This window comes from Podarcis erhardii, assembly GCF_964252035.2.
Source record: "Podarcis erhardii genome assembly, chromosome: 14".
Classification (NCBI taxonomy): Eukaryota; Metazoa; Chordata; class Lepidosauria; order Squamata; family Lacertidae; genus Podarcis; species Podarcis erhardii.
In genome coordinates, this window is record NC_138503.1 from 43,093,428 (window position 1) to 43,165,516 (window position 72,089).

At 44.0% G+C, this 72,089-nt stretch overlaps 1 long non-coding RNA gene across 4 annotated transcripts; it reads right to left on the reverse strand.

The window, feature by feature from the left end:
• Positions 1 to 18,927: 18,927 nt before the first annotated feature.
• LOC309329390 lies at positions 18,928 to 50,740 on the reverse strand. 4 transcript variants are annotated; one of them, XR_014151114.1, is made up of 3 exons: positions 49,940 to 50,740; positions 46,643 to 46,807; positions 18,928 to 19,554 (listed from the first exon to the last, which is right to left on the reverse strand). It is a non-coding gene; the product is annotated as an uncharacterized lncRNA (long non-coding RNA). The 4 variants fall into 4 exon arrangements; XR_014151115.1 differs by lacking the exon at positions 18,928 to 19,554 and adding an exon at positions 35,092 to 35,275; XR_014151116.1 differs by lacking the exon at positions 18,928 to 19,554 and adding an exon at positions 42,885 to 42,964.
• Positions 50,741 to 72,089: the final 21,349 nt, after the last annotated feature.

The window sequence follows — 72,089 nt, forward strand, 5'->3', positions numbered from 1 at the left end:
ATGACTGTATGGAAAAAGTTACCATATTGGCCTGAATATAAGCCACACTTTTTGCGGGTATGACTTACATCCGGGCCAATACAGTGAAACAGTGGTGCCTCGCAAGACGAAATTAATCTGTTCCGTGAGGCTCTTCGTATAGTGGTTTTTTCGTCTTGCGAAGCAAGCCCATTGACAGCTTAGCGGATTGGCGCTAATAGCGGTTTAGCGGCTTTTAGCGGATCAGCTGATAAGCGGCTTATCAGCGGATCAGCTGATAAGCGGCTTAGGGCTTAGGAAAAGGGGGGGAAGGGAAAAAACCCCACAGGAACTCGCAAGACATTTTCCTCTTGCGAAGCAAGCCCATAGGGAAATTCGTTTTGCGAAGCGCCTCCAAAACGGAAAACCCTTTCGTCTAGCGGGTTTTCCGTCTTGCGAGGCGTTCGTCTTGCGGGGCACCACTGAACTTACAGAGGAGAATATTCTTTTTAACTATAAACCTATTGTGTGGAAGCTGAAAACAGGACAACGAAAATGCATGGTTCTCTTATAATAGTAATGGTGCCCACCTGAGAGGTGCTGGAACTGAGTTTCGGTGAGTTCTGGCTGAAGAAAGCCCTGATTTTAAGGCATATTTTATATTCTTTGTAAATTGTTTAGAAATTTTATTTACTTTAGCTGCATGTGAATTTTTGTTACATAAATAAGTATGGGGTTGTATGCAACTCCTTTCTACACAGAGACAACCCATGAAAGAGAATGAACCTACCTAAGTCCTAGAACCATAGAATTTTAGAGCTATTAAGTCATGTCAATTCATTTGAATTGGTCTATCTGGGTAGGATTTGATGATATCGGTGATGGGAACTGAATGCTTCCAGGATTAGTCACATGGGACAGTCCCACTGAGTCAGGGACCATGCACAGTCACAATGATGATCAGGGCATCATCGATAGCAAGTGAAGTCAGTCGAAAGAGAGAGGGAGGGGGGGGAAATGTAAAGGAACATCAGGGAGAGTCCAAAAATAGTAGAAAATGACAGATGTTCTTCAACATATAGCAACGGGAATGGTTTAGAAATGAGGGATCGGTTTCAGGGTAGAAAAGATGAGCAAGAGGGGACATGATAGAGGTTTATAGAATTAAATATGGTGTGGAGAAAGCACATCTCATAATATATGGGATAAGGCAAATATGGTGAATGGTGGAAGCTGCACACCAAGCATATGGGATTTGCTTGCAGAAGATGTAGCAATGGCCACCAACTTGGATGGTTTTTGGAGAGGATTAGACCAATTCAAAGAGGATAGGGTTATCAATGGCTGCTAACCACAATGACTATTCTCAACCTCCACTGTTGGAAGCAGTGTACCCCCATTGCTGGGAATTACAGGGGGGTGCTATTGTACTCAGAACCTGCTTGCAGGTTTCCCATTAAGGCATCTGATTGGCTGCAGGGAGAACAGGATGCTGGATTAGACGGTCCTTTGGCCTGATCCAGCAGGGCTCTTCTTATGTTCTTAAATAGGAACAATTGCAAGCAATTGTGCCTCGGACCTATCAAACACCTGCTAATGAACTCAAAAACCAAAGCCTACAGGTGCCTGAGTTGAGATGGAAATATAGCAGATTTGCTGGAAAGCTCTGTGGGCTGGAGTCCTTTTTCACACTCACAAGAGAGGTTATTCACAGCTCATAAAGGCCAAAGAAGTCAGACTGGAGATACGGTGCTATTTATATATTGCGTAGCTCATCTTCCAATCAGGAAAGTGATCCACAACTACAGAATCCCTGAAGGGTAGCTATTAATAAGATTGGCTGCTCTGAATGTACTGGCAGTAATAAGATTAGGTATGCTTCTGCCCTGAAAGGGAAAGAGGAGGGGGGGAAACAATGACAAGTTTGTGTGCTAAGATAATGCAATTTGGAAAGAAAATTAAAGGCAAAAGAGACTCAATCTTGGTCGATTGGCAGGAGGCTGGAAAATGGAAGCCTAATTGGTTTATGCAACCCCCAAAATGCTTCTCTATGGAAGAGACTGGGGCCTGCGTTCTGTGGATGGTAACGAGGGAATTATAATGGAAGTCTGATTTACTTTAAAGTCTAGTACTCTCTCTATGTGTGTGTTTGTGTGTTAGTATGACCAGGCTGTAAGGGTGGGTGAATCTGACAATGTTGATTTCTCTCACTTTCTCCTTTCTCCAGTCTTGTTTTCAGTTCTCCGCATTCAGTTCTCCGCATTCCCACGTCCGTTTGCAATATATAGTTTTAAGTCCTCATGAACACTCATCAGCATTTTAGTGCTAGGTCATCTTAATAAAAAAGAGAGCCAGTGTGGTATAGTGGTTTGTATGTCAGACTAAAACCTGGGAGACCAGAATTTTAATCCCTTCCCAACCACAAGGCTCACTTGGTTGACTACGGGCAGTCACTGGCTCTCAGCAATGCCGGGGTTTTTGCAAGCTATGCATGCCATCTTCAGCTCCTTGGCGTAAGAGTGGGATAGACATTAAGTGTTTACGCATTGTTGTTGTTGTTGTTTAGTCGTTTAGTCGTGTCCGACTCTTCGTGACCCCATGGACCAGAGCATGCCAGGCACTCCTGTCTTCCACTTCCTCCTGCAGTTTGGTCAAACTCATGCTGGTAGCTTCGAGAACACTATCCAACCATCTTGTCCTCTGTCGTCCCCTTCTCCTTGTGCCCTCCATCTTTCCCAACATCAGGGTCTTTTCCAGAGAGTCTTCTCTTCTCATGAGGTGGCCAAAGTATTGGAGCCTCAGCTTCAGGATCTGTCCTTCCAGTGAGCATTCCGGGCTGATTTCCTTCAGAATGGATAGGTTTGATCTTCTTACAGTCCATGGGACTCTCAAGAGTCTCCTCCAGCACCAGAATTCAAAAGCATCAATTCTTCGGTGATCAGCCTTCTTTATGGTCCAGCTCTCACTTCCATACATCACTACGGGTAAAACCATGGCTTTAACTATACGGACCTTTGTTGGCAAGGTGATGTCTCTGCTTTTTAAGATGCTGTCTAGGTTTGTCATTGCTTTTCTCCCAAGAAGCAGGCATCTTTTAATTTCGTGGCTGCTGTCAAGTGTTTGGGAAACTGTGATGCAAAATTCAGAGAAGAGTGAGTTTCGAAGGGCGGCTGTGTTTAATTTTTCATATTGTTTCAGAAAACACAAATGAGGCAGGTTCGCCTTTAAATGAGAACTGTATTGAATTTCCTCCCCTGTCTCCCCAAGACTGTTTCAGTAATATATTCAGGTTGAAGGAGGTTGGATACTATCCTAGATTACCCCCTGTGCACCACTGAATGTTATAGCCTTCTGGGTGTCTATGAACTAGGTCTCCTTCAGCTAATGCCACCCACTAGTTCCACCTGCCCACAGTTAAAAAGCATGTGCCACTATGCTGGCTAAAGCCTGTTCAGTGTCCTGATAGAGCCATGTATTCATCACACAGCTCCCCCCTCCCTCCTTTTTCTCTAGCCAAACCAATCAAGGCTTCAATAGGGAAAAATGAAGTGTTAATGAGGTGCTAACATCTCCAGGGGAGATGTAAATAGCTGCTAATGGGACTTTAGTGGGCGCTGCCCAACCATCCTGAGAAGTGAGGAGACAGAATGAGATTCCTTTACTCGGAGAAGCCCTGCTCCTGATTCTATCCTCACACTACAGAAGATTGCCATCTATTTTTATGTTATTTCCATGAGGCCTTTCGAAACCAAATTCTCCCAAGTGGGTTGACATCAGAACAATAATACATCTACTGGGAGCAGGGCCTTGTCATAATGGCCCCCAGAGCCATGGAATGTGTTTCTGTGACAAGCTAGCTTCACTTACCCCCTGGCCTTCAATGTAGGGTTGCCATATATCTGGAATTTCCTGGATGTAACTGGAATACTGTAGTTGGAAGCAGCCTGGGTGGAAATCGGCAAAATGTCCAGGAATATCTGGGTGTATGGCAAGCCATGTCGGCAGTGTCATTTTTGCCAATTTTCCTTAAAAAAAAAAAAACACTTTGGGCAAAACTTTAAGAAAGCTCAACATATTTCACTTTTTGAAATATGGCAACCCTACTTCAATGGGGAATAGTGTAAGACAGGGATGTGAAACTTTCGGCAGTATGGGGCAAAGGGAGTTGTATACCAGAAAGGTCAAGAAGACTGGTGGTTCTCCATCTCTGGTTTAAGGAAGACTTACATTGTGCCAAGGGGCAGAGGTTCTTTTTGGATTCAGAACACAATGAGCGCACAAACGAAGTGAAGGCTACATATTTTATTACATAACCAAACAGAAAACTACAAAGCATTAGACTTATGCTAGCATCCCTGTGGCTGCTGGGAACCCCATTAGCAACACACAAGACTCCTACAGTTGAAATTTGGCAGATACGCTGCACATTCTACAGTCTAGGGCAGGCATAGGCAAACTCGGCCCTCCAGATGTTTTGGGACTACGACTCCCATCACCCCTGACCACTGGTCCTGTTAGCTAGGGATGATGGGAGTTGTAGTCCCAAAACATCTGGAGGGCCGAGTTTGCCTATGCCTGGTTTAGGGCATTCTCTTTTTTTAATATTTTTTTTCTTAATTTCCACAAAAAGAATACATAACACATCACATTTTCAACTTTAACAAATTTTCCAATTTTGGACTTCCCTCAGCCTCTCTGACAATCATCCAAATTTGATTTTTTAAATACACAGTTCTTTAATTCACTATTGCCTTTTGAAAACCATTTGAGATATTTTTCTTTTTTGCAATATTTCTTTAACTTTTACAGAGCTTCTTTAAATGCCACTAACGTTATTTCTCTATCACTTATACCTTCCCAATAGTCCACCAACTTTTTCCAGTCCTCGATAAACTTTTGGTCTCGTAGATATCTTATCTTCCCTGTCAATTTGTCCAGTTCTGCATAGTCCATCAACTTTATTCTCCACTCCTTGGTTTAGGGCATTCTCTGAGGTCCAACAAACATGTGGTCTTAGGACTATTCTGTTGCTTGGGTTACATAAGCCACATCTGGTATTTACACCAATGGTCTTGATATATCAATGGCCTTGGTGATGTTTATACTATCTCAGCAATGGGAAAGTGATATTTTATGGAACTAAAAGGTAAAGGTAAACTTTCAAGGCCCACAGGACTTCTAAGCAGGAAAAGAGCATCACTGTATACCATCTAAACCTCCTTGAAACCACAATGGTCTTCCACGATTCGACAATACAACTTATCTTACCAGGAAATTAGTCTGAGATGGTTTGCTATTGTTTTATTCTGTTAACAAAATCATTGGACTTCCCTTCCCCAAATCACCGAATTTCTCCATGTTATAATATCAAGAAATCCAAAACGTCAGAGGCAAAAGTCTGAAGATGCTTCATTCCGGCAACTCACTGAGAACTGAAAGGAAAATTAAACTCCACCGTTCTCCAAACACTCTGCCAAGATCTGGATGACTTCGGCTACAAATCCTATGTGCAGATCTGGTTGCCTTCCCTCAAAAAGGACTTTGTGGAGTTGAGAAACACTCCATAAAGGGCAACCACAGGAATCAAGGAGATTGGAGGAGGAACGGTTGTAACATTGGGGGCTTTTAAATTGAGAGTAAGGGCGAGGAATAAGAGACACAATAGGAGGAGAGTATCAAATTAGGCACAGCTCTCATTTGTGGCCTTTCCAGGGTCAAGCAAACTCAAGATGGTGGTGGTGGTGGGGAATGAGGTATGTTTCAAAAGTGTTTCCATTAGCAAGTTGGGTGGGGGGAAGCCTTGTGTAATAGTCTCTAACTGAGAGCAATTTATTCAAAGGAAATAGTTTTCCTAGCAGTCTTTTTAAGATGAACTAGAGCTTAACTCCCATCTGATTGCTTTCCTTCCTTATATCCTTGTGGGCATATATTGAGGATCAGTCTCCCACTGGCTATGTAAAGTAGCTTTAGAATAGCTTTCCCCAATGATACAACTTTTGGAGGTTGTCAGCCAGGCTATATAGGCGATGATTGGCTGCACTGGGCAACCTCTTAAAGTTACCAAATTAATTCAAAAATGTCTGAATTACACCTGAAAGTAAGTTCCTGGAATTTCCAGGAAAACTTAACACCACTTAAGTTCCTTTTGCAGTGGAACTTTGGGCGATTTTTAATTCAATTCTGTTTTAATTCATAAGCACACAGACATGGGTTTTCATCACATTTAACACTGTTTGATTGTGAGTATTGCAGTTCAGATCCCGTTCTTCCACGAAGCTCATGGGTGGGGCTCGGGCCAGTCACTGCCTCTCAGCCTAACCTACCTCACAGGGTTGTTGTGGGGACTGAGGGGAGAGCCAGGTACGCTGCTTTGAGTTCCTTGGAGAAAAGGGTGGGATATAAATGCAATGCAATGCAATACAATACAATAAAATAATGGTACCTCAGGTTACATACGCTTCAGGTTACAGACGCTGCTAACCCAGAAATAGTGCTTCAGGTTAAGAACTTTGCTTCAGGATGAGAACAGAAATCGTGCAGTGGTGGAGTGGCAGCAGCAGGAGGCCCCATTAGCTAAAGTGGTACCTCAGGTTAAGAACAGTTTCAGGTTAAGAAGAGACTTCTGGAACGAATTAAGTACTTAACCCAAGATACCACTATATAATGTTTACCTATCTGAAAAGTGCTGCTGCTGCTTCAGCAGCATCAAAATTAGTGGGGAAAATAAAGAAAGCAATTATTCACATTTGCTACCCTCAAAAGAACCTGAGCTGCGTGTTCAGACCCAGAAACCTCCCCCCTAAATAAATTCACACTTGACTCAGAATTTGTTTTGGTTTCTGGCAGAATTTAGGCCACAACTTTATTGATTACAGAAGGTGAGTGGTTGCATAGGCTCTGGTTTGACTAGCTCCCTGCCATGCAGGTAGCGCTGACCCAGGGAACCAGCATAGGTCAGCCAAGGGTGAACACCTGGATAAGTGGAAAGCCAGGAACGGGCTAACTCTGCCACCCAAATATCCCCCTGAACTCAGGCACGGGCACAATCCCCTCACAGGGGTTGACCAAACCATTGAGTCCCTGGATTCCTTTAACGGAATACCCTTCACATAGGGATGGCGAGAGCCTTCTCCCATCCCTATCACCTGAACCTGAGCCTATCCACAACCTTACAAGTGACGATTTGCTATGCAGCAGGCGAAACCCAAATGGCAACAGCCAATCAGCCGAGTGGGGGAAATTCCTGCTGTGCCCCTGTCCCAATGACAGACGACACACAACTGCATAGCAAGGTCAAGCGCAAAGCCCTAAAAGTAGGGAGAGGTGGGCAGGTGTTCCGAATGCACGTGCCGAAAGAGGAAGCTCTGGGTCACGTGCATGGGCATAAATAGGTCCCTTGAACCGTTTGGACTGCGTCCCATTGGCCAGATTGCACCCAGCTTTGAGGGACCTACCAATCAGGTGTTGTGGCCGACCAGTCGTACCCACCCACAGCATAGGGTGTCGGTTTTCCTGGTCTCACCGCAATACTTGCCATCTTTAAGGGAGGACTGGATTTGTGGGAATGAGAGTAGGGGGAAATGCCCTATTCAACTATTACAGTGACTGCTTGCAAAATTCAGTCTAATTTCATGCGGGAAGTGGAAAGAGGGTTGATGCCTTCTTACCCCACACACAGACTTCCTTCTTGTGAGTATCTGGTGCATAACAGAACTCTCGACTAGACAGATCTTTATCCCACTTGCTTGCTGATGTTCTTGATGGAATTGTAATGCATCTTTGCATACAGGAGGTACCAGAGTGAAACCGTTTTGAATGTACCATGGGAGGAGAATCAGGAACTGGGGGCGGGGGGAGAGATATGCAAATTGTGGCCTATATCACCTACTGCCAAATTACAAGATCTGGAACAGGAGCTAGCTGGATTGGGAAAGAGATTTCGGCTCAGTAGTCCCAGATGCCAATGTGATATTTATATCCAAGGACCAATTAGGCATGTTTTTAGATCTTCCCTGCTGGTTTCTGGAGTCTCCATCTTTTTCCCCCCTCCTAAGCTCCCTACAGCTTCCTTAGATGTACTGAGTGGTACTTGGGACCCAGTCAAATGGTCTTTTCTTGAAGGATAACTGGCCTACAGAATATACCAGGAGGGCTGCAACACTCTCTGTCCAAAGTTTTTGCACAGTGACAAAGGGGTCGCAGAGACACTCCATTATAGTAAAAACTGAAGGGGAGCATCCCTGAATGAATTCAGTAAAATATGTGCTAAAAATTCATGGAGAGGTTGTCATTCCCCCTGCTCACTCCAGAATGCCCCCCCCAAAAAAAACACACATGGCAGTCACCAGCAGCCAGTCTCCAAAATGTCTGTTGCTGCCATCACCACAGCAACAACAACAATTGAAACACATGCACACACTGGGGGGCAATAATAATAATAATAATAATAATAATAATAATATTTATTTATTTATTTATTTATTTATTTATTTATTTATTTATACCCACCCATCTGGCTGGGTTTCCCCAGCCACTCTGGGTGGCTCCCAACAGAATATTAAAAGCACAATAAATCATCAAACATTAAATGCTTCCCTAAACAGGACTGCCTTCAGATGTCTTCTAATAGTCAGATAGTAGTTTATTTCCTTGACATCTGATGGGAGGGTGTTCCACAGGGCGGGTGCCACTACTGAGAAGGCCGTCTGCCTGTTTCCCTGTAACCTCACTTCTTGCAGTTAGGGAACTGCCAGAAGGCCCTCGGAGCTGGACCTCAGTGTCTGGGCTAAACAATAGGGGTAGAGACGCTCCTTCAGGTATACTGGGCCAAGGCTGTCTAGGGCTTTAAAGGTCAGCATCAACACATTCAATTGTGCTTGGAAATTGTGCAATAGCAACAATTAAACATGCACACACACTTTCCCTACCAATGGTAAATCCCTCTCCAGGCCTTTGAGAAATTTTATTTCCCTGCCCCCCCCCACAAATTTCCCACCACCACTCCATGTGCTTCTTTCAGATAATACAGCACATCTGAGAACAAGGGTTTTCATTCAACCTTTACTTTACTTTCCTGCTTGCACATTTCACAGATGGACCTAGTCGTAGTCTTTACTGGAAGAGAATGCTAAAATAGGTTGGAGCTGTGTGCAAATAAAAATTCCCCAGATTCTCCATCCTCTGTTTATGGACAGGGAACTTGAGGGGAAGTGTGGAGATAATTCACTAATTTTCTGGGGTGGGGTGAGGAGGAAAATGGACTTCTGCAGCTCTTTCTTGAAGGTGGGGCCCACCATCAGCAGTAGCACAAATTCAACATATTTCTTGTTTACTAAAGGTTGTTTGTTTCATTTTGCATTTTTGCTAGTAACCTGGCTACCATTTTGCATCCTCCTGGGCCTCATGTCCTTCTAGAGCATCATGGGAGGAAGACAATGGTTGCTACACACAATGGAGAATATCTGGAGAAAATAGCATTTCTGAGGATAGTGAGAAAAATAAACATCTCATTCCCCCCCCCCACCCATAAAAATTCCTAAGGAATTTCAGGTCAACTCTAAGCCATCTAGGCCTTTGGTATGCTCCAGCATCTCATTTTCTTTTCAAAAGGGGACATTTCTCTTCTTTTGTTTTAATCAAAATCCCAAAACTATTGAAAATTGGACGGGCCCTCTGTCACACATGACCGCCTTCCTGTTGTCATAGAAACAACACTCCTTCCATCTTTATGATGCATAGGTGTGATTGAGCCACCTGAAAAACATCACATCATAAAACTGATACTCACATTTCACAGGAAACTTCTTCAATACTGTCTCTCGGGTAAAAACACACACGGCAAAAAAAAAAACACCAAACTCACAAAAAACACCGTTATCTTGCACAATTTCTCGGGTTAATTTTTGCCTATTGTTAAAGGATTGATCAGATGCTAATACGGCAGGTTTGCTTCTTTCCTCCCTAACCCTGTTCCTGATTAGAATTTTAAACTTGCCGGATGAATGCGATGATTTTGTGCCATTTCGCGTGTCTCTTTTATAGCCTAACGACATGTTCTCGCAAAACTCTTGAGGGCAGAGTTTCTTTTTCTCTGGATATGAATGCGTGAGGAGAACAATGTTTGGGTAATTACAGAGGGAATGAAAAGAAAGCTTTAACAGGCTGGCAGGGACCATGAAGTTTGGAAAGCGACATTTGGGTGGGTGTGTTCCTAAGGGAGAGTGGGAGAGAAGGAAGGATAATTCTCCATGAATCATCCTGCAAAACAGGGCTGAGGGGAACCAGTAGCCCTTGAGGTGCTGCAAGACTCGAATTCCCACCATCTCCAGCTGGTATGGCCAATGGTCAGGGGTGATGGGAGTGGAAGTTCTGCAACATCAGGAGGGCTTCCCCTCAACCCTGCTGTAAAGGAAACCCAACTGTAAGTGTTGCAAAGCTACAAGGAAGTCAGAATTAGTGGGCAACCTTTGGGCAGCTCTCAGCATCATCAAAGAACTGCACTTGCGTGGCAAGTCCCCCTCCCCCCTTGGGAAATAAAGACACAGGACACGGTATTTAAGGTTAATGGGCGGAAAAGGCCACAACTTTATTGATTGCAGGAATTGAGTGGTATTGGCTTAGGCATTGGCTGCCGCTCTGCCTCTGAGTCTTGGGGAGCCCCCTGGAAGCCCATTTTCCACCTTGGGCCTGGGGGCGGGCCCCATACTCCACCACAGCATATAAGGCTCCAAGGAGGCCTCAGGACATTGCTGCTGCTGCTGCTTTGCCAGTGAGTTTTGTGGAGGACCGCTCCCCCTGGAAGCCCATTTCCACCCTGGGCCTGGGGGCCGGACCCGTACTCCACCACAGCATATAAGGCTCCAAGGAAGTCTGGGACATTGCTGCTGCCGCTCTGCCTATGAGTCTTGGGGAGGACCGCTCCCCCTTGAAGCCCATTCTCCACCTTGGGCCTGGGGGGCGGGCCCCATACTCACCTCCGCAGCCTACAAGGCTCCAAGGAGGCCTCAGGTGGGGTGTGGGGTGGGGTGGGTGTTTAGTTAGGTGTTTGTTTAAATTTGTTTAATTTAATTATGTTGTGTTTGTAACTTTCTGTTTTTTGTTTTTATAGTTTTATTGTTCTGTTAGTTTGTTTTTTGTATAGGTTTTAATTTGATTTTAAGGGGAGGGGTCAGGGCTGCCTGGGAGTGGGTCCCAGCAAACAAAATGGCTGGGGCAGGTTCCACGGGGGGGGAGGGGGATGCACTGGGACAACCGATCTCAGTGATCATGGGTAGGAGGAGGAGTTACGCTAAGACCAGACCACGTCATTACTGAGGAAGCAGGCTTAGTCGTTGTCTGAGGACTATCCCTGCCTCCAGGTCTGTGCTTTTATTTAAAATGCATCTCTGGGTTATTTGTGGGGCATCGGAATTTGTTGTTCTTTTTTCAAAATATAGTCCAGCCCCCCACAAGGTCTGAGGGATGGTGGATCAGCCCACGGCTGAAAAAGATTGCTTTATCACCACAAAAAAGACGTTATTAACCCCAGTGGAGAAAAAAGAAGACCTGAAAAATATAACTGTATTTTTTCCCCCAGGAGGGGGCTTTAAGCAGGGTATTTCAATCAGAAGATGCCAAGGGGATGCTTAAATATGCTCTTTACCAGCACTGCTAGTGTGATCAAAACTGGACACACACACACAGAGAGAGAGAAAGCTGCTTTTAAGTTTTAAAATCCATCAGAATGTTATTTAAATATGCATCTGTTCCTGGCTTTACTTAGGAATAAATCCCATTGAAGTCAAGGGAACTTACTTCTGAGTAAATATGCACATAATCTTTTTTTTTTTCAATCACCAGGGAGTTCTGATATAATTCATTCAGCTGACTACCCTCCTACTCCCCACCAATTATTATTTTTTGTATAAAAAAACCCCATCCACAATGCAAAGAAATGTTTTAAAGTCAGAATACTTTGATCTTTCTCTTCACTCAAGGTACATCCCCATTGTAAGGATGCTGAGTAACTCGTTTCCCCGACTCTGGGTAATGGGAGCTGATAGGTTATTCATCAGATATAGAGTACAAAAGACAGAGTAAAAGGCTGTACTGGAAAGGTTTTAGAAACAGATGCTTTGAACAAAAAGTTGCAAAACTCCACCTGTCCAAATCAAATAGGGAACGGGAGATGTTGGTGAATGGGGATTGTGTAAAGAGGGAAAGAGGGGGGGGTGAGAGAAGTATTTATCCTTGTCTTTCAAATGCAAATAATAATAATAACAATAATTTATTAAAACAAAACAAATTCCTTCCAGTAGCACCTTAAAGACCAACTAAGTCAGTTCTTGGTATGAGCTTTCGTGTGCATGCACACTTCTTCAGATTCTTCTGTGTATCTGAAGAAGTGTGCATGCACACGAAAGCTCATACCAAGAACTGACTTAGTTGGTCTTTAAGGTGCTACTGGAAGGAATTTGTTTTGTTTTGACTATGGCAGACCAACACGGCTACCTATCAATAATTTATTACTTATACCACGCCCATCTGGCTGGGCCACCCCAGCCACTCTGAATGGCTTCCAAAAGGATATTAAAAACACAATAAAACATCAAATATTAAATACTTCCCTAAATACTTTAATAATAAAAGGAATGGGTGGGAGAGAATCCTGAACCCTCCTTCTCTCCCATAAAAGGTAAAGGGACCCCTGACCATTAGGTCCAGTTGTGAACGACTCTGGGGTTGCAGCGCTCATCTCACTTTATTGGCCAAGGGAGCCGGTGTACAGCTTCCAGGTCATGTGGCCAGCATAACAAAGCCGCTTCTGGCGAACCAGAGCAGCGCACAGAAATGCCGTTTACCTTCCCACTGGAGTGGTACCTATTTATCTACTTGCACTTTGACGTGCTTTCGAACTGCTAGGTGGGCAGGAGCAGGGACAGAGCAACGGGAGCTCACCCCGTCGCGGGGATTCGAACCGCTGACCTTCTGATTGGCAAGTCCTAGGCTCTGTGGTTTAACCCACAGCGCCACCCACATCCCTTTTCTCCCATATCTTCCAACAATTACAGATGGCCAAATCTGTCAATTTTGGTTTCTCATCCCCCCCCCCAATCTCTCTCCTGCACCTTAGGGTTTTGTTTTTGTTTTGTTTGTTTTATAAGATGAGAAGATTCAACAGCATTTTAACTGACACATTTTGGCAAAGATTTCCCCTATCATTGTTAATTCATGTTCTGCTTAAGGCCAAATTAAAAAAAAAGACTTCTAAAACAGTTTCCACAGTATAAATGTTGGTTGCGCAAAGATGAAAAGAAAAAACCATAATAAACATAACTAGACAATATTTAAATAATAATCAAAATGCACAAACGACTCCATGAAAATGAAAAAAATGACACTTTATTTTTAAATTTAGAAATGACCAGTCATCTGCAAGCAGTGCCGGATTTACGTATAAGCTAAACAAGCTATAGCTTAGGGCCCCACTCTCTTGGGGGACCCCCCAAAAAAATTTAAAGGATGTGCGTTTCCAAAATATAAGATAAAAAACAAATAAAATAAAACTTGCATACAGAAACAGTGTTTTGTGTTGTATATGGACCTATTAGGTCAGGGGTCAGCAAACTTTTTCAGCAGGGGGCTGGTCCACTGTCCCTCAGACTTTGTGGGGGGCCAGACTATTTTTTTGGGGGGGGGAATGAACAAATTCCTGTGTCCCACAAATAACCCAGAGATGCATTTTAAATAAAAGGACACATTCTACTCCTGTAAAAACACGTTGATTCCCGGACCGTTCGCGGGCCAGATTGAGAAGGCGATTGGGCCGCATCCGGTCCCCGGGCCTTAGGTTGCCTACCTTTGTATTAGGTCCATAAATTACCATATAGCATATATTCATCACAAATACCTGCAACAATTTGTTGTTGACAAAGGACAGCTGGACATATAAAGGGCCCCATTACCTTCAGTAGCTTAGGGGCTCATCAAACCTAAATCTGGCCCTGTCTGCAAGTGTTGCATTTAAGAGCATAAGAGGAGCTCCACTGGGTCAGGTAACAGGGCAGTCTAGCTCAGCATCTTGTTCCCACAGTGGCCAAGCAGATGTCTCTGAGATGCCCACAGAGCAGCCCTCTCCTCACGTATGATGGCACAAAGCTCCTGCTTGTAGGCTTCCCAGAGGCATCTGACCATCATGAGAGCAGGATTCTGAACCAGATGGACCTCTGGTCTGATCCTGCAGGGCTCATCTTATGTTCCGATGGGCTCAAAGTCAAAAGCAAACTGAAGACCATCTTGCTGCTTGCAATAGCCCCGTCTCCTCTCACACTTGTGCTTCTGTGCGGCAAAATGACACGCACAGCTAAGCGCCTTGCAGTTTTTCATTTTGTTTGCCAAACTGTGATCTTGGTGGGCCATTAAAAGTCACCATTAACACACCAGGATTTATCATGTTTACCTTTTTGTGCTCTTTTAACTTGTCACATCGGCCGTGTAAAACTAGGTCACCGCTGCTGATCAGACATTACTTTTTGCTTTTTGCTTTTGACAGATGTTTGGCTAGAGGGAGGGAGGAAGCTACAGACCTAACAGTTATTTCCCAGGAAGCCCGCTAGAAGGTTAGCATGACCAGAACACTGCACAAGCTGCCTCCTCTAAGTCTCTCTCTCTCTCTCTCTCTCTCTCTCTCTCTCTCTCTCTCTCTCTCTTTTGCTAAGGAAACTGTCATAACAACTTGAATTTAGAATGCAGACTGATCGAGGAATAAAAGCCTCCTGAGAATGGGTAGACTAGGCAAAGTGCCACTTGTGAAGGGGTGAGAACGAACTTTCACGGCATAGAGAAATGCCAGATCTTTTATTCCTGAAATGCGGAACTCTCCATTAGAAAGCTGATTATTTTTTGTCTCTTTGTACAGGCTGCTGTGTGTGTGTGTACACACACACTAGGGACTGCTATTTTCTTCTCATTGAGCCTCCATCCCTGCTCAACTCAAACTTCTGCTGCTGTTTTAAGCCATTACTTTCCCCCTCTCAGTGTCCTTCCCTTCTCACTCCCATGCCATAACCACAGCTGTTGTGCACCCTGCCTTTGCTTTTGCTCCCCTAACCCTCCATGACTTCATGAAAATCATGTGATGTGGCACCGCACATCCTCCAATGGGGGCTGTGCAACTGTGTGTCCGTGTGGAGCACTAGAGGACCTGGGAAACCAGGGTTCAAACCCCGCCACACTCAGCCATCAAGCTCTCTGAATGACCTTAGGTCAGTTTCTCAGACTAAGCACCCTCAGAGAGTTGTGAGGATGATGATGATGATGATAATGATGATGATGATAATGATAATGATGATAATGATAATGATAATAATTTATTTATACCCCGCCCTTCCCGGTTCAAAAAACCGGGCTCAGGGTGGCTAACAAAAAATGTAAAACACTTAATTGATGCAACAAAAAACAGCATAAAATACCATATAAAATGTGAATAACAATAAATTTAGAATTCAAAAATCAATTTAGGGGGAAAGTCCATCCAATAAACATTAGATGATCACCAGGGCTAGCTGGCTAAATTAGTCCTATTTGGGCCAGCGAGGAGACCAGGGGAGAATTAGCCGGGGCTAAGATCCAAGATGTAACTGAACGACTGCAAGGAATCATAAAACCCACTGACAAATACCCCTTCCTCTTGGTTCATGTGGGAACCAATGACACTGCAAGCAATAGCCTCCAGAAGATCAAAAGAGACTACGAGGCTCTGGGCAGGAAATTGAAGCAATTAAATGCACAAATTGTCATCTCATCTATCCTCCCAGTTGAACGACGTGGCCCAGCGAGAGATCCCCAAGCCAAACAGAGGACATAGATGATGCCTTCCTGGAACAGATAGCCAAGCATGCAAAAGGAAGGGAGATAGTAGTAATGGGGGACTTCAATTACCCGGATATTTGTTGGATGTCAAACTCAGCCAAGAGCATAAGGTCAAACAGATTCCTCACTGGCCTTGCAGACAACTTCATTGTCCAGAAAGTGGGAGAAGAAACAAGAGGAACAGCCATTTTAGATCTGGTCCTAACCAATGTTGATGACCTGGTTAGTGGGGTAGAAGTGGAAGGATCATTAGGCGCAAGTGATCATGCTCTTCTGAAGTTTTCTATACAGCGGAAAGGAGCAGCCAAGCATACTAGGACTCAATTTCTTGACTTTAAGAAAGCCGACTTCATAAAACTTAGGGAAGTGCTGGGTGAGATCCCATGGACAGTAATACTAAAAGGAAAGGGAGTTCATGATGGCTGGGAGTTTGTTAAGAGGGAGATAGTAAAAGCACAACTTCAGGCAATACCAATGAGATGGAAACATGGAAGGTGCCTAAAGAAGCCAGGGTGGCTATCTAAAGAACTTGAGTTAAGAATAAAAAAGGATGTGTACAAAAAATGGAAAAGGGGGGAAACCACCAAAGAGGAATTCAAACAAATAGCCAGCACATGTAGATACAAAGTCAGAAAAGCTAAAGCACAGAATGAACTCAGGCTTGCTAGAGAGGTTAAAAGCAACAAAAAAGGCTCTTATGGGTATGTTTGTAGCAAAAGGAAGAACAAAGAAACAGTGGGGTCACTCAGAGGAGAAGATGGTGAAATGCAAACAGGGGACACAGAAAGGGCTGAACTCCTCAATGCCTTCTTTGCCTCAGTCTTCTCCGATAAAGAAAATAATGCCCGACCTGAAGAATTTGGAGCAAATGATTCAGCAGAGGAAACACAGCCCAGAATAACTAAGGAGATAGTACAAAAATACCTGGCTAGTTTAGATGTATTCAAGTCTCCAGGGACAGATGAACTGCATCCAAGAGTATTAAAAGAACTGGCAGATGTGATCTCAGAACCACTGGCAGTCATCTTTGAGAATTCCTAGAGATCAGGCGAAGTCCCGGCAGACTGGAGGAGGGCAAATGTTGTCCCTATTTTCAAAAAGCGGAAAAGAGAGGACCCAAATAATTACCGCCCAGTCAGTCTGACATCAATACCAGGGAAGATTCTGGAGCAGATCATTAAGCAAACAGTCTGTGAGCACCTAGAAAGGAATGCTGTGATCACCAATAGTCAGCATGGATTTCTGAAAAATAAGTCATGTCAGAGGAGTCTTGGTTGACCACAAACTTGACATGAGCCAACAGTGTGACGCGGCAGCTAAAAAAGCCAATGCAATTCTGGGCTGCATCAATAGGAGTATAGCATCTAGATCAAGGGAAGTAATAGTGCCACTGTATTCTGCTCTGGTCAGACCTCACCTGGAGTACTGTGTCCAGTTCTGGGCACCACAGTTCAAGAAGGACACTGACAAACTGGAATGTGTCCAGAGGAGGGCAACCAAAATGGTCAAAGACCTGGAAACGATGCCTTATGAGGAACGGCTAAGGGAGCTGGGCATGTTTAGCCTGGAGAAGAGGAGGTTAAGGGGTGATATGATAGCCATGTTCAAATATATAAAAGGATGTCACATAGAGGAGGGAGAAAGGTTGTTTTCTGCTGCTCCAGAGAAGCAGACACGGAGCAATGGTTCCAAACTACAAGAAAGAAGATTCCACCTAAACATTAGGAAGAACTTCCTGACAGTAAGAGCTGTTTGACAGTGGAATTTGCTGCCAAGGAGTGTGGTGGAGTCTCCTTCTTTGGAGGTCTTTAAGCAGAGGCTTGACAACCATATGTCAGGAGTGCTCTGATAGTGTGTCCTGCTTGGCAGGGGGTTGGACTCGATGGCCCTTGTGGTCTCTTCCAACTTTATGATTCTATGATTCTATGATTCTAACCTGATCTCGTTTTTTGACAGAATTACAAGCCTGGTAGATGAAGGGAATGCAGTGGATGTAGCCTACCTTGATTTCAGCAAGGCATTTGACAAGGTGCCCCATGATATTCTTGTAAAGAAGCTGGTAAAATGCGGTCTTGACTATGCTACCACTCAGTGGATTTGTGCTCTTCCAACTCTATGATTCTATGATTCTATGATTCTATCCCAGAGCGGGTAATCTTCATAAAAAGGGGAGGGGAAGAGAAGGAAAGGGAATAAAAGATCAGGCTAAGTTCAAATTGAAAGCCAGGCGGAATAGCTCTGTCTTACAGGCCCTGCAGAAGGAAGTTAAATCCTGCAGGGCCCTGGTCTCATGGGACAGAGCATTCCACCAGGTCGGAGCCATCACTGAGAAGGCCCTGGCCCTGGTGGAGGATAATCTGACTTCCTTAGGGCCCGGGACCTCTAAACTATGATTATTCATGCACCTTAAGGTATAAAATGGAAATGGAAAGGATCAAAGGAAAGACAGAAGAACCACTTGTGCAACCTTGAGCACCTTGGAGCAAAGGAAGTATATACATGTGCATAGAATCTCAGAACTGTAGACCTGGTAGGGACATTGAGGGCCATCTAGTCCAACCCCCTGCAGTGCAAGAATCCTGCCCATAGCCATCCCTGGATGGGCTCAAACTACCAACCTTCTGTTTAGCAGCCAGACACACTGACCCATTGTGTATATGTAAAAACAATAACTTTATCATCACCATCATCACAGACATACAATAGCTTGCCATTTGGCATCAATAACTCTTGCTACCAATGGACTGGTAGCGCCAGCCCTACTGTTAGAAAAAAGGAAAATGTTGTCCTGGGAATTGGGGACTGCAGGGGAAACATTACATGCCAAACGGTCTATGCCCTAGCCAGATGGTGGGCAAGGTATAAATAAGTTGTTGTTGATGTTGTTGTTGTTGTTGTTGTTGTTGTTGTTGTTGTTGTTGTTGTTGTTGTTATGCACTGGTGGGATCTCCTGGCTGTTCAGCTGCAACAGCAATTCTCCCAGTTGCTCTCCTTCCACTCCAAGTTTGCTTCCATAACCACAGGCTGGAATGCTTTGACAGGTGTCAAACAAGGCATGTGCAATAAACTAGATTATAATCGGTCTAGTTACCTCTGCAGAAATTGCATCCTTTCTCAGTGTTGATTTTAGAAAATGTTTTATTGAAAAGGTTAGCTAACGATTTCCAACTTTAACACATCTCAAATGTAATTCATTAAAATGACAGTGCACAGTAAATTTTTAGCATCAAAGGCTAATTCATTCTCCTTCCTTCTCCCTCCCCCCCCCCATATTTTACATAACATCATTGCCAGCAGAAGAGAGAATATATTGTTATTTTAATCATCATGTGCCGAACATATAATTTTTTAAAGGAGGAATTTACTTTTAATGTAGGTTGGGTCACAGGAGAGCAATTATATTAGATAGCAAGGATGGTATGGCATTATTTAAAATATCCTTTCAGGTCAGCTTCTTTTACTTATCTAATTTATCAACAGTTTTGGGCTAGCGGTTTCCATAATTGTATTAGCATAATACCTAGGTATGTAATTGCTTTTTGATTTCCTCCTTTCTAATCACAACGTCAACCTGTTAACTTGGTGAAAAGTTCATATTTGTGTCTGCTTGAAGATTATATATATAATGTTTTTTAGGGAACCAATGAGTGATGATATTCATTTCTCTTTAAGGTCAGGCATTATGGAGATGTTGAAATGCAGACTTCCTCCTGGAGTAGGATCACTGGAGGCTGGTGTCCATTGGTCCTAGGAGGACAGAAAGCAGGGAAGCAAACAGTATAGGCAACACCCTATTTATGTGCATTCAATACATACATGCCCATGCATATGCACATCACACCAAACCCAAAAGTGACCCCAAAACATCACAGAAACATCACAAAAAGGGGAAGAACAGGGTGTTTGCAGGCTTTTCCAATGGTGTTTCAAATATACACAATTTCATTGATGCCTTGGAACATAAAAGGTAAAGATACAGGACCCCTGACAGTTAAGTCCAGTCACGAACGACTCTGGTCTTGTGGCACTCATCTCACTTTACTGGCCGAGGGAGCTGACATTTGTCTGTGGACAGGTTTTCTGGGTCATGTGGCCAGCATGACTAAGCAAAACCAGAGCAGCGCACGGAAACGCCGTTTACCTTCCCACCAGAGCAGTACCTATTTATCTACTTGCATTTTGATGTGCTTTCGAACTGCTAGGTGGGCAGGAGCTGGGACCAAACAACGGGAGCTCACCCCATTGCGGGGATTTGAACCGCCAACCTTCTGATTGGCAAGCCCTAGGTTCAGTGGTTTAGACCACAGCGCCACCTGCATCCCACTGGATGGGTGGAGTACAAATAATAAGTTATTATTATTATCATTATTATTATGGTGTGGTGGTTTGAGTTTTTCCCATCTACTACTAAACTAGGTTCAAGGTACAGTGGTACATCGGGTTAAGAACTTAATTCATTCTGGAGGTCTGTTCTTAACCTGAAACTGTTCTTAACCTGAGGTACCACTTTAGCTAATGGGGCCTCCTGCTGCTGCCACTCCACCACTGCGCGATTTCTGTTCTCATCCTGAAGCAAAGTTCTTAACACAAGGTACTATTTCTGGATTAGCGGGGTCTGTAACCTGAAACATCTGTAACCTGAAGTGTCTGTAACCCGAGGTACCACCGCTGACCTTCTGATCAGCAAGTCCTAGGCTCAGTGTTTTAGACCGAAGCGCCACCCGTGTCCCCACATAAAGGGGGTGTTGCCTGTAGATGGTGCCAGAGCCAATGACAGGCAGAGCCAACTTTTGCCCCCATTCTTCTCCCTACTGAGTTTTACAGCGGTACCATTGAAACTAAGGAGGAAGAAATCGATAAGGCAGTACCTTGACTGGTTGTAAGTAAGAAAGCAAGGGGATAGTTCCTGCTGTGGGCAGACTGAGATTGGTGAGACAGTGCCCTGTTTGCCTTTCCTGATCAATAAAATATTTGAGGAGGCTGGGCACCCCCCAAAGTTGATAGACATTGCCATTCCAATTGTGCGTTAGCACTGCATCTTGTGATCAATTTTGTGGGGCGGGGTTTACATGGGTCCCCCAATATTTAATTCAAGTTGGCACCCCTGGGCGGAACAATTTGCCTCACTGAGTAGACACACAAACTTGCCTTTCCCTTGAATACATAGTTTTCTCTCCCTTTTCTTATTCTCAGATTTCTGTAGATTTATCTAAACAAGATTGAATGACCTAGTGAGCTTAACTGGCTGGAGAGTCAAACCTGGGTCTCTCCAATCTTAGCCCAGCACTCTAACCAATGCACTGCATTAAAGCATGTGGCCATAATACACAGTTCAAAATTTAGAAATGAAAAATGGAACCACAGAAAATTCCTAATGAATTCGTTCAATTGTCAAGGATTTCTCAACTTTTGCTGTTGGAGTACAACTCCCATCATCCGTGACCATTGACTATGTTGGTTGGATATGATGCGGGTTGTAGTCAAACTATATATGGGAACCAAGGATTGAGTAGGCTACATCATTCCTACTTTACACACAATACCAGGTAATTCAGATGAGAATTTTGGAAATGTTCCATATTTCTAAAGACAATATGGCAGTTTTCATTGACATGCTTTCTGTTTTTTAACGGTAGGTTTTAAACTTTTTTAATTGTCTGGCTCTAGTTAGTGGAGCTGTAATCGAAATATGTTTGCACAATTGCTGCCATACTACTTAACAGTGTTGCTTAAGTGCTTTTTAATTGTTGGAGTTCAGCCAAAGAAATAACAACGTCTACAGAACACCATTTGGAGATTAGTGAAATTTAGCTTTGAGCATCTGCATTGGTAGATGGCTGAGAAGAAGGGGTGCTTGGGGTAATTTGATTTCTGTTCAGTCAAATGTGAACTAACCTGATCCATACAGCACCCAGATTGGAATCTAATTTCTTTTGGATTTGTGATACATTTCTTGACTCAAAATAATAACAATGCCCAAGTGTGTTTAGAATATATTAGTTACAGATAGGTAGCCGTGTTGGTCTGCCATGAATATAGAATATATTAGAATATATATATATATTATATATTAGAATATATATATTAGAATATATATATATATATATTATATATATAATATATATATATATATATAATATATAATATATATATAATATATATATATAATATATATATATTAGAATATATATATTAGAATATAGAATATATTAGAATATATTAGTTTTTCCAACTAAGGCCACATACACACCATACATTTAAAGTACCATATTACCACTTAAAACATTCATGACTCCCCAACAGGAATTCTGGGATCTGTATTTTTTTTTAAAAAAAATTAGGTGCTGAGAGTTGGTTGGTTGATATTCCCCTTCCAGAGGTACAATTTCCAGAGTAGAATGGCAATCAACCAGTCTTCAAAAGGAACACTGGTTTTGCTTTCAACAACTACGTCTGCAGGTTTTTAATATGGTGGTGGTGGCGATTACTGAGCCAAAAGAGCAACATGCAGATTTTGCTGGGTTTGCCACTGCCTTCTCAATATCCCAATCCCATTTAGGCAAGAGCAAAAAGAAGAAGAAAAACTTCCATGAGGCAGCTGAGAAAACTCATGCCTCTGGTTTCATACAAAAAAAAAAAAAATCTTCAGTATCTGAAGAAGTGTGCATGCAAATGAAAGCTCATACCAATAACAAACTTAGTTGGTCTCTAAGGGGCTAAGGTGCTAAGGGACATGGGTGGCGCTGTGGGTTAAACCACAGAGCCTAGGACTTGCCGATCAGAAGGTCAGCGGTTCGAATCCCCGCGACAGGCTGAGCTCCCGTTGCTCGGTCCCAGCTCCTGCCAACCTAGCAGTTCGAAAGCACGTCAAAGTGCAAGTAGATAAATAGGTACCGCTCCAGCGGGAAGGTAAACGGCGTTTCCGTTTGCTGCTCTGGTTCGCCAGAAGCGGCTTAGTCATGCTGGCCACATGACCCAGAAGCTGTACGCCAGCTCCCTCGGCCAATAAAGCGAGATGAGCGCCGCAACCCCAGAGTCGGTCACGACTGGACCTAATGGTCAGGGTCCCCTTTACCTTTAAGATGCTACTGGAAGGAATTTTTTTATTTTGTTTCAACTACGGCAGACCAGCACGGCTACCTACCTGTAACTAGAAGTCAGGTTTCATACAGAGCTGATGCATGTCTGTATTCAACAGTGATTTATCTCGAACAGAAGACAGTGCTGTGCTTCTCTTTCTTTCTGAGAACAGTTGATGCTGGTTGAAACTGGATGACAAAGCCCTACTGGGACTGCATCACTTTTGGAAGACAAGTTGCCCAGCTCGTGGTTAACTCTTCTTCACATACACAAAAAGCCCTCTTTGTTATAGGGTGGCAATATTATCAGGGATAAGAGCTCTGACCTCAACTTCTCCTCGAGGTGAAAACCCTGTTTGATGAAGGAATTATCACATAGAAGTGCATTCATTCCCAGCTGCACTGTGAAGTGATAAGGACTCCATACCCTCCAACCTTTCTCTGATGAAAATGTTGTTGTTGTTGTTGTTTAATCGTTTAGTCGTGTCCGACTCTTCGTGACCCTATGGACCAGAGCATGCCAGGCACTCCTGTCTTCCACTGCCTCCCACAGTTTGGTCAAACTCATGTTGGTAGCTTCGAGAACACTGTCCAACCATCTCGTCCTCTGTCGTCCCCTTCTTCTTGTGCCCTCCATCTTTCCCAACATCAGGGTCTTTTCCAGGGAGTCTTCTCTTCTCAGGAGGTGGCCAAAGTATTGGAGCCTCAGCTTCAGGATCTGTCCTTCCAGTGAGCACTCAGGGCTTATTTCCTTCAGAATTGATAGGTTTGATCTTCTTGCAGTCCATGGGACTCTCAAGAGTCTCTTCCAGCACCATAATTCAAAAGCATTAATTCTTTTTTTTTAATAATAATATTTATTAAAGTTTCAAAAAAGTTGCAAGAATAAAAGAAGAAAAAACAAACAAAAAAGAAGCAAAAAATACAAAATACAAAAAGTAAAAACAATTAAAAACAAATCAACCTTTCCATGTCTTGACTTTCATTTACTTGTTTCCCTGACCTCCTCGCACCTCCCTTTTTTGTATTCTATTTCAATTAGTTATTTCAGCAAATCCTTTCCATTTTTGCTTTTATCTTAATAATTTATCTTAATATATTATAACTTTACATTCTCACCTGTTAACAATCCATCTTTAAATACTCCTTTATAACATTACTGCTAAAACCACATAACTTCATTCCAACATCCTTCTAAGATTCCTTAATTTTACAATATTTTTGTAAATAGTCTTTACATTTCTTCCAAGCTTCTTCTACCGACTCTTCTCCCAGGTCTCGGATTCTGCCAGTAATTTCCGCCAGCTCCATGTACTCCATCACCTTCATCTGCCATTCTTCCCGGGTGGGTAGATCTTGTGTCTTCCAATACTTTGCGATGAGTATTCTTGCTGCTGTTGTGGCATACATTAAAAAAGTTCTATCCTTCTTTAACACCAATTGGCCGACCATGCCCAGGAGAAAGGCCTCTGGTTTCTTCAGGAAGGTATATTTAAAAACCTTTTTCATTTCATTATAGATCATCTTCCAGAAAGCCTTAATCCTTGGGCACGTTCACCAAAGGTGAAAGAATGTACCTTCAGTTTCTTTACATTTCCAGCATTTATTATCGGGCAAATGATATATTTTTGCAAGCTTGACTGGTGTCATGTACCACCTGTATATCATTTTCATAATATTCTCTCTTAAGGCATTACATGCCGTAAACTTCATACCTGTGGTCCATAACTGTTCCCAGTCAGCCAGCATAATGTTGTGTCCCACATCTTGTGCCCATTTTATCATAACAGATTTCACCATTTCGTCCTGAGTGTTCCATTTCCACAGCAAGTTATACATTCTTGACAGAGTCTTAGTTTTGGGATCTAACAGTTCTGTTTCCAATTTTGATTTTTCCACCTGGAAGCCAATTTTCCAAAAGCATCAATTCTTCGGCGATCAGCCTTCTTTATGGTCCAGCTCTTGCCTCCATACATCACTACTGGGAAAACCATAGCTTTAAGTATACAGACCTTTGTCGGCAAGGTGATGTCTAGGAGGGATGTCCTATTCCAACAACAACAACTATACCTTGTCCATGTGTTGCCCACTCTGGGCAGCTTCCAACATATAAAAACAAAACAAAGCATTAAACAGTAAAAAAAACTTCCATATACAAGGCTGAGTTTGGGTGAGTTCTGGCTGAAGAAAAGCCCTGGGGATGTCCTATTCCATACCCTCCAACATTTCTCTTATGAAATTAAGGGACATCTTAAAGAAAAGCAGAACATTCCAGGTTCAAATTAGAAACCGGGATGGCTTCTTTAAATCCAGGACTGTCCCTGGAAAATAGGGACACTTGGAGGGTCTGAGACTCTGGAGGTCAGTAGCGTATATTTTTATAAATGAAAACACAGAGTACCTCTAACTATCAGGACAGTTGTGGCTCATATGTACAAAAAGTAGTTTTCTGCAGAAGAATAGCTTGTCCATCTGCCTGTCTCTCTATGACATGCTTTCTCCACTTCAAATACTTTCCCCTTCTCCTTCTCTTTCTCCTTCTTTGTATCTTAAAAATCACCACAGGTCTTAGAGGCCAAACATTTCAGACATGTCCTTCTGAATCATCAATACCCTACTCATGTAAGAGTCAATTTGTCAAAAGCTTACTGCATTTCCCTTCCTCTGCGATTTCATTTTCTTAATCTTTTAATCCAGTGTACCACTTTGTAATGCTCAAGACACTTTGTTGATTTGCAGAAATCCCCCCCAGCCCCCACCCCTGTTCAAACCACAAGTCTCGTTCTTAAGACAATTTTCTTCCGGCGTGATAGAAAATGAGATCTTCTGCTGGTATAAATCTGCAGAGCTGCAATGAAATCAATAGAGCTGCACCAAGTTTACACCCCAGTTGATTACCTCGGTCATTATCTTGTGTCTGGGCTATCTATTGGCAGTTGCCATTTCCTCGTTGTCCTGTTAACTCAGTAGCAAATTACAGCTTGAATCCTGGCCTAAGGCCCTAATATTTAATGGTTTGACATTCACAATGAACATTGTAGCCGTTGTGTCAATTACTATACAATTAGCAGCCGAATTGCTGCTTGATTCAAATATAAGTAGTGGTGCTTTTTTCTTTTGTTTTTTCGTTTAATGTTTCTACAGAGAAGGGATTTTTGGAACTAGCTGAGAAGCTGACATTGTGTCTTGTGCATTTCCAAATGCCTCGAGAAAGGAAGATGAACTATCCCTCCCAGGTATATTAAATGTCTAGTCCTTGTCTTTGTTTTTTGAAATGCCTCCCCCAGCACTCGCTGACTGGAACTTATTAGGCTATAGGTGTGCATTAAAAGATAGGCAGGCAGCTCCTTTGAAGATTGGAATCCCACAAGAGGCAAGCTAAGAGCTCCCTTCCCTCTGCTGCCTCTGAATAATCATGCAACTTACAATGGCCATACAGCAACTACAAGTGAAATTAGAGATGATCCATTTATTGCAAGCTGCCTAGACGACACCCTAAGCCACATTTTTTCACAGCATTCTCTTCCACATTCAAGTCCGATGGCTCACTGAGGACCAGCAGTGGAGGTACTGGCATTCCTTGACCATTGGTGCAGGGCTTGCTAGTAAATAGTAGCAGCTCTCAGCATCAATAGCTGCTGGAGGCTTCTAACCAACAGCTGTTGTGGGTAGCTGGATGTTTCTGAGCATTCCAATGCTTTCTTTTTTGGCTTTGTGGATGAACCAGAGCAATATCCAACATAAAAAGAGTATTTTGCAATGTGAGATTTTTTAAAAAATAATAATGATATATTCCTCTTGCCATGAGGCCATGTGAGTGTGTCTGTGTCTACACACACACACACAGAGGAGAGAGAGAGATTTGTACCCAAAGCCAGTCCTACTTGGAGCAGACCCCTTGGAATTAATGGGCATGGCTAATGCTGGTTTATCGAGCTCAGTGGGTCTACTCCTGAGCAGGAATGAGTTGGAGACAACCCATATGTTGTTGGCATCCATCTGTCTCAAGAGACAATGGAATACGTGTCTGGGGGTGAAGTCAAACCACTCTATTCACAGCACTGAAGTGACCTCCCTGGGGTGTAAGCCTGGGCAGTGTGTATGGAGGTCCTAGACTGCCCAGATGACAAGACTGATGTCATCTCACTGACGTGCTCCAAAGGGAAACAGAGCAATATGTTTGGCAACAGCCTGGCTGCAGGAGTTGCTGAAAGACTGAAAGACTTCTGGGAAAAGATATATAATGAATTGAAAAAAATGTTGAAATATACATTTATAAAGAAACCAGAGGCCTTTCTTCTTGGAATAACAGGTTTGCAATTGCTGAAGAAAGATGTTAAATTATTTTTGTACGCCACAACTGCTGCCCGTATTTTGTTAGCTAAAAAGTGGAAAACCCAAGAATTACCAACAATAGAAGAATGGCAGATGAAGATGATGGATTTTTCAGAGCTAGCCGACCTAACCAGAAGAGTCCGCGACCAGAAGGAGGAGGAGTATCAGGAAGAGTGGATTAAATTTAATGATTATCTAGCTAAATTTGTTAAGTCAAATTAACTGAAAACAGCTTACAGATACTTAATTGGGTTAGGGTTTTATTTATTTTAAGTGATGAATTAATATGTTTAATTCCATAAGGTGAAGATTTAAGGATGTTAATGTCTAAGTTAAATTTTATAAGAACTGGGATTTGGAAAACCATTAAAAGGACATGAAATTCAACCAAGGGGAAGCGAGGAAGTCACTTAACAAAGTTAATAAATGTAATTTTCAATAAGGCTATGATTTATGTTTGTTTGTTTGTTTGTTTATAATATTGTGAAAACTAATAAAAAAAAATTGGGGGGGGGGGAGGAAGAGTACAAGACAACATCCAACTGCCTTAGGGACTCCACTCCAGATCTGTGTAGGCTTTACTCCTTAACCTTTTCTTCTCCCAAAGATATCCCGCAAGGCAGCAAAGGTTTAGGACCAGAGTTTTCCTCCTCCTAGATGGACTACTTTCCCAGGCGGACAAGCCCCATCTGCTCCTCACTTCCCTCTACACATCATGGGCAGAAAACACCTTCTTGACTGTCGGACCCACTGTCGGTCTCATCTGCTCAATCTACCAGAGCCTGCCTTCACATGGATTGGACATCCCTAACTCACTGAGGGTTTGAGACCCATCAGCTACCCTCACCAGCTACCCTTACCTGGTACAGCTGGCCAGTCAAAGCCATTTCCAGGGTGTGGCTGCTGTCACATGTTGATGGCTTCTAGGAGCCAGAGCTGAGAGCTAAGAGCATGGTGGAGACCAAAGGTGGACAAGCTACCCTTGTCCTCCATCATATACAATTTACACATATTTCCTACTGATGTCCTTTAATGTGCAATGATTGGAAACATATTCTTTTGACTTGGTGAGACATATTTTTTTTTGGTAATCCTTTTCCACACTTTTGCAGGAGCTCTGTATGCCCACTTCAGGATTCTTTCCCTATGCTTGGAGAGAAAGTGATAGGCTACTCCTGTTGCTTCACACGCTATCTATTACAGCTGCTATACAAGCTAAGAGTTATAGCTGCTCGTCTCATTTTGCCTCTCAGTGCATGACATCTTGATGCTGCTCCCAGCTTTCTTTCTAAGCCTCTCTTCGTGGACCTCGCGAAGGGGGGAAATGAGTATTATTATTTTTTAAAAGACATACAGCTTTTTGAGAGCTTTAATCTAGCGAGGTTTACAATCAGCTTTGAAGCTGATGGGCCTAAATCTGACCTCTTGCAACCTCTCTCTGATTGCAGAACGCATGGTCAGGCTGGTCAACTTCAAAGTGCGTTGTGCATTTGCTTAGATTAAAGCTCTCAGAAGGTCACATGTATATAACAACCACATGTGGGATTCCCACCCGCCCACCCTTCTTCAAAGAGAGAGGTGTGCGGGACAAAGTGTCATTAAGCAAAATGAGATTGGCGGTGCAATCCTATACATGTGTCGACAGACATACCGTATTTTTCCCTCTATAACACGCAGATTTTTTCTCCTAAAAAGTAAGGGGAAATGTCTGTGCGTGTTATTGAGTGAATGTGTGGTCCCTGGAGTTGACTGTCCCAAGTACAGGGCAAAAATCAGGCAAAAATCATATCGCGCTGTCACGGAGGAGAGGAGGCTGCTGCTTTCCTGCATTCTGCCTCGGGGTCTTACTGCCCACCCTCTTCTGTTTCGTTACTGTGTTTGCTCAAACGGAACAAAGAGCAGGCAAATCCCCTCCCTTCCAGGCAAGCAGAGGGGAAAGCAGAGCGTCCTTCCCTCTAATTCCTCTCCGTGCTCCGGTGCTGCTGCTGCGTCTAGGGACTCGCAGGCAGCGGAAAACATGCAGGAGAGAGGGGGGGGCTGGCTTGGGTGGGGGGGACTTTTGCCTTCCTTCCCCCCCCTTAAACCCCTCTCCTGCATTCTTAGCCAGCTGCTTCTCTGCACACCCCTCTTGTGCTCCTTGTCCCTTCTATGTTTTTCCTTCCCTCCCCACTTAAAACGTGGTTACAAAGCACGGATCCACATGGATCCTCAGGATCTTTGCATTGGGTCACCCCAGATTCACCATCAGATCACATAGCATGTCCATGGCTACAGCCTGCACCAAAAAAAATCACGCACCCACTGTTGCCTGGGGCTGCAATGGTACAAAAACGTGGTTACAAAGCATGGATCCACATGGATCCTCAGGATCTTTGCATTGCCCTTTCTGTGTCCCCTGTTTGCATTTCACCATCTTCTCCTCTGAGTGACCCCACTGTTTCTTTGTTCTTCCTTTTGCTACAAACATACCCATAAAAGCCTTTTTTGTTGCTTTTAACCTCTCTAGCAAGCCTGAGTTCATTCTGTGCTTTAGCTTTTCTGACTTTGTGTCTACACGTGCTGGCTATTTGTTTGAATTCCTCTTTGGTGGTTTCCCCCCTTTTCCATTTTTTGTACACATCCTTTTTTAATCTTAACTCAGTTAAAAGTTCTTTAGAAAGCCACCCTGCCTTCTTTAGGCACCTTCCATGTTTCTGTCTCATTGGTATTGCCTGAAGTTGTGCTTTTACTATCTCCCTCTTAACAAACTCCCAGCTATCATGAACTCCCTTTCCTTTTAGTATTACTGTCCATGGGATCTCACCCAGCACTTCCCTAAGTTTTATGAAGTCGGCTTTCTTAAAGTCAAGAAATTGAGTCCTAGTATGCTTGGCTGCTCCTTTCCGCTGTATAGAAAACTTCAGAAGAGCATGATCACTCGCGCCTAATGATCCTTCCACTTCTACCCCACTAACCAGGTCATCAACATTGGTTAGGACCAGATCTAAAATGGCTGTTCCTCTTGTTGCTTCTCCCACTTTCTGGACAATGAAGTTGTCTGCAAGGCCAGTGAGGAATCTGTTTGACCTTATGCTCTTGGCTGAGTTTGACATCCAACAAATATCCGGGTAATTGAAGTCCCCCATTACTACTATCTCCCTTCCTTTTGCATGCTTGGCCATCTGTTCCAGGAAGGCATCATCTATGTCCTCCGTTTGGCTTGGGGATCTATAGTAAACTCCCACAATGAGGTCCCTGTTATTCTTCTCTCCCTTTATTTTGACCCAAATGCTCTCACTTTGGCTTTGAGATTCTAAATCTTGGATCTCTTCACAGGTATACACATCCCTGACATATAACGCCACTCCTCCTCCTTTCTTGTCTGCTCTGTTTCTCTGAAATAGATTGTATCCCTCCATTATTACATTCCAGTCGTGGGACTTATCCCACCAGGTTTCAGTGATGCCTATTATGTCATATTTAGTTTGCTGTACCAAGAGCTCAAGCTCATCTTGTTTATTTCCCATGCTTTGCGCATTAGTGTACAGACATTGAAGTCCATTAATCATTCCCCCGTGTCTCTTATTTAAGGATTTTTTCCTCCCACCACTAGGTCTGCGTGCTGTTTGCTCCATTTGGTCTATGACATTTGGATGATCATCTTCATCAATTGATAGACTCCTACCTTCAGGAGCATTGAAGTCTACAATATTTGGAAGGCATCATGGTGGGAACCACTTGCATAGCTTGTGTCACTGTGTTCCTTCTGCCCTGCAGGCAGATTCAGGCAAAATGCATTCACACACACACACACACACATATGTAGAAAGAGTGAAAGCTAATCTTTTCTGAGCAGCATTTTAGGCACACATGCTAATGAAAGATTAGACTATAAAGATGTTCATTTTTGATTATTTGCCCATTTACAGCAAATTTAGTTAAAAACTCTGTTTGGTTTTTTATCATCACCAGACAAAATAAGTATGACAGGATATTCTAGCCTCTGGATTACGGAGATAACGTAGAGGAAATGCCATTTACATTTACATTCTTTTCACAGGGCAACAAAACCACGCATGCAAGGAAATTAAAATTCAAAACTTAATTGGATTTTTGTACTCCCTTTAAACAGGTAATATTGTTTTTCTCCCTTAAAAAAAAGTGTATCTGAATGTGAGGATTTAATTCAAGGAAGCCTTCGTTGAAGGGCTAGTTGTCCTTTGGTGCAAAATGCTTCATTAAAAGCCATTTAAAGTCTATCTCACCCCAATATTTTCCGAGCAGATATGTTGCTGCATCCTGATATTTCAATTTTGCTCCGAAGGGCGAATGTAAATGTTAGCTGAAGCAAAATAAAACAAAAAGAATGGGCCTCTTCTTCCTATGCTGCATCCCTGGTCATTTCATCCTCAGGGACCAAGGAAAGGGCAGAAACTGGAACCAGTTCACATTTAAAGGGGAATTGACCTAATTGTGGGATATTTACAACACAGTCAAACCAACAATGCATGTTTGCTAGATAGGCATATGATAGGCGCTGGAGCTCACAGAGTTTTCCTGTAAGTTTGCTAGAGAGAACTCTGAGAGACACTCCCACTGTGCCCTGACCTTAAGTACCTTGGTTCTCAAACGCCTTGGTACTCAAACAACTTGGAACCCAAATACTTCAAACCCAGAAGTAAGTGTTCCAGTTTGCAAACTTTTTTTGGAAGCCAAACATGCTCTGTTTTGAGTGTTACGCTTCCGATTTGAGTGTCACACTTCCGTTTTGACTTTTATGCTGAGGTCTGCCTGTTTTTGGTATTTATTTTGCATTTCTGTTTTTGCAGCTCTTTTTTGTTTTGTTTTTGTGACTGTGTGGAACCCAGTTCAGCTACCGATTGATTGACTGATTGATTGTGTGACTGCAGTATATTGTTTATTGCCTTCATTTTATGGATCAATGGTCTCGTTAGATAGTAAAATTCATCTTAAATGGCTGTTTTAGGGGTTGTTTTTAAAAGTCTGGAATGGATTAATCCATTTTGCATTATTTTCTATGGGAAACCGCACCTTGGTTTTGGAACGCTTTGGTTTTGGAACAGACTTTCAGAGCGGATTAAGTTTGAGGACCAAGGTACCACCGTATAATCTCTTCACCTGGCTAGGCACTTCCTCTTCACTCTTTTGCCTCTCTTTACTCTTACCTCTTCACCTCATCACCAAGCTAGAAATGTGAGAACAAATTGCATGCCTGAGCTCTGTTGCTCAGACACCATCTTAAACTAGACTTAAGCATGTCTGTCTAACTGAATTACCACTTTAAACCTGCCTGAACAAAGCTGCTGTATCTGATATTCAGCAACAGAAGCTCTGAGTGAGTAAATGCTATTTTTACCTTTTACAAGACTGAATGCGTGATTATTGCTTTAAGGGGGAAACACCAGGAGAATCCAGTCTGCCTTGAGGCATCCTGGATTACTCAAAGGCTGCACACATTCCAGCTTGCTGAACTACAACTCCCATCAACCCCAGTGAGCATGACTCAGTGGCAAGGAATAATGGGAGTTTAGCAACATATGGAAGGCCAAAGGTTCTCCACTCCCTGCTGCAGACTACTGAGGTAGATGTACCAATGCTCTGACTATGAATAAGACAGCTTCCAATGTTGTCTGACCTGCTGGGAGCCTGAGGGCCCCGTTCCTACCTCTCTCCACCTGGCCCAGGGCGGGGCCTGACAGACTTCATAAGAGCTGCTGCTGCTGCCCAGCAGGGACTGAGGTATTTTGGGGAAAGTTTTGTCAGGGGTTTTTGCTGTTACTGATATTAATTTTTGTATCTTTATTTTTATGTGGAAATTGTTCAGTTTTGTTATGTAGTTTTTGATGTGTTTTACAGTGGTACCTTGGGTTACAGACACTTCAGGTTACAGACGCTTCAGGTTACAGACTCCGCTAACCCAGAAATAGTACCTCGGGTTAAGAACTTTGCTTCAGGATGAGAACAGAAATCGTGTGGCGGCAGTGGGAGGCCCCATTAGCTAAAGTGGTACCTCAGGTTAAGAACAGTTTCAGATTAAGAACGGACCTCCAGAACGAATTAAGTTCTTAACCTGAGGTACCACTGTATTTATTTTTATGACTACTTTGCTATGTTTGTAACTATGTAAATCTTTTCATATTATAAGCTGCCTTGAGCATTGTTTAGCTGTGGAAGAAGAGGAGGAGGAGGAGGAGGAGGAGGAGGAGGAGGAGGAGGAGGAGGAGGAGGAGTTTGGATTTGATATCCCGCTTTACCACTACCCAAAGGAGTCTCAAAGCAGCTAACATTCTCCTTTCCCTTCCTCCCCCACAGCAAACACTCTGTGAGGTGAGTGGGGCTGAGAGACCTCAGAGAAGTGTGACTAGCTCAAGGTCACCCAGCAGCTGCATGTGGAGGAGCGGAGATGCGAACCTGGTTCACCAGATTACGAGATTACCGCTCTTAACCACTACATACAAATAAAATGATGATGATGATGATGATGATGATGATGATGATGATCAGCAGATGGCGACCCTTGAAGCCACCCCTGTCTGCATGCGTACTATGACTAATCAATTCTAGAGTAATAGAAATGCAGTCTTGGTCTTGAAGGAGCTGCAATTTCTCCTTCACATTTTTTTTCCTAGCCATGATTTGTCAAAAATCACACTTCAAGAAATACAGTTACCTGTGCTGTGGAGAGAGAGAGAGAAACCCCCCCCCCCCACACTCCTGCACAAGGAAATGGGTGTCTCTGAGTGAGGGTCTAATTATAAAACCATCAGTCCATTTGTGCGGCATTTTGACCATCCACGGCAGCTAATCAGGCAGGCCAGGAGGCTTCCGTGAAGTTTAACATTCTCAGTGTTAAGGCTGCACTTCGCACCAAGTGGGTGGTTGATAATGATATGGTGTGACATTTTCCCCACCTGTGAGTGTGTGTTGCTATTGCTGCAACAGTTCCATTTCAACAGCAGCTAATGAGTTATACAAGTGAATATATTCGAAATGTGGGGGTTGGGGGGTTGGGGAGGGAAGAGAGACATTGCTCAGTAGGAGAGAACGTATTTGTCACACAAAAGGTCTCACAATCAGTCCGTGGCATGTGTCGTCTTTGGGAAATACCTTTCTGAATCAAAGCAGGCCTAGATCTGCTCAGTGGCAGACTGTCCAGAAACCACAAATACACCCACCTTAGGTTCCAAGTTTTATATAAGAAAGAAAGATATACCGGTAGATGTAGCCAAGTAAAAAAGAAGATGAGATATATTTGCAAGAAAATAACCTAGTAAAATGATAAGGAATTAAATAATAAGCAATGGGCAAGACCTTTGCTGTTGTGATAAATGGGAATAGCCACCATGGAAGGGAGATCAGGAGCTCCTGGGAGGACAAGCACATTGAATAGTGTCCAAGTTACAGGACCACAGAGAGCATTCTCTCAAGAACTTGGAAGGGAGTCTAAGATGTGGATTCAGCACCATGGACAGCACTTATGCAGCTGAAGCCAGGAATTCAAGTTTTCTCAGCAAGATCCTGGAAAAGGTAAATCAAAGGCACATAAAATGGTGCCTTGGCTGCCTTCAGCAGCCCACCTGTATTGCTGGGGCAAAATGTAACATGGACCTATTGTATTCTCTGTGTGTGATCTGTGGCTTTCTAGATATTGTTGGGACTCTGCCACTGATCAGCAAAACCAGTGGTCAGAGATGAAGGGGAATTGTAGTTCAGCATATATCTGGAGGGCCATGGGTAGTAGTAGTAGTAGTAGTAGTAGTAGTAACAACAACAACAACAACAACAACAACAACAACAACAACAACAACAACAACAATACAAAGACAAATAAATAACTTCCTTTTTAAAGCAGAAGTCTGCCAGGTGTGTTCTCTGCTTTAAAACATGATGTTAGACTGGCAGAGAAGGGTTGCATGATATCATCAATTGTTTACTCTCATGGAATGGAATTTTGGTGCGCTGATTTCTCAGTATTGCATCAGTGCCCCAGGAGGGAAGATCACTGATGCGAAGGCAAGAACAACCACCCTCCCCAAACTGCCAATGAAGCCAGGCTGTGAAACAATGGGAGGGGTACAATTAGGTTGTCACGTCGCGAGGGGAAATGTTGCATTTATCCCCAATTACAACAATGGTTTTTGGGGCTACAGTTTGTAACCTTTCCTTATGACAACATTTTCAAAGTATTTTGCACCGGAATTTTGTGAACTAAGTAAATTGTGCATACATGCACGTGCACAAACATATTCTAATAAATTGCGCTAATAATGTATGTTACTGTAAAATGCAGATTATACTATTTACTCCAGGGCTTTGTCTGATGTAGGAATGTATTGTCCTCCAGATGTAGGTGGACTACATCTCCCATCACGTCTGACCACTGCCCATGTTGGCTGGAGCTGATGGGAGCCAGAGTTTGCTGCTTGTGAGCAAGGCCAGGAAGTTACAAAGTTTAACACCAGCTCAGTCAGCTTTGCCACAGGGGTGTAATAATAATAATAATAATAATAATAATAATAATAATAATAATAATAATAATAATTTATTATTTATACCCCACCCATCTGGCTGAGTTTCCCCAGCCACCCTGGGCGGCTCCCAATCAAGTGTTAAAAACAGTACAGCATTACATATTAAAAACTTCCCTGAACAGGGCTGCCTTAAGATGTTTTCTGAATGTCAGGTAGTTGTTTATCTCTTTGACATCTGATGGGAGGGCGTTCCACAGGGCAGGTGCCACAACTGAGAAGGCCCTCTGTCTGGTTCCCTGTAGTCTCACTTCTTGCAATGAGGGAACCGCCAGAAGGCCCTCAGCACTGGATCTCAGTGTCCAGGCTGAACGATGGGGGTGGAGATGCTCCTTCAGGTATACAGGTGTAAGAAGGCAACATTTTCCATTCTGCCCTGCACTGTAGGCAGCACTGTTTCCTTTCTGCCACTGTTCGTCTTCCACCCAAAGCTGGCTAATCGTCTTGCTGTCCCCTTTGGGGAAATTGCACAAGGAGTCATAGGAGGCAACCTCTAGAGGTCATGGGGGCTTCGCCTCCACAATAAAATGTTTGAGGGGGCTGGGCCCCCACAAAGTTGATGGTGTGTGTGCACTGTTTCATGTGATCAGTTGTGCAGGGTGGAGCTTACCTAGGCCCCCCACAATGTTTTATTCAAGTTGGCACCCCGTAAGGAATTCATAAATAACGTTAGTTACGTTGTCATTGTGCTGTTTCTCCCCACTCATTCCAGCCCAAACACAATGCCAATTTGGCAGTGGGGGACCATAATCAATTACACATCATTTGTGGACTGAAAGCAGCAGCAACAGTGAATACTGATCATATACGCTGGGTTGGTTTCTGTTTAGCACCTGGAAGAATAAGCAAGCATCAGCAATTTCTGCTTTGGTGTCCATTTTCGTCGAAATCCTCCAACACCCCTACTCTAGCATTACAGTAACTGCACACAAAGGCTTTTTGGCTCTGCAAAGGAAGGAAGGAAGCAAACAGACAGTGGCAGGCTTGAGCACCTGGGAGTGGTTACTGTCAGATGATGGAGAGCAAGAGGGAGCAGATTTGAGCTTCCTTCCCTCTGGCTCCAGTTTTGCCTGCAATGCTTATTGAATGGGGTGGTGTGGAGGGAAAGAGGGCAATAAGATTAGACAGTGTGCATTTTTTACTTTCTCCCTCTCTCATCTTTTTTTTTTATAAATCCCACAACTGTCACTGAAGTGTACATAACAGCAGAAGGATTCTTTCCTATCACTGTATATTTGGGAGACTTTATTTAGGGCACTTTTCCTCCACACCCTGTCTTGCAGTGAAGGATGAATTGCAGCTGCAATAAATTACCTCCTTGCTGAAACAGGCAAAGCAGAAGAATGGCTTGCCGGCTTGTTTCTGGCACTGGGGCCTTTGCAGAGATATGCAGGTGGAGTGAGTGAGTGAGTGAGTGAGTGAGGTTTGCCTTAGCCACTGCCTGATCACAGTGTGTGTGTGTGTGTGTGTGTGTGTGCGCGCACACTTCAAAAATGCTGAACTCCTTGTGACCCTGAAAGGAAGCTCTCTAGCCTGGGAGAACAGGGAAGATGAGCCAGGGGAACATTCCTGAATGAAGAAGCAGGGGCATTTTTAACCTCTGTTTTGTAGCAAAGGCTGGATGTGGATGTTGGAGGACCATACCAAAATCATTAGCTGGAAAGTCATCTCAGACACATTAACCTATTTCCAGTCTCTGCCAGCTCTGCAAGTGCTCAATCGTAGGTTTATTCTTTCCCATTTTTGCAGTCTTTTTTTTTAAGGTACGCATGTGCGCGCGTGCACACACATGGATGCAGTGGTTCAGGGTTGTGGGGGAATGAAAACCTGTTACTATTTTCTGCAGCAAGGTCCCTGTCTCCAGTTTTCTAGAGCTGCCCAGTCATTAAGAAAAGGAAACCACTGTAAGCCACTGTATGCTCCAAAGCATTTAAGAACACCGACAACACAGGGTGCTTCAGTATCAAGAGAACAAGGTGCAAGGTTTGTTACGTATAAGGGAACTTCATAGAAAACACAATTTACGTCACTCCAAAAGATTATATTGGAGCAAGTAAAATCATTTGCCTGCATATGTGAGCAGAAAATAATAGATCTAGCTGAAAGGCAACACACGGAGATCTACATCAAGCATTGCAATGCATCCCTAATTCTTATTATTTTATAATCTTAGAAGGGGCGTGGCTGTGACTATCATGAAGGGACCCCACACATCTGAATTTGCCACTACACTGGTAAATAGGGACACTTGGAGGGTCTGCATCTTGGCTCCCTGTACCTGCTGTAGTTGCAAGATTCATACATGGAGTGCGGGCTGGACTTTAATGTTCCTTCCAACTCTAAGATTCTATGGTTCTGTGATTTCCATGACAAACAGCGAACCACTTTTCAAACTGAGATGACTTTGAAAACATTTTTTAAAAAAGTGGACTAGATGGGCTTCTTCTACTCAAAGAAAATAAAAATAGGAAAATCTCATTGGGGAACACAAGTCTTTGGTGTGCGCCTAAAGAAATTCATTGGCTCCTGAACTCTGTCTTCAGATCTCTCCTGCAATGTTGTGGCTATAACAATGTGATAACCAGCCCTAGGGACACAATGGGATTAAAATCTAGATGAAGTTGAACCAAAGACGGAAGAAATTGAAGTTCAAGGTTTCTTCCAGAATTCAACTTAATTTAATTGTAGTTTTGAAGTTTGCACCAGGGGCACCTCCAGATCCCCTGGTGTAATAACAGAAGAAACCTAATTAAGAGACGCTAATGAGAGACACTATTAAAAAATCCCGCTTGCTTTGATGAATTTCCTTGCTAGGCTTGTGCTGCAAATAAACAATAGGTTCAGATAGTTTTCGGCCTTAAAGTGTAAATTACCACCATACTATCAACTGATCTTGGCAGCCAATTAAATCAAATAAATGTTGTCTCAATGCATTAGGAAGAAATATGAATTAATCCAACAACAGAATCCATTAAAGTGGAAGATTTTTCAGGATATAAATGGAAGTAATTAAGGCCACGCTTCTTTTCATATTGTGGATGGCTTTCCAGTTATCGTCACCGAATGGAGAAAGGGGATTTGCCTCCATTGCTAGAATAGCTGCTGCAAACCTATGCAAATAGGCTCAGAAGTACATGTCATTAAGTTCAGTGCTCTTTATTGCCAAAACCTCGGTGGAACATAGTCCTCCAAGATCAGCAGGCAGACAACACATTCTGATTACTCTGATTATGATTATGTACTTGTTTATGCTAATTCACTTCATTGGGTTCTAGAGATAAGCAGAGAATGGGCAGGGTAATACTGCTTGTATCATCATCATCATCTAGCATTTTATTTATTTGCTGATTTCATTATTTTAATATAACCCACATGGAGAGTTTTCACTGACAGGTGACATGGATATTGCCCCCCAAAATATCCCCTGGTATTTGACATCCTAAGTACATTTGATCAAGTTGGTTGCAGCAACTCGTAGGGTTCTATTTGTATCATTTGGTAGGTTTCTGGATGAAACATCTGCTCTGGATCCATTCCAGTCCGGCTTCCGTGCTGGTCATGGGACCGAGGCGGCTCTGGTCGCCCTAACAGATGATCTCCGTAGGCAGCTGGATCGAGGCGGGTCGGGGCTGCTGATTCTTCTAGATCTGTCAGCAGCCTTCGACATGGTCGATCACGAACTCCTGGACCACCGCCTTGCCGACGTGGGGATCCAGGGCACAGTCCTTCAATGGCTGCGCTCGTTTCTCTCTGATCGGGGACAGAGGGTGGCGCTCAGGGGGGAATTGTCATCGCGCCACTCCTTGGTGTGTGGAGTGCCTCAGGGTGCGATTCTCTCCCCGATGCTTTTTAACATCTTTATGCGCCCCCTCGCCCAGCTTGTCCGGAGTTTTGGGCTGGGTTGCCATCAGTATGCCGATGACACCCAACTCTATCTGTTGATGGATGGCCATCCTGACTCGGCCCCCGATACACTGGCGAGATGTCTGGAAGCTGTGGCTGGATGGTTACGTGGGAGCCGGTTGAAGTTAAATCCTTCGAAGACAGAGGTCCTCTGGCTGGGGCGGGACGATATGGGATTGAGGGGGCAACTCCCATCTCTTGCGGGGGTGCAATTAGTGCCAGCACCGTCTGTTAAGAGTTTGGGTGTAATCTTTGATACCTCCCTCTCTATGGAGGCGCAGATTACAGCTATAACAAAGGCGGCATTTTTTCATCTCCGCCAAGCTAAGCAGTTGGCCCCTTATCTCTCTCGCCCTGACCTAGCCACTGTGATCTATGCGACGGTCACCTCCAGACTGGATTATTGTAACTCGCTCTACGTGGGGCTGCCCTTAAGACTGACCCAGAAACTCCAGCGGGTGCAGAATGCCGCGGCGAGACTCCTTATGGGGTCTTCGCTGCGAGATCACATTCATCTGGTACTATACCAGCTGCACTGGCTCCCGGTGGAGTACAGGATCAGGTTTAAGGTGCTGGTTTTAACCTTTAAAGCCCTATACGGCCTAGGACCCTCGTACCTACGGGACCGCCTCTCCTGGTATGCCCCACAGAGAAACCTACGGTCTGCAAATAATAACATCCTCAAGGTCCCAGGCCTCAGAGAGGTTAGGCTGGCCTCAACTAGAGCCAGGGCCTTCTCAGCTGCGGCTCCAATCTGGTGGAACGCTCTGTCACAAGAGACTAGGGCCCTGCGGGACCTGACATCCTTCCGCAGGGCCTGCAAGACAGAGCTGTTCCACCAAGCCTTTGGTCAGGGCGCAGCCTGACTCCCTCCTCTGGCAACCTGCTTAGAATCTTGCTTAATTAGTTGCCATTAATTTGATTTTAATTGATTTTTATAATGAAATATTTTTAGAATGTGTGAATATCTGATTGTTTGATTGTTGATTGTTGTTAGCCGCCCTGAGCCCGGCTTCGGCTGGGGAGGGCGGGATATAAATAAAATTTATTATTATTATTATTATTATTATTATTATTATTATTATTATTATTATCTATGGCATCATAAGAAGAAGACCCAAAGGCCATCTTGTCCAGCATCCCATTCTCGCAGTGGTCAACCAGATGTCTATAGGAAGCCTTCAGGCAAGACCTGAACACAACACTTTCCCCCAGGAGTTCCAGCTTGGCACCAAAATTTGCGGGGGAATTTTGTGGGTACTCAGGCACCCAGGGCCCCAGGGGGTTGGTGCTTGTGCTTCCCTCTCCTGTGGTTTCCAGCAATTGGTATTTAGAAGCATACTGCCTCCAACAGAGGAAGGAGCATGCAACCACTGTGGCTAGTAGACATTAATAGCTTTCTCCATGTATTTGTCTAACCCTTTTCTTTCTTTTTCTTTTTCTTATTTTATTTTATTTCCATGCTTATTACAAACAAACAAAAAAGGGAACAATACCGAAAAAGGGGGTACAACTTAAGAGGGGAGGGAAAAGGAAAGAAAATGAAATTTACACAATCTGTTATTAAGATAAAAATTATGACAAAAATTTATGATTACAATTTCATGTTACAATAAACGTAAAAAATCTCATCTTTTACAGTGGTGCCTCACAAGACGAAAAGAATCTGTTCCGCGAGTCTCTTTGTCTAGCGGTTTCTTCGTCTTGCGAAGCAAGCCCATTAGCGGCTTAGCGGCTTAGCGCTATTAGCGGCTTAGCGGCTTTTAGCGGATAAGCGGCTTAGTGGCTTAGCGGCTTAGCGGCTTAGCGGCTTAGAAAAAGGGGGGGGAGGGGAAAAAAGTCGGAAAAACTCACAAGACATTTTCGTCTTGCGAAGCAAGCCCATAGGGAAATTCGTCTTGTGAAGCACCTCCAAAACGGAAAACCCTTTCGTCTAGCGGGTTTTTCGTCTTGCGAGGCATTCGTCTTGCGGGGCACCACTGTATACCCAACTTCCCATTTATTCCTTAATTCTTTTTACATAAATTTACTGCCATATCAAAATACTATTTTTATGTTACTATTTTCACAATTTATAAATGTTTATATTTATATAAGCAATTAATTACTTTTGTCTCCTTTGTACATTTTGGCTAATTTCCATGGAGTTAAATACCGCCAGTGTTGTCTAACCCTTTTCTAAAGCCATCCAAGTTGCTCACCATCATTGCCTCTTGTGGGAGCTAATTCCATAGATTCCCGATGAACTGTTTGAAGAAGCACTTGCTTTTGGTACCTGGGAGCCCCCCTCCCCTGCCATACACACACCGGTACCGTACTTTTAAGTCATATCCACATGAGAGCCCAAGATGTACAGGAGCACCCTTCTGTCCACTTCTCCCCACCTCTCTTCCCCGCACACACCTTTGGCCTCCTCTCTATCTCACTCCCTTGCATCTCCACTGCAGACAAAGGGGATGGATGAACTTTCTCCACCAACAAGGATGAGCTGTTGGCAGCGCAAGATGCATGCGAGCCCTGGAGTTACCAGCCAGGTCCCGAGGGTGGCAGCCAACGAGCCCAGATGGCTGGCTTCAGTTAATTGGTGCTTTATTTTTAAATTTGCAGTCAACATCACACTACTCCATCCCTTAATTGCACAGTCTAAAATAAACAAAGGGCTTTAAGTTTCACCTTCCCTCTCTTGCTCCACCTAGCCTTCTCTTTCCCTTGCGCTCCATTTCAAAGTAAGGCTTCAGATGTCTGACATGCATTCATTTAGATGATAGAAGTGGGGAGTGTTGAAGGAAGGGGAGATGTCTTAAGTGCCTGACATATAGCTTTTTGGCTTGTGGTCAACCATCCCATCAGCCGTTTCCAGGAAGAGCACCCCATCTGGAGCACCAGGAGCCAAAAGAGCAATTTGGTTGGTATCTTGGGGCCAGCTTTAAACCAGTTCAAACTAATCCACCACATAGTGTCTGGGTCGTAATTCTTCTGCTAGGATGCTGCTGCTTTCTTTCCAGGTGGGAGGTATTATGAATCATGCCGGGATTGGAAGGTAAAATTTATTAGTCATCTTTGCTCCCTCAAGAAGACCAGTGGAGGAGAATTTGCCCCCCACGGTGGCACCAGCTGCATAGCTAGATCCAGACTCTCACACACCACCAGCCAAGAAAGCACACTTTTCAGAGTCCAAAACAAGAAATGATCTCACCAGGAAGGGATGAAAGATGGATCTTCACGGTAAACACTTACCCATATCTAGTCATCTACTTTCTTACACAGCCTTCCAGCCATCTCAGGAGTGTTAGAAGGAGCTTCACAGTGTCCCTGTTAAGGAGAAGTCTGGCAGAATGGGGCCATGGACAGGACCCAGGGTACCCATTAATTTGTATGGCAGCCTGAGATGTAAGAAGGCCGTTATTTCTATTGACCTGTATTCATCACAACCAGGCCTGTTTCAGTTCTGCTGCACTTCTGGACTTCGTTACAGTCCCAATGAAATTATTTGAGTGCCTCACCATGAGCAGCATCCCACACTTAAGGAGGTTTGGGGAATAAGGATTTCAGGATATCTGGTGTCCAGAGAAAGGCTTTGGGTGTTCTGGGAAATTACATTTACCAGGTTCCTTCATACCAGGGAAGCTGCTAATGCAGTGTTGAAGATGCCATGGAGGGAAGCTGATCAGATCAGATTATAATCTAAACCAAAAAAGAGGTACAGTGGTACCTCTAGTTAAGTACTTAATTTGTTCCGGAGGTCCATACTTAACCTGAAACTGTTCTTAACCTGAAGCACCACTTTAGCTAATGGGGCCTCCTGCTGCTGCCGCGCCACCAGAGCATGATTTCTGTTCTCATCCTGAAGCAAAGTTCTTAACCTGAAGCACTATTTCTGGGTTAGTGAAGTCTGTAACCTGAAGCGTATGTAACCTGAAGCGTATGTAACCAAGGTACCACTGTACATGGATTAATGACTCTCTAAAACTGCTAGCGCATTTGCAAAGCTAAGCAGGTCCAGTATGGTTTCGAATCGGATTGGGGACTGTATGTTGAAATCTTTGCTTTGCAGGGGGGTTGGAGCAGTTGAACCTTGGGGTCCCTTCCAACTCTACAATTCTGCAAACTTCAACAACATTTCTGTGTGGAACACTTCTGAGAAATCCTGCTGTCAGCATGATTCTGTCTTTCTTCAAATTTTTTCAGATGTTTTGCCCGAGGAGCAGCCTCTAGAGTCCATTGAAAATCCGTTCTCTTGTGAATTTCAGGTGACAACTGTAATGAACTGCAGAACCCCCCCTGAGAACTTCCTTCATTTTTACCAAAACTTGTCAGGCTCCCCTTTGAAATTCCTTGGGTGCATCTACAGTGGAAGAGCCACAAGATTCCCTTTCAATGTTGCTTTATGACAGACAAAAGAAAATCCTTCTTCACAAAGCACAGTTAAGCTATGGTATTTGCACCCACAAGAGGGAGTGATGGGCACCAATTGAAAACTAGACAAATTTATGAATGATAAAACTTTCAGCAGCTACTAACCACAATGACAATGTTCTACCTCCACTGTCATAGGCACTACGCCTTTGAATATCAATTGTGTTGGGTTGCAAGTGTGAAGAGTTCTGTTGCATTCAGATGCTTCTTGTAGAAGAAGAAGAAGAAGAGTTTCGTTTTGATATCCCGCTTTATCACTACCCAAAGGAGTCTCAAAGCGGCTAACATTCTCCTTTCCCTTCCTCTCTCACAACAAACACTCTGTGAGGTGAGTGAGGTTGAGAGACTTCAGAGAAGTGTGACTAGCCCAAGGTCACCCAGCAGCTGCATGCGGAGGAGCGGGGAAGCGAACCCGGTTCCCCAGATTACGAGTCTACCGCTCTTAACCACTACACCATGCTGGCTCTCATAGGCATCTCGCTGGCCACTGTGAAAACAGGATGCTGGATTATATGGGCCTTTGGTCTAACCCAGCAGGGCTCTTCTAGTGTTCTGAATACCAGTCATTGGGTTCATTAAGCAAAAGAGAGCTGTTGCCTTTATGTCCTGCTAAGAGCTTTTCAGAAGCATCTGGCTGGCCCCTGCTGGAACAAAGGATGCTGGCTGGAGTTGGCAGGCAAAAATATAATACCTCTTTCTTGGTTGCGGAGATTTCACCCCTCCCATACCCAAGAATCTCCTGAGAATCTCCTGAGGTCTCTGCTGACTCTACAGAGAGGAGGAGCAATGTACTGCTCTCTACTTAATTAGTCAAGTGAGTGAGTCAGTCTCTGTGTGTGAGAGAGAGTCAGTCAGTGTGTCGGAGAGAGAGTGCAAGAGATCATGTTTATAGATAAGATTGCTGCTAAGAGCAGCTGCAGGCACTCAGAGTATAGCATTGATTTATGCTCAGATTATTTAGCTCTGTATATAGTTTTGTATTATAGCTGTAGTTATAGAATAAAAGGAGGATACTTTACAGAGCTGCTCTCCGAGTGGTTTATACTCTGCAAGACTCTGCAAAACGCTGCTGCGCAACGACTGTATAATTGAGACAGTGAATCTGGTGCTCTCAGCTCCAAGCTGTGAGTCCACAGCACTGTGACCTGTTCCTGTGGGAAAGGAGGTCTCTGGCAGTGCTACCCAGCTCGCCCAGCCCAGTCGGGGCTGTAGTGCATGAGTCCAGTTGGTACACTGGCTCAAGGGCGATGCTGACAGCTTTCAGTAATATAGTGGTACCTCTGGATATGAATGCTTCTGGTTGCACATGCGTCAGGTTACGAGCTGTGCTAACCTGGAAGTAGTTGCTCCCAGTTGCGAACTTTGCCCTGGGATGCGAGCAGAAATCATGCACCAGGAGGTGCTCTTTCGCTAATGCTGCCTCATTTTAAGAACAGTTTCAGGATAAGAACAGATCTCCGGAACGAATTAAGTTTGTAAACAGAGGTACCACTGTATATGCATTATTATATACAATTCCACCTGATATGCACATGTTGTCCACACTGATTAATTGGAGAACTGCATTGCAAAATTCAGAGAAGTGCAAATTTCAAAGTATGGCTGTGTTTCATAGAATCATAGAAAAGGGATACAGGTGGCGCTGTGGTTTAAACCACTGAGCCTCTTGGGCTTGCTGATTGGAAGGTCAGCAGTTCGAATCCCCATGACGGGGTGAGCTCCCATTGCTTTGTCCCAGCTCCTGTCAACCTAGCAGTTCGAAAGCACGCCAGTGCAAGCAGATAAATAGGTACTGCTGTGGTGGAAAGGTAAACAACATTTCCTTGCTTGCTCTGGCTTCCAGCACAGTGTTCCGTTGTGCCAGAAGCAGTTTAGTCATGCTGGCCACATGACCCGGAAAGCTGTCTGGGAACAAACGCCGGCTCCCTCAGCCTGAAGCGAGATGAGCGCTGCAACCCCATAGTCGCCTTTGACTGGACTTAACCATCCAGGGGTACTTTACCTTTACCTTTACCTTTACCTTTACCTTTACCTTTACCTTTACCTTTACCTTTACCTTTACCTTTACCTTTACCTTTACCAGAGAATGGTAGAGTTGGAAGGAACCAGGAGAGTCATCTAGACCGACCCCCCTGCAATGCAGGAAACCTTTGCCCGACATGGGACTCAAAGCCACAACCCTGACATTAAGGATCTCGTACTCTACTTACTGAGCTATCCTGGCTCATGAAACGTTTTGGGAAGTGTGGATCTGGTAGATTCGCCTTCAGATGCCGACTGAATCAAATTTCTCCCCCATCCCTTCTCTGCTCGTAGCTTCCCTGCCTGCAGAACCCCCGAACAAGGTCTCCTAATAAGCATAATCCCATGGCTGGAAGAGCTTTCAAATTTTCTTGTTTCCCAACAATATCTTTGTTCTACTGTTTTACTGGAATGGGGCGTTTGGAAACAGAACATGCTCCACCAAGGCAGCAACCAGCAGCTAATAGACAATCCTGCCCCATTTCACTCCCTCACTCCCCAATTTTATTGCAATTGGCTCTCGAGAAAAGATAAGAACATTGACATCCATACCAGCAAGCATCAAACTTTGGGGACATGCACGTTGCCCATTAGATGGTTCCAGAGCATTGTTCTTCCTCGGAAGCCACAGTTGGCTGCAAATATACAAGCTTCCCCAGACGATTTCAGCTCATTTGACAATCCAGATTATAAAATTGGCAGCAAACCAGAGACAGGCTGGTGATGTGGGGGGGGGGGGAGAGAGTTGACTGTGCATAATTAAGGCCTTCGCTTCTTCCTTTCCAATTCCCCTTTTTTTCGCTGAGGGGACGACACTTGTACAAAAGACACACAAAGATGCAGGCCTCGGATGTGCAGGAGTTCATTTAAGAAAATACACCTTTCAACATATAATTCCCTTCCACTCTTCTTTCTCCTCCTCCCTCCCTCCCTCCCTCCCTTCTCTGTCTTGTTCAGGCTCATTATCTCTTGCTTTCCCTTGTATGGTTTCCTCTGAATCTGAGCTCACAATGACTCATTTGGGGAGCAGGGTGGAGGGGGTGCGGAGACTAAACTACCATGCTAGACTCTGTCCCCAGGGCAGCTTGACAATACTGCCTATTATCTGGCATCTTGAAAGGCTGACTTAAAGGCATGAGTTCGTCAAACACACTTCCTTTCATCCTTTCACCTCCAGGGATGCAAAGCAGAGAGGGGCGCAGACAGCAGCATCGCTTGCCTTTTCTTAAAGCAGCAGCAGAGAATTACTTAGGCCCCATCTGTGCTATGCATTTAAAGGACGGCGGTGCCACTTTAAGCAGCCATGGCTCCCCCCAGAGAGTCCTGGGCACTGTACTTTCTTAAGAGGGTTGAGAGGTGTTAGGAGGCTCCTTTTCCCTTCACAAAGCTGCAATTCCCAGAGTTCCCTGGGAAGAGGGATTTATTGTTAAACCATTTGGAAATGTGTAGCTCTGTAAGGGGAATTGGGGGGCGGGCGGCAGTTCTCCTGACAACACACCCTCCAATATTTCTCGGATGGAAACAGGGGTGTCCTAAGGAAAAGCGGGACATTCCAGGATCAAATCAGAAACCAGGATGGCTTCTGTAAAATTTCAGTCAGTTTATTAATGCTTGGGTCATTCACATGTGAGATAAATAAATACAATACAAAACCCAACAGTATAAAATCCTGAATAAAAGACTGCATAAAATCACGTTGCTGCATAGAATCATACATAAAATCTGCATCTTTGAAGTACAGCCGTACTTTGGATCCCAAACTCCCAGGAACTCAGACATTTCGGCTCCCCAATGCTACAAACCCAGAAGTGATTGTTCCAGTTTGTGAGTGTTCTTTTGGAACCCGAACGTCTGACAGGGCTTCTGTGACTTCTGATTGGCTGTAGGAGCTTCCTGCAGCCAATCAGAAGCCATGATTTGGTTTTCAAACGTTTTGGAAGTCGAACGGACTTTTGGAACGGATTCCATTCGACTTCCAAGGTACAACAGTACTGCATAAGTCGCATGTAGCACATACAGAACTTACATATTGAGAGGGTAAAAATCTAATACAAACGGAAACATTAACTATCGAGAGATATTATGGTTAAATAATATCTCTGTGAATCCGGGACTGTCCCTGGAAAATAGGGACACTTGGAGGGTCTGTGACACCTCTCAGCACTCTTAGCAAACGCCACTTCCCAGGATTCTTTGGAGGGATGATATGACTGCATTGCAGGGGGTTGGACTAGATGGCCCTTGGGGTCCCTTCCAGCTCTACAATCCTATGATTCTATGACTCTTTAAAGTGGCTTGATACATCTTGGCATGTGTAGTGTAGGTGGAGGCAGACACAAGCAAGTGGGACAAGCGACAAAATGTTGCAGTATGGAGTGCTCCCTGCTTGGCACTATGGCCACTCTATTCCATTCCCTGCCCCTAAGAGTCTTCCAGGCAGCATTCCAGGGCCACTGAGCAGGCTCAGTACTCATGTGGCTGTTTCAGTGGGTGTCCCCACCCTGTTAAAGTTTTCTCCGTCTCTTTTTCTCTTTAAACCTTGTGGGTTCCCCCAAGCCTGCTGACACATCTTCCTCCTACATAGGGGGTGTCATTGTCATAGGGGCACATAGTGCATTTCATTAGGGTGTGCACTCAGGGATAGATAGGTAGGTAGGTAGATAGGTAGATACACTGGTGGAGGAACGGGAGTACAGAGGGAGCGGACCACCCCCGGTACCACTATTCCGGTAGGGTGCCATTGCGGCAGCCCCCCAGACATGCACTGTGCACACACACATCCCACGCACTCAGTGTCACGCCCCCAGAGCATGCGCCATGCCCCTGCGGGTGGTGCACCACACCCTCATGGGAGGCACACCACGCCCCCGGGATGTGAACCACGCCCCTGCAGGCAGCGTGTCATGCCCCCGGGGGCACCAACTACGCCCCCGCCTGCTCTCTGCCCCCAGTAGCAGAGCATGCAGCTTCACCACTGGATAGATAGATGATAGATAGATAGATGATAGATAGATAGATAGATAGATAGATAGATAGATAGATAGATAGATATACTTACAGTGGTACCTTGGGTTACAGACGCTTCAGGTTACAAACTTCGCTAACCCAGAAATAGTACCTCGGTTTAAGAACTTTGCTTCAGGATGAGAACAGAAATCATGCGGCAGCAGCAGGAGGCCCCATTAGCTAAAGTGGTACCTCAGGTTAAGAACGGTTTCAGGTTAAGAATGGACCTCCAGAGCGAATTGTTCTTAAGCCGAGGTACCACTGTATTTCAGTGAAGGAAGAAGGGAGGGGGAGACAATGACAGGGCAGGCAAATAATGTCAAGCAAGAGGTAAAGATGCAAAAGGCTAACAAAGCAAGAAGCAGAGACAGTTGATCTTTCCTGCAGAGGTAAAGACCCATGTCAAACTGGGCAGAGGCAGGGCAGATCCAGAAGGCCAAGGGTGGCGTGGCTCCCTGTCTGTGTGTCACAAAAGCAGCCCCTCGTCCTCACAGATATCTCTCTCTCTCCCCCCCCCCAACAGGATTGCCAGCTGGGCTCTGATGCAGACAGAGCCAGGACACAGATGTGGCAGAATCAAAAGGCTGGAATCCCACTCCCACTTCCAGAGAAAGACTCAGCAGAAGCTGTAGATCCCTTCCAGCCTTTTTCTTCTGCCTTCACCTCTGTCTGTTTGCTTCCTTTGAAACATATAGGTGCACCTGGGCAAACCCAGCACGCACCCCTGGACCTGCCTATGGTTACTTAAGCAATATGGCTCACAGCCTGGACACCGGATATAGGAGCAGCTGAGAGGGAGGGGCAGCGCTGTGCAGTGACCTAACAGGTCTCGCTGTCACTTACCTGGAGGAAGATGGGAAGGGACAAGATGGCAAGAATATTGGCACAACAGTTTCATCTGGTTTTGCTCTCTGACACTCTTAGCTGCTTTCTGTTGGACAGTTAAACATTAATATTTCCCAGGGGAGGGAGGGAGGGAGGGAGGGAAGGAAGGAAGGAAGGAAGGAAGGAAGGAAGGAAGGAAAGAAAGAAAGAAAGAAAGAAAGAAAGAAAGAAAGAAAGAAAGAAAGAAAGAAAGAAAGAAAGAAAAGAACTCAGACTGACCATAAGAATGTTGGTTGCCTGGAAGCCATGCATTATTCATAGGTTCTAGCATCTTCTGTTTTCTTTAGTTCTTTATGAATCCTGTTTAAATGAAGCTTTTTTAAAAAATAAAAAAGAAGAGTGCTGCATTTCATTTGTCTGAGTTTAAACCTTGAATACACCTCTTTCGTTTCCTTTATTGATCGTCGCCAAAATTGCAAATATAAATTACAGCAGCAGCAAATTAAATGTCCTAATGACTGTATTTAAAAAGAGCACAGCACTGTCAATAGCAGATTGGATAAGACACAGAGAGAACTGGACACGACTTTAAAAATTACCTTGTAAATGCAGAAACATTTCCACACCTTGTAGGAAACCAGGAAATTCTCATTTATCCTAGGCCCACAAATTAAAGTCCACTCTATGCATTACCTATTCCAGTTCATGGGATCGCTGCCACACATGCATAGCACTATGTTTGCCTTTCCTGGTGTTTGTTTCTCACTGCTAGTGCATTGGTGTCACTTTGGCTAGGATTTCTCCTCCCAGCCAATCAAATGTCATGTAGAGAGTGCGTCACCAAGCAGCCAATCAGAGCTGGCTATGCAACATTACTAAGGTATAAAAAAAGCCAACTCGGAGGAAGGGCAACTGTTTCCTCCTTCAACTTGCCCTTATTCTGCATGGGTACTGGACAATCCTATATTATGCCTTGGCAAGCCGGGGATGGTGGTGGTGGTAAGCTGTCCCATAGCTGAGAAAACAAGGATTACAGTAGTACCTCAGGTTAAGAACTTAATTTGTTCCGGAGGTCAGCTGCCACCACACGATTTCTGTTCTCATTCTAAAGCAAAGTTCTTAACCCGAGGTACTATTTCTGGGTTAGCGGAGTCTGTAACCTGAAGCGTCTGTAACCTGAAGCGTCTGTAACCCAAGGTACCACTGTACTCCTAAGTCTGTGAGGCACCCTGTGGCACTCTATTGCATTTGAGAAGAGTGCAAATACTTCCAGAGGAATTTTTTCATGGAGGGCTGTGAAAAGTGCAAGGAGCCTTTAGCCATCCAGATGTTGCTGAACTACAACTTCCACCATCCCTGGCCATTGGCGATGTTTGCTGGGGCTGATGGGAGTTGTAGTTTAGCAACATCTGGCAAGCCAAAGGTCTCCCTATGCCTGGGCTAGGATATTCCCGTTAGCATCACACCACCACTTGGATCCTTTCTGTAGGCTTATTGGTTCCAACACTCTCCATGTAAAGAGGTTGCTCATATCCTTTTTCTTAAATGCAGGTTGAAATGGAACATATAGATTTCTTCTTCCACCATCTCCCAGTCCCACCATCATTGCTGGCCCCCCCCCACTCTTTTCAAAACCTCACTAAAGAGATGTCAAGCGAAGGGGTCGTCCTTCCCAAGGGCAAACCTCAAATGTCATCACTTCAGACAGAATACATTTCTCGACCGCAGAGTAATCAGAATCACTTTTCTGCATGACTGACACTTAGACCTGGGTGCACAAAGGGATCGGCTTGCCAGGTTGTGAAATTGTGGGTATAATAGCCGAGACTCTGATGCACCTGAGGAAACGCGAAAGCATTTCATTTTGCTGTCTGGTGAGCTTTTAGAAAGAGACAGCCATGGAGAAGCTGCAACACTTTCTATTGCATTCAGGTTCCTTTGAATGAGCTTGCTTGCCTTTTATTATTTGTGCCTCCCCCCCCCCCCGCAAGCCAGAGTTTGGTGCCACCCACCAGGCCTTTCTCTGAACTTTTTATTCGCTGATGTAAAAGAATAACTAAGCATGTGGAAGAATGCCTCTGAGAAAAAGCACTCATCTTACAGAACAGAGATGGCGGCGAAAGATTCCTGTGTGACGCACAGAAACAAACTTAAAAAGCAAGCACATAAAACAAACTTAAAAAGCAAGCACATAAAAGCTCACTTCAAAGGTGAAGCAACATCTTCTCCAGATCAGATCAAAATCCAGCCCAAGTAAGAATTCCTGACTTCTCCCCATCTCTGCTACCCTCCCTCCCATCCCCAAACGTCATCCCTGCAACCCCACACTCCAAGAACACATTTGCCCTTCCCTTTCTTTATGTATAGGTCAGATTGAGGAATACATTGCCTTCTGGGTAAACTTCTGGGGGTCACGTGCTAGTGGTGGATGTGGCCAGAGCTAAAAATGAGCAGAGCTAGTTTCTAAACGCACTTGCGCATCCCACTCTGCCCTCCCTCCAGACACAGGAGGCATCTGAGTTCAAGGACATATTCCAGCCAGGCAAAAACTCTCAAGGAGAGGGAAAAGCAGAGGTGTGGCCCCAGAGGGATGTGAACTGGGGACAGTGGTGTAGCATGGGGGATCCCACAGGGGCAGTTCCCCTGGGCGCAAAATTGCTAGGGGGTGCAAAATTTCAACACCCAGTATTGCCTCAATAAAGCTTCACACTTCTGTCACTGGGCTCCATTGAAAACAGCTTCTCCAAGCGAACCAGGAAGTGACCTCCCCAGACAATGGAACAACTCTTCTTTTCTTATCTCTGCACCTGTGATCTCCTGGGTGATGCGGATGGCAGTAGGCAGTTGAATGCACATGCACACTCTGGCCATTTCCCTCCTTCCTTCCCACCCCTCCACACTGCCCCAGGCACTGGCAACCTATGCTACAACACTGCCTAGGTAGAGTACTGAGGGCCAGATTGGAGGCCTGGGGGTGTGCATTCAGCTCCCAGCTCCGAGGCTACCCAGCAGGGAATGCAGGCCTCAGGCTAAAGAAGATTCACCATCTCTGCCTTAGAAAGACTTGGTCCATTCCAAGCCCTTCCATGGTAGTTTCCTCTACTACTAGAGCCAGTGTGGTGTAGTGGTTAAGAGCGGTAGACTCGTAATCTGGGAAACCGGGTTCGCATCTCCGTTCCTCCACATGCAGCTGCTGGGTGACCTTGGGCTAGTCACACTTCTCTAAAGTCTCTCAGCCCCACTCACCTCACAGAGTGTTTGTTGTCAGGGAGGAAGGGAAAGGAGAATGTTAGCTGCTTTGAGGCTCCTTTGGGTAGTGATAAAGTGGGATATCAAATCCAAACTCCTCCTCCTCCTCCTCCTCCTCCTCTTCTTCTTCTTCTTCTTTCTTCAGCCTCCCCTTCAATGCAGGCCCAACCCAAACACAATTTAAGCTAAATTAAAACTGTGTTATCTTGAAGCTGCCTAGCTCAATGCTATCTTGACCAGAAGCCCCTCCCAACCACAAGCAGTGGTGAAGAAGGGTGGTGGTGATGGGATAGACTACATTAAGTTTGAAAGATTTACCAACATGAAGAATCCAGGTCAAGGATAAAGGCTGGCACCAGCACCTAGCGTTCTCAGACAACTTCCAGGGCCCAGACATACCCAACAGAGCCCTCCAGTGATGATAGTTGCTCACCCCACTTACCTGTTCCACTGACCATACACTTATTAGATGGCAGAGGCCAGGTCTGCCAAAATATCTGCCATTTGAAATTTCCCACAATTCCTTGGGCTCAGCAATGTGAAATTGAGACTTTGAGAGGACCTAAATGACAGTTGTTATGTGGCTTCCTGCCACAGATCATGGCTTGCAATGGTATACCTCCTGGGGGCCAATAATTACCGTATATCAGAAAGGAGTGGTGATGTCAGAGGGGACCTCCCAGACCGCACATTGCCCCTTCTAACCTTGTCAAAGACTTTGCAAACAATGTTCAATTAGGGATGGGTGAGTTTGTCAATAGTTGCTCATTTTTCCAATCTTAATTTCACATCTACACATTTTCACATAAGTTTGTGAATTATTCTGAAAAAAGTGTTCATGAAAATTCAACAACATTTTAGTGCAAATTTCTCCTAATGGACATGTGTGTATGCATTTGTTTTCCCAGTGCACATATTTCTGCAGAGTATCTTTTCCTAATATAACACATGTTTAGTATTAGATGCACTTTACCCTAATAGATGCATTTTTGTGCATGTTACTTAGCAAAACTCAGAGAAGCTCACATTTCCAATGATGGCTCTCTTTCCATCCATGCATTGTTTTGGAAAGTTCAGATTTTGGTACATTCATTTTTAATGTGCACTGAAATGAATTTCTCTCTCTTACATTCAACATTATGAATGAGATCAAGCTAGTTTACAATAAATCTGTTCAAGGTTTGTCTTACTGTGCTTACGTGGGTCGTATTTTTCAATTTCAACCTGGTAGCCATATCCCAGACTCTTCTTTTTTTAATAAAAAACAACAGCTACAACTGTGGAATAGTGAGAGGACAACCTTGTCCCCGCGTTCTCATTTATGGCCACTTGCCATTTTCTCCCTGCTACTAACAGATGGTTTATTAAAAACTACTCTTTGGGAACTCTTCCACAGCTCCCTCTGAGCTGTGATTAGCATCCAGGACTTGGACGAAAAACAGAGAAATGCGTTCAGCTTTCATGTAAGTTGAGTGACTGTTGCATAAAAATCCCCACACCCTTCTTGAGCATGAAGATTTAGATGGAAAAATAAAAATATTAAAAATAAATGGAAGTTCATGAAAATATGGTTCAGCTTTCATTTCCGTTCCCTTTTCTGTTAAAATAAAATAATTCAGAATTCTGAGTACCGGATGGGGAAAAGGAGAAAGACAGAGAATCATGTAATGTAAAGACCATCAAACCTTCTTCACTCCTTCCCTGTGACAAGTTCAAACAAAGGAAGCCCAGAAAAAGAACTTCCTTTTTTCAGGAGAACACGATGCTGCTATTTATGGACCAGTAGGAGAATTAGAACTGAAGTAATTAGACAAACAATGAAGTTTAAATAAATGGATATAATTATTCCAAAAGGTGGCAGACTGGCAGTCCTGAAGATGGAAGAGCTGTGCTCTGTCCATTGAAGAGAGAAAACCTGGCAAAAAGCTGTACTAGAATGGAATGGCTTTCATCCATGTAGTCCCGCCAATTCCTTGCCTGCTCCAGATGTTTTGCTCACATTTAGAAGTCCTGCACCTGTCCTGTTCCACAGACACTAAGAGCCTGACTCACAAGGAACATTGTTAGGCGAGGAGGCCATGTCACTAGAACCTTTGCACCCCAAACCTTTGAGAGTAAACCTTGTTCATTGATTTGGGTGGGAGTGGTAAAGTTCAATACTGAAGTGTTTTGTTGAAATGAGAATTGAGTAGATCAGGCATAGGCCCTCCAGATGTTTGGGACTACAATTCCCATCATCCCTAGCTAACAGGTCAGGGATGATGGGAATTGTAGTCCCAAACATCTGACAGGCCGGAGTTTGCCTATGCCTGGAGTAGATGAAGTAATGTAGTTGTAAGGAGATTGCTGAGCGACTGTGTCTGTGGAATTGTGGGTTTAGATTAGTGTTGTGCACTGTGAATTAGGAATGGGGGAGAAAATCGAATGAGTTCAGATTTCAAGGTGAATCTACCTAAGTTATACCTCCAGAAACAATAGATGAACCAAAAGTGGAAACCAAGCCTTATAAGTTGAAGGAGCTGGGTATGTTTATCCTGGAAAAGTTAGGATTTCAAAAGATGACTATGCTTCATAGAATGATAGAACTGTAGAGTTGGAAGGGAGCCTGAGGGTCATCTTGCTCCACACACTGCAATGCTGGGAACTCAACTAGATCATCCATGACAGATGGCCATCCAACCTCTGCTTAAAAACCTCCAAGGAAGAAGAGTCCACCAACTCCCAATGGAGTCCATTCCATTGTTGAACAGCTCTTACTGTCAGAAAGTTCTTCCTGATGTTTAGCCATCATCATCATCATCATCATTTTTTAATTTGTATACCGTTTTTCTATCTTACAATACTCAAGGCGGTTTACAAGCTGAAGAAACAAAAAATGTACATCTTAACAACCTAATGCAATACAAAAATGTGATAATAAAACTTTAAAATAGGCAACCTACATCAAAAAGTAACATTCAACCATCATTAGAATAGTATTAAATAATAATAACATATAAAAGTTAAACAGAAATCCACTCAACAGTTACAATAAATAATTTCTAAACTATAATCAATAAAACAATGGCAAGACACAGTACATAAAATAATACAATACAAATTGAGAAGCAGAGACTAGAGGGTGGGGCAAGGCAGGTGGAAGGAGGCCTTCCTTGCCTGACGAAATCTCTCCCCTCACAGTTCTTCCTCCCAGGACCAGCCTCCTTATGAGGACTCCCAGGGCCAGGGGGTGGAGCAAGCCAGGTGGAAAGAGGCCTTGCCTGATGGAGTCTCTCCCCTCACTCTCTTTTCTTGTAACTTGAAGCCAGTGGTTCGAGTTCTGTGCTCCAGAGCCGGAGAGAACAATCTTGCTTCATCTTCTATGCGACAGCCCTTGAAATATTTGAAGATGGCTATCTCAGTCTCTTCTTTTCCCCATTTTGCTCCAGCCAAAGGATGTATGAAAATGCATACGCCAAGGGTAAATTTGCATGAAAATAACATACAAAAATGCATTTTAGGGAGGAAAAAGGAGGTGCAAAAATGTATTGATTAGGACAAACAGACATTAAAATAATGGTTAATTTCCACAAGAATTATTGCTGTTGTTGTTGTTGCTTGCAAAGTCCTCAACCCAACATGCCTCAGGGTGCTCACCACTATCTAAGCCTCTTACCTCCCTTTCTCCATGTGATGTAGCAAACCCAGCCCCAAATAAAGTTGAGAGGAATACTCTACACACACGTCTCTCCATCAAGGCAAGCAAGATCCATTGTCACTGTTCAAGGATACGTTCCACCTGGGGTGGGGGCACTGAGGGGGGCTAGTAAGGGATTGGCTCATGGGAAAGGGGTGGCAAAACCCACACTGCTTGCAGGATTGGAGGGTGTGGTGCCAAAACAGAGAAAAATGAAGACTCGGGAGAATGGCATCCTTCTGTAAACCTGACCTGGTAGCAGATGGAATGCCAGTGCCACATGTTTCCAATAGGCTGTTCCCATTGGCAGTCTGGCCTCCGCATTCTGCACCAGCTAAAGTAGGGCTCAGCAAACTTTTTCAGCAGGGGGGCAGTCCACTGTCCCTCAGACCTTGTGGGGGGCCGGACTATATTTGGGGGGTGGGGGATGAACAAATTCCTATGCCCCACAAATAACCCAGAGATGCATTTTAAATAAAAGCACACATTCTACTCATGTAAAAACACGCTGATTCCCAGACCATCTGTGGGCCTGATTTAGAAGGTGATTGGGCTGGATCTGGCTCCCAGGCCTTAGTTTGCCTACCCATGAGCTAAAGCTTCCAAGCCAAACCCTAGGGCAGCCCCATGTAGAGCTTGCTGCAGTAATCCATTCTCCTGGTACTGATCAGAGGAAATTCTCCCTTCAGTACCATTGTTAAAAACACAGAAGCACTGCTCTGACACTCTCTCTCTCTCTCTCTCTCTCTCTCTCTCACACACACACACACACACACACACACACAGAACTGCCACTTGGCATTCCCCTGGAATTCACACTCAAATACACACCAGCTGGTTTCTATATCCAGTCTAGCAATTACACAATTTGGACAAGTCAAGTTAGGTTAGGCTGCAAACTGGTGACTTGCCCAGAGCTATGTGATCTCTATGGCTGAGCAGAGAGCTGAACTTCACCTTCCAACCTCCATGGTCAACACTCTCCAGCCACTAATTCCAAAACACGAGGAGGAAATTAATAAGGTAGAATTTCAGGATGGTATCAGGGAGATAGAAGTCCTCCTTTCCTCCCATACAAACCTGTCTGCCCTTTAGCACTCAGACACATGGCTGTGTTGCCTCAGCAAGAATAAGAATCCATGCCCAGTTAAGCTATATATCACACACACAGAAACAAACTCTGGAATCCTGCAACAAAAAATACAAATGATGGGGAAACTTCACAAGAAAGAATTTTTCAAACTATAATGAATATACTTTGTCATGAGTCCCACTAAGGTATGTAACAAAGTTCCTCAATAAAGATGGAGAAAGAACTAATGTGAACAGATTTTGGGGTTGTTTTAAAGCTTAGACTCTCACTGTCAGAGCACTTAGGAGTTCTGCTATTATCTGTAAGTGATAGAGCTTCGTATTAACCAACAGCAAGGCAAGGCAATTTTGTGGAAGGACAACCTGTTAACACTTATCCCTCACCCAGAGCAGGCACTTACAGAATAAAACAAGAATTTTTTTATCTACATTCAGTGTAGCTTAATGGTTACTCTGTTAAGGCACAACACTACATTTCAGACAAGCACTCTTTACACAACTTTCTTAAATTTCACACTTTAAACCTGTGTCTGAATAGACTAATTTCTATAATAATGGCTATGGGTCTTATACTACCAGTAAAAAGCGCCCTGCCCATTCTAGGACATTTCCTTTCCCCTCTGGGTTGTCCTGCTTAGCTAACCCCTAATTTGGCCCTAACCAGGCTCAAGACTTATCCCTATCTAGGGTACCACTGACCAGTCGTGGCCGATTCTGGGGTTGCGGCGCTCATCTCGCTTTATTGGCCGAGGGAGCCGGTGTACAGCTTCCGGGTCATGTGGCCAGCATGACTAAGCCGCTTCTGGCGAACCAGAGCAGCGCACGGAAACGCCATTTACCTTCCCGCCAGAGCGGTACCTATTTATCTACTTACACTTTGACATGCTTTCGAACTGCTAGGTTGGCAGGAGCAGGGACCGAGCAATGGGAGCTCACCCCATGGCTGGGATTCGAACCGCCGACCTTCTGATCGGCAAGTCCAAGGCTCAGTGGTTTAACCCACAGCGCCACCCGCGTCCCTTTATCCCTATCTAGGTGCTTTCAAATCTCTATCTTGACAGACAAGCCCTATCTGACAGTTTGACCACCAGGTTCTAATTCCCTTCTCTCTCATGACTGGATGAAACTCCTTCCAACCCTGATTGGTTTCTGAGTTACTAGGAGGCTGACTTAGGGTATCGTGGCTGGGACAGCGGAGAGGCAGCCCTTGCTCGGCTCACATTGTAAGGAAGAAGGCGTAGCTCCACCCACGGACTAGCCCAGCACCATGTTCTGCTCAGCTCTAGGCTTCTGCTGCCTCCTCAATATTGCGAGGGCTGAACCCCCTGTGAAACATTATTGAGTGAGCTGAAGACACTTCAGCCCTACAGAGTTGGCACCTCAAGCAAGACCCAAGCACAAGAGCAGTTCCTAGCATTACTGTCTCCAGCCTTTGGAGAGCCAGTGTGGTGTAGTGGTTAAGAGCAGTAGACTCGTAATCTGGGGAACCAGGTTCGCGTCTCCGCTCCTCCACATGCAGCTGCTGGGTGACCTTGGGCTAGTCACACTTCTCTGTTTTTTTTTTTTTTTTTTTTTTAATAATAATTTTTATTGATTTTACAACATAAACAAAAAACAAACAAACATAATGCGACTTCCCCAAACCTCCCCTTCACTGCATCCAAATTTCAAAATTTTTAGCAATTCTTCATCCCATTTTTATATTTAATTCTCTTTAAAAAGAGTTTCTGCTTTATAAATTTCGATTTATAGCTGTAATTCTTAGTGTCCAATCCCCTGACATCTTAACATTCCGAAATTTTACAACAATTTTTAAGATAGATTTTAAATTTTTTCCAGTCCTCCTCCACTGTCTCTTTCCTCTGGTCACGGATTCTGCCGGTCATCTCTGCCAGTCCCATAAATTCAGTCACCTTGGTCTGCCATTCTTCCAGAGTAGGTAATTCTTTAGTCTTCCAATACTTCGCCAAAAGGATTCTTGCTGCTGTTGTTGCGTACATAAAAAAGGTCCTATCTTTCTTTGGTACCAATTGGCCGACCTAGTCACACTTCTCTGAAGTCTCTCAGCCTCACTCACCTCACAGAGTGTTTGTTGTGGGGGTGGAAGGGAAAGGAGAATGTTAGCCGCTTTGAGACTCCTTCGGGTAGTGGTAAAGCGGGATATCAAATCCAAACTCTTCTTCTTCTTCTTCTTTGAGGCAGAGCATAGTCATCATGGCTATCAGCCACTGATAACACATCTGCTTAAAAGCCCCAGGGAAGGAGAGTCCGCCACCTCCTGAGGAAGTCTGTTCCACTGTCAAACAGCTCTTACTGTCAGAAAGTTCTTCCTGATGTTTACTTGGAATCTCCTTTCTTGTAACTTGAAGCCATTGGTTCAAATCCTACTCTCCAGAGCAGGAGAAAACAAGCTTGCTCCATCTTCCATGTGACAGCCCTTGAGCTATTTGAAGATGGCTATCATATCTCCTCTAAGTCTCCTCTTTTCATGCTAAACATGGTTTTAAAACCATTCAGGTTGGTGACCATCACTACTTCCTGTGCAAACAAGTTCCATAGTTTAAGCCCGGCTTCCTCAACCTCGGCCGTCCAGATTTTTTTGGCCTACAAGTCCCATGATCCCTAGCTAGCAGGACCAGTGGTCAGGGATGCTGGGAATTGTAGTCTCAAAACATCTGGAGGGCCGAGGTTGAGGAAGCCTGGTTTAACTTCTAGGTGAAGAAGGACTTTCTTTCAGCTGACCTGAATCTACCAGAATTCACTTTCATGGGATATCCTTTATGAGACAGGGATAAAATCTTTTCTCTACTCACTTGCTCGATGGTTGTTTAAATAGCTCGGGCAATGGTTGTACCGGTCTGTTGCACTTTATGCCGAGTAAATCCTATTTAAAATGAAAACATGTAATGAGAGATTCCTTAACCCCATTTCCTTCCTCGTTGTCAGTGCTATCAGAGACAGATCGCTTCTAACTTTGCATGTTAAGTACCACAATTAATTGCATTACTGCACTGAGATGAGACATAAAAGGGAATTAATAACAGGGTTTAGAAGAAAGGATTAGAATGGACATTTTGTACACTGGAAATGTATTAGTCAGTTAACTCTGGATTGCAAATATTAGACAAGGTTAATATTTAGCTTAAAGGTAAACCCAAGTATGGTTTTACTGATTGGAACAAGTTGTTCCCTTAAATGATCTGCCTCTGTCTTTTCGATAGCTAGGGGAAGCTAGTAATGATATACTAAGCTTGGTATGAGATCAGTCTGCAACTTTGTTTAGGATTTTACCAAGGTATTTACCAGGAAGACTGATAATGTGACATTAAAATTAATTAGAAGTCTACCACAGCTGATGGTGAGACAATTTCCCTGCCCCCTGGGGGAATTCAGGCCTCTTCTTCACCATACATTTAAAGCAGTCTCATTGTACTTTAAGCAAGCAAGACTTCCTCCAAAGAATGAAAGGAATGGTAGCTTGTTATGGCTGCTGAGAGTTGTTAGGAGACCCCTGTTGCAGTCAGCAAGCTATAATTCCCAGAGAAGCAGTATTGACTGTTAAGCTATTCTAGAAACTGCAGCTCTATGAAGGCAATAGGTGTCTCCTAACAACTCTCAGCACCATAAACAAACTGCATTTCCCAGAATGCCTTGAGGTAAGCCACAGCTGTTTAAAATTGTATAATAGTGCTTTTAATGTATAGTGCAGATGAAGCCACAGTGAAACCGTGCTCCTCAATTACTCTGCTTAAGAATAAGCTGAAGGTTTTTTGGGGGGTGGGGGTTATTTGCACACATCTCTACTGAGCTAATGAGGGTGATCCATGCATGCCGAAAATGGAAGCAAAACAACCAATATCTGAGTACCTCTTGCAGTCATTTGTAAGAATAGAACCCGGTTAGCTAATGAATGACTCTGTGCCATTGGTTGCATGCCTAATCAAAAACAAGCCTCAATGAGACATAGCGGAATCTGCACACACTCAAAAACCATTCTGAAAATGCATTTTTTTAAAAAAAGCATTTTAAAAAATACATTGAATTTTCCATAAGGCCCACCATCGCCATCTAGTGTCACATTGTATGTTGCACTTAAAACACACTTAAAACATTTTATTTGCAGCTGTATAGCTGAGTCCTATACTCCAAATTTATGTGTAAAGAGAGGAAAGTGGAACCTACTTTGCTCAGGTTGTCCACATTTCACGACAGGCATCTTTCTGGGGGTTCACATGCCAGTGTTGGGTGGGATCAGATACAGAAGTGGACAGAACAATGGATGTAACTGTTTGCATTCTAGAGTACATTCCAGGCACATGAGAACTAGGCATTTCTGCACATGTATGAACCCCTGCATCTGACATCCAGGCAAGTGAGAGGCATCGCCAGAGTTCAAGGATGCATTGCAGCCAACAACAGTGCTCAAGGAGAGTAATGAGCAAAGCCAGTGAGAGTGTTGGCCTTGGGGGCATGGCTTGGGGCAAGTCCAGGAGTCCAGCTAGGAAGGGCTTCATTCTGTCCTGGGGCCTGAGCTCCTTCATGCCTGGAGCATAGGATTGCAGCCCTAGACATTCCCCAAACCTAGAATTATTGGGTCTGTCTGCTGAAAATGGCACAAGTAGCAGGCCATATCCAAAGTTGTGGGAATGTTCAGATGCTCAAAAGCTTCATGGATTTTCTTTTAAGTGTAGCTGTGAATTCCCATTAACGCCGGCAAGATAACGGGCCTTTTCCTTTCTCTGCCCTCCTGCTCCAAGCACTTTTGGTTTCCCTGGTTTTAACCAAGCTCACACTGACCCTTTGGAAATGCCTTAATTTAGAAATAAAGCAACCCTATTATACTTATCTCCCAAGTTCACCTGAAAGCTTTCATCCATGTCTGTAATTTACTGAAAAGGGTTATACTTTAGAGCTACCCAAGGCTTCTCATTGCAGTCAGACATACTTGAGTTAAAGAGCTCTTGATATATTTTTCTTAAAGCCTCCTTTTTTAGAAGTGCTAGGACTCTGTAATAATGAAGAAGGTTGGAAGACTAGGTTCCTGAGTCCTATTTCCAGTCTTCCCATAGACTATTTTTGATCTTCGGTAACCTCAAGGAACTACGGTGCTTTCCAATGATTCAAGATGCTCCAGAAGGAGCTCAAGGAGAACATAACAATCAATTAGAATGAATAATACTATTATTCTCTTCTTGGTTGAAAAGTCTCCTTACATTGAAGTGAAAGCACAAGCATGAAGGGTGGCATGACAATTTGCAAGTTGTTGTGCTGGCCTTATAGAAACTTCCCACTCCACCCCAAGTTTTGCTTGAAATTCCTCAGATGTTTCATTCAAAGAGGCACTTCCACATTTCTGGGGGAAATGGCTGAAGGTAAAATTCAAAGACCACCTAAAGCAGAAGTGAGGAACATCAGAACATCTGAAGAGTCCTACTGGATCAGGCCAATGGCTCATCTAGTCCAGCATCCTGTTCTCACAGTGGCCAACAAGGTGACTGTGGCAAATCCACAAGCAGGACTCAAGCACAATACCGCTTGATTGCCTTGAATCTGTCCAATCCTCTTTTACATTGGTAGCCATCACTGCCTCCTGTGGGAGCAAGTTCCATCATTTAACTCTGCTCTGCATGAAAAAGTACTTTATTTTGTCTGTCCTGAATCTTCCAACATTAAAAGGTAAAGGGACCCCTGACCATTAGGTCCAGTTGTGACCGACTCTGGGGTTGTGGCGCTCATCTTGCTTTATTGGCCAAGGGAGCCAGCGTACAGCTTCTGGGTCATGTGGCCAGCATGACTAAGCCGCTTCTGGCGAACCAGAGCAGCACATGGAAACGCCGTTTATCTTCCCACCAGAGCAGTACCTATTTATCTACTTGCACTTTGATGTGCTTTCAAACTGCTAGGTTGGCAGGAGCAGGGACTGAGCAACGGGAGCTCACCCCGTTGTGGCGATTCGAACTGCTGACCTTCTGATCGGCAAGTCCTAAGCTCTGTGTTTTAACCCACAGAGCCACCCGCGTCCCCTTCCAACATTGGATGTCCACAATTTCTTGTGTTAGGAGAGAAAATCTCCTCTATCCATTTTGTCCATGTCATGTTGCCTGTCACTCACATCTTCTCTAAATGAAAATGTACGAGAACTATAATGTCACCATAACTCAGCAACTGAGTTTGTTATTAGTATAAATTGGGGATGGGGAACTTTGGTCCTCCAGTGGGTTGCTGGATTACAACAGAGGTTGTCAACCTTTTGAGGCCAGTGGGTACATTTGGAAATTTGAAAAAAATGACAAGCATGTCACTCTAAAAATGGCTGCCATGGGGTCATGGCATAACATAAAATGGCCGCCATCAGGTGTGGCATAAAGAAGTCACAAAATGCTTCAGGCATCCCCTCCCCATCAACTGGGGTTCAGACAATTCAATCAATTGGCCCTCACCACCTTCGTTCACAGAAAGAAGCTCTTTATACCTTTCCTCTTTTCAGAATGCAAGGCAGGATGAGTGTCCAATCCTGGCACCCAATGAAATATGGGCATGTTTTCAGTTTAGGATTGTTCAGTTGAGGAGATGTCGGGCTAATGCAAACATAAACTGAGCAGGAAGAGCAAAAGTCTCTCATGCACTATGGATTTTTGAAGAGATATTCACTAAAATACAGTGGTGCCTTGCAAGACGAAAAGAATCCGTTCCGCGAGTCTCTTCGTCTAGCGGTTTTTCCGTCTTGCGAAGCAAGCCCATTAGCGGATTAGCGCTATTAGCGGCTTAGCGGGTTTTAGCGGGTTTTAGCGGCTTAGCGGATAAGCGGATAAGCGGCTTAGCGGCTTAGAAAAAGGGGGGGAAGGGGAAAAAAGTCGGAAAAACTGGCAAGACATTTTTGTCTTGCGAAGCAAGCCCATAGGGAAATTCGTCTTGCGAAGCACCTACAAAACGGAAAACCCTTTCCTCTAGCGGGTTTTTCATCTTGCGAGGCATTCGTCTTGCGGAGCACCACTGTATTTTGAGGTACTTCTGGGCACACCAGCATCCATGGGACCTCTAGCCTACATCTCACACTTTCCTCACCACTGAGCTAAATATTTGCAGAATGTAAAACAAAAACTAACATGAATTGTCTGAGTGCTAAGATCTTCATTAGAGGCCTTGCTCTAGTCTTCTCCAATTTTCGGTGGTTAGTCTGATAGCTTGGGCCCTTCCACTGTCAGAAACTGTATTTCTGAAGGATTTATTGTGACCTTGTAGTCTGGAATGCTGCTATGTAGTACACCAGGTGGCTTGCAAATGTGTGAATTTCTGCCACAACTATAATTAGCACTGATAGGAAGGGCATTTTGGGGCCTGTTGATATGTTAGATGGGTTCTGGGTAGGTAGGAGGTGGGTTGATAGGGAGTTATTTTCAGTTCGGGTTAAATTCTAAGCAGGATAGGAATTCAGGGATTCATTATAGGCATAAATATAGATTCCTGAGTTTCAACATTGAAATCCAGGGACTTATGGCCCTTGAGATGTTGATCTCATCATTCCTGATCATTGGCTATGCTGAATAAGGTTGATGAGAGATGGAACACATCATTTGTTAGGCTCCAGATTCCATATCACTGATTCTAGCTCAGGTAGTGCAAAATAATAAAATAAAATAAAATAAAATAAAATAAAATAAAATAAAATAAAATAAAATAAAATAAAATAAAATAAAATAAAATAAGAAAATAGTGCTTTAATTGCTGACCAAAGAACAATTTATTTTGCTTTCATTTTTTTGCAGCTGACTGATTCAGCATCTATACTTTTGTGCCTCTGTGTGTGACTAGCACATCCTGTTAATCGTCCATGGAAAAGAAAAGGTCTCTTTTAAAAATAAAAAATAAAGCCTTCTATTTGGAAGCTGTATTTTTGTTGGGTGGCGGGACAAAATCTTTTCAATATTCCAACTGATACATCACATTAGACACATTGAATTGGATTGCATCAGCAATGTTGCATTACAGTGCATCACTAGAGTAATGTGGTGTGACGGGCTTGCAATGCAACTTGTCATCTGGAAAATTGGAAAGATGTGATTTCCTGGGCAAAATGCTTTTGAAGTATTGGGGTATTTCCCCACCTCTTGTCATTGAGCTATTGTGAAGGGGTGAGAGTGAGCTTTTTGATGACCTCCTGAAATGTCCTAACATCTTCTTCCCCAAAATGCCTTGGATCATTTATGTGTAAATAAATCTTTTCCATCTACAGATCCATTCTTACAAACGATGAGACATAAGAAAGAGGAAAAGTCTTCTGTGTAGATAGAATAAATACGTGCTGATTGCTTAAAGCCCTGAGCCATTGAAGAACCTCAAATCAATTTCATTCGGAGCTCATATTGCATTCTTCAAAAATTACAAAATACTCCCAGGTTGTGTAGTCCCTCTTTTTTTACTTGGTGATAAATTTGGTGTGACTTGCCACTTGCTTCTTTTCAACCAGATAAAAGGGGTAGAGAATGGCTCTCAGAGGATGTGTATCTGACAGTGAACATTCCCCACGGTAATTCTATTAAATGGGGACAGACTACTGCCAGCAAATAACTCCAGTGAACAAAAGCTCACACTGGCTGGCCATATGCTTTTGGAGCAGATTCAGGGTGCTTTTATTAATTCACAAGGCCTTTAACAACATGGGTTCAGGAGACCTCAAAGACTAACCGATTCCTTGTACCCTGCTCAATCCCTGAGAACTTCAGGGGAGTTGTTGTTAGTGGTCCTCCATGACTCATATCCACCAGGAGCCATGCATTTAGGTCCAAATTTGCAGAACTCCTTTGCAGTTGAGGTCAGTCAGGCCCTCTTCGTGTTGAATTTCCAGAAGACTTTTAGTATTATTATTTCCGAAGGTTTTTTTTCATTGAACTCTGATTTTATAGTTTTAACTCTTTTTTGGTAAGTCAAAGGTTCCCCATCCCCCCATAGGAGGGATTTTGTTTATGGATGAATATGTGTGCCATCCTTTGAAGGGGGGGGGTCCCCAAAGGTTATAATGCACACACACAATTAAATCATTTCATTGGTCTCTACTTCCACTTCAACAAAATGAAGGGTTTTCTTCCCTCCTCCACAAAGTTATCTGGTACTTGCTGATTTTATTTGACATTATTTTGTTATACGGCTTCATAAATCAATCCCGGCTCTGCTCAAACTGGAGAGAAGGCTATGGAAGTAGCTGCCCTTGTGTGTGCAGATGTGCTAGTAAATTGGAGATGTTTGAGTTTTAGTGGCTTATTTTAGTGCAATCTGCTAAAGAGATAAGTAGAAGCAGATGTGCATGGCTTATGAACTACTGGACAGTTGCGAGTGGATTTGAGAACAATTTGAGAGTCACTCAAGCATATGCTCCCAAATAGCGTGAGGATAGAGAGAGTTCCCCCTGACTTTAAATAGTCTTTGTAAGTCTACAAATAAGATCAACGTTCTAAAATCCAATCTATGGGATCCTTCCACTATTACCCTAGTCACATTTGAGCCACTGTTTCGTAAATAGAAAGAGACCACCTGGTTGAGTGACGGTACATATGACACAGTCATGAGATGGGGTCTGAACACACCTGCTTGGACATCAATTATATGATTGGGAGTAGAGATGGGGGAGGATTTTGGTTCACACTTGAATGCAAACCTACCTAGCATAGCATAGCATTTAAGGAGCTCCTACGTGGAGTCAGAGGGACGCATGTGATGCTGTGGGTTAAACCACAGAGCCTAGGACTTGCCAATCAGAAGGTCAGCGGTTCGAATCCCCGTGACGGGGTGAGGTCCCGTTGCTCGGTCCCTGCTCCTGCCAACCTAGCAGTTCGAAAGCACGTCAAAGTGCAAGTAGATAAATAGGTAGCGTTCTGGCGGGAAGGTAAATGGCATTTCCATGCGCTGCTCTGGTTCGCCAGAAGCGGCTTAGTCATGCTGGCCACATAACCCAGAAGCTGTACACTGGCTCCCTTGGCTAATAAAGCAAGATGAGCGCCGCAACCCCAGAGTCGGTCACAACTGGACGTAATGGTCAGGGGTCCCTTTACCTTACCTATGTGGAGTCAGAATCTGTCAGATACAGGAACTGCTCCACCATCTGCCTCTTCAGACTTGAGGGGAATGCAACACTGGAGTTCACAAATCTCACCTGTGTTATCATGGATAGGGTTGTAACTGAGTGACAATTTTCAATTCCCCCTCCACTTGCTGTGTTGCTCCTGTGTTAACAGATCACAGGGAGACATGTTACATGCTGACTGTGGTTCAGTGTGCGATGGTGTGCTAGTTTCAAAGCAAATATTGAAATTAGACATTCAGCACTACCTGTGGTTTTTTGTTTGTTTTTGTTTGTAGCATTTTATTGATTTTCCAAAAATAGCAAAACAAAAAAAAAAGAAGGAAAAGCGGGGGGGGGGGGGGGAGAGAGAAAAAATCATAACCATATTAAACCATTTTTTTTTGCCAACTTCCCTCCACTCCCCCTCTTAGTTACATTATAATAAACTTGTTCATGCACGTCCACAAAGGCTTATATACTTAACAATCCAATTTTAAAATCTACTTCATCTTGTTACAAGTGGCTTCCAAAAGTTATACTAATGTATACACAAAGCTTTAAAAATATGCATTGAACCGTTGCCCCTTTTTTGTAATAATTTGCCCTGCATAGTTCAGTATTTTATTTTGCCAACCTTCTCCTTTATCATCTTCTTTAGCCAAGGCTTCTTCCTTCCATGAGGTCTGGCTGGTCTTGGCCTGGTATCCAATCTCACATTTCGGAACAAAGTCTTTCGCTCAAACAATCCATCAAGTCCTTTACATCTCAATATCGTAACTTCACTTCTTCTTTTTTTTAACAACAGTCATTTCCCACATTTTCCTCAGATCTTTATAAGTCTTTTCCCAGGCCTTTTTGGTAATTTTACATTGCCACCACATAGGGTAGCTTTGTAAACCTTTCATTCAGCACTAGCTGTGATGTATCTCAAGGCGGTGTTACCCCACTACTCTCAACTGCTCTGGAAGAACACCTGCCCACTGTGGATGGGAGCAACATTAGAATAAAGTTACCAGATTTCCCCCCCCCCCAATGAATCCGGGGACACTTTAATTAAATAAATAAATAAACAAATAAATACTACATGTTTGGGACATTGATGCTGCAGCGATGGCAGGGGCAGAGGAGCGGCCACTGCCTTGACCTCAACCACCACATTTCCCCTTCCTCCGAGGCCTCTATCTCCTTTCACCATGAGCCTGGGCAGCCCCTGAGTTATTGGTTCTTCGGTGGTGGTGGTGGTGGAGAAGTGGTGCGCGGTGAGTCAGGCATGGAAGGTGGAGAAGAAGGGCAGAGAGTGGCAACTGCCATGAGGCTCAGGCAACACAATGCCTCCCTTCCCATTGGAGAAGCCCCAATCCCATTCCTACTTGTGTGCAAGCAGGAGGGGGAGGAGATCCCTCAGTTGCTGGGGTCAGGGAAGGTGGAGGCAGCCTGGAAGCTGCATCTTTGAGCCCCTGCACCACCATTATATGGGGACTTCCAGGCAGCTTCTGAAGCCAACCAGAGCCACCTGCTCCGGGCTGCTGAGACTGCCGCTGCTGCGTTTCCCGGGGACATTAGATGAAATCCAGGGACATTCCGGGGATGGAATTTGTCTGGGAACTTTTTCACAAATCCAGGAACTGTCCCCAGGAAACAGGGACGTCTGGTAACCCTACATTAGAAAGTAAGATTACAGAGATGCCCTCAGATGGTGGGTGAGCTTACAGCACCCTCATCCTCCATTTGGCATGCATATAAAAGATTTGCAGACTAGACTCATCCTTGGACAGCCTCTTCGTCTTTCATCTCTCTGACCCATTGCATGCCATTTGTTTCTCCTTCACTTCCTGCTCAAGATCCACCCTTCCCTTCCAGCTTGGCTTCTGTCACATCACCTCCCAGCTGTTTCTCCGGGGTCCTAAATTCTCTCTCCATTCATCCATGATCCCTTTGTGCACCTAATCCTGTTCTCTGCCTAGATCGTCACAAGCATAAGAAAGAATATCAGGAGGGATAGAGCAGATGAAATCCCAGCCGTGCAGACTTGAAAGCAAGTCCTATTGAAACCAATGGGTAAGTCAGCACATAGTGCAGGATAGATTCATTGCATCTAGTTCGATGTCTGGTCCTGCCGTATAACTCAGTGCATCATCTCGTCCTGCCCAGGTGTCATTCAGAAAACACAAACTACATTTAAGCAACAGCTAATGGCTTCCTCTTTGTTCCTTTATGGACATCCACAGAGGAAGTCAATCTGTAGTATACACCATTTAACTAAATTAAATTCTAGTTAGCATCTGGGATCCCCTCAATAATTGCCTTTATATTTCTGAGGAGCCACAGACTAGTGCCAGTAATAGACACATAAAGATTTTAATAGGTAAATAAATTAGGAACTGCATTTCGGCTGCTACCAAAACATGGTTTAACAGAGCAATTAGTAATTAGGTGCCTGACTTTAATGAAGAAAATTTTGCAATCATTAAGATTCTCAAGGAAGACATTTATACCATCAGTAATGTTTATTTACTCTCAGATGCATTAACTCAGTACTGCAGCTTCACTCTCATCTCCACCACTGTGTGATGTAAATCTTTAAGCAGTGGGAAATTCCCACCAACATTAGAAAGCGATTATTGTGCTTACTTAATTTCACTTTAAACATAGAAGCAGAGAATTGGAGAGTGGGAAGGGATCTCAGGGGCCATCTAGTCTAACCCCTTGCAATGCAAGGATCAGCGTTAAATGATGATGGCTTGAAAGTAAAACTACAGAGCTTTATCTAGACCAGGTGTGGCATTTGTACGGAGCCCCTGGTCGTCTAATGGACTATTGACCCATACACCACTAATCCGCTGCCACCAACCAGGTCCTCCCCAGTAAATCACTTAGTCGCAGCCGGGTTCTCAAGTTAACAATGAAGATTGTAGTTTATTGCAAACACAAATAAACTTTAAATGCATTTGAAACGCTGTTACCCTTTACCCTTTTAGTCTTATTTTATCCTGTCACTAACTCTTCTACCTCCCCTGACACAAGAACTGTCTCTCTATTTCCATCCAACTGCTTTCTCAACTGCTCCCCCCCCCCAACTGTCTAAACCTTTTAAAAACAGGTAGGCTCCACCTCTGGCTTTTCTATTGGTCTGCCTATTAACCCTTTCTTTCCCTCTGTACAGACATTTCCAAAAGAACTGGCAAACGCCACATCAGGGCTCAGGAGATATTTCTTTTTTTCTGTGAAGGACAATTTACTCATGGTGAGGTGATGGGAATCAATCTGGAGCCAGATATGATGGTGGGTGGAGTCAGATATGATGGTAGATCTTCTTTGGAGATCACTTGTAGCCAAGTAAGACTGTCTTCCATAAACACGGTTTTAACAATGAGTCCGTAAGTGACTGTGGAGGCCAATTCTGGATCCACACGTCCTTCCACAGTGGGGACATTGGTTTCCGGGTGGGAGTTGATCACAGTGTGGATTTGCCAAGCATGCCTTCCTCTTAGCATGTTTCTCCCTTGCATCCTGAGTTCATGTGTCTTCAAAGCCCATGACACCTTTGGTAAAGGCTGTTCTCCAACTGGAGCACTCGCAGGCAAGTGTTTCCCAACTGTCAGTCTTTATACTACATTTTTTAGGTTTTGCCTTGAGACAGTCTTTAAACGTCTTTTGTTGACCACCAGCATTATACTTTCCATTTATAAGTTCGGAATAGAGTAGTGCTTTGGAAGTGCTTTGGAAGACGATCATCAGGCATCCAAACAACATGACCAGTCCAATGAAGTTGATGTTGAAGAATCATGGCTTCAAGGGGACTTCCGGGTTGGCACCTCCGGCAATGGCGGAGCTCCTCCGATCGGGAGGAACTTGCTCCGTGGAAGGCAGGGTCTGACCGCCACAGCGAAGGCGGAGACCCACTGAAATCACAGGCGGGAGAAGCTTGTGAACTTGGGATTCGGCTGGCACCTTTTGTGCCTCCCCTACTTTCGGGGAAACCCTGTTTTGGGGATCCAGAGCGATGTGGGGTGAGCGGCGCGGTGCTTTGAATCGACTGCTTCTTTCACGGAGTGAAGCCACATTGCTTTGTCGGACAATTGGACTTTAAACAA